Here is a 72,089-nt window from a genome sequence, read left to right on the forward strand (position 1 = left end):
TATGTCCGGTTGGTTAGCCATCACCTGTTTGTCGGTCTGTATCTGGAAGTCCCACAGGATCTTAGCTCGGTCATTCTCCCTCACCTTTGGAGGCGTGTCCCATTTTGACCTTGGGACCTCCAGCCCATACTCGGCACAGATGTTCCTGTACACTATGCCGGCCACTTGGTTATGGCGTTCCATGTACGCTCTGCCTGCTAGCATCTTACAACCTGCTGTTATGTGCTGGATTGTCTCAGGGGCATCTTTGCACAGCCTGCACCTGGGGTCCTGCCTGGTGTGGTAGATCCCGGCCTCTATCGATCTTGTGCTCAGGGCCTGTTCTTGTGCCGCTACGATCAGTGCCTCTGTGCTGTCTTTCAGTCCAGCTTTTTCCAGCCACCGGTAGGACTTTTCGATATCAGCCACTTCTTGTATCTGTCGGTGGTACATGCCGTGCAGGGGTTTGTCCTGCCATGATGGTTCTTGCTCTTCGTCCTCTGCATCGGGCTTCTGTTGCCTGAGATATTCACTAAGTATTCCATCGCTTGGGGCCATCTTCCTGATGTACTCATGGATCTTGGCCGTTTCATCTTGGATGGTGGCTCTGACGCTCACCAGTCCCCGGCCTCCTTCCTTCCTCTTAGCGTACAGTCTCAGGATGCTGGATTTGGGGTGAAGTCCTCCATGCATTGTGAGGAGCTTCCTTGTCTTGACATCAGTGGCTTCTATGTCCTCTTTTGGCCAGCTTATTATGCCAGCGGGGTATCTGATGACCGGCAGGGCGTAGGTGTTGATGGCTTGGACCTTGTTCTTCCCATTTAGCTGACTTCTTAGGACTTGCCTTACCCTCTGTAGGTATTTGGCTGTGGCTGCTTTCCTTGCGGCTTCTTCCTGGTTCCCATTTGCCTGTGGGATTCCAAGGTACTTGTAGCATATATATATATATATACAGTGGGTACGGAAAGTATTCAGACCCCTTTAAATTTTTCACTCTTTGTGTCATTGCAGCCATTTGCCAAAATCAAAAAAGTTCATTTTATTTCTCATTAATGTACACTCAGCGCCCCGTCTTGACAGAAAAAAACAGAAATGTAGAAATTTTTGCAAATTTATCAAAAAAGAAAAACTGAAATATCACATGGTCATAAGTATTCAGACCCTGTGCAGTGACACTCATATTTAACTCACATGCTGTCCATTTCTTCTGATCCTCCTTGAGATGGTTCTGCTCCTTCATTGGAGTCCAGCTATGTTTAATTAAACTGGTTGGACTTGATTAGGAAAGGCACACACCTGTCTATATAAGACCTTACAGCTCACAGTGCATGTCAGAGCAAATGAGAATCATGAGGTCGAAGGAACTGCCCAAGGAGCTCAGAGACAGAATTGTGGCAAGGCACAGATCTGGCCAAGGTTACAAAAGAATTTCTGCAGCACTCAAGGTTCCTAAGAGCACAGTGGCCTCCATAATCCTCAAATGGAAAAAGTTTGGGACGACCAGAACTCTTCCTAGACCTGGCCGTCCAGCCAAACTGAGCAATCGTGGGAGAAGAGCCTTGGTGAGAGGTAGAGAAGAACCCAAAGATCACTGTGGCTGAGCTCCAGAGATGCATTAGGGAGATGGGAGAAAGTTCCACAAAGTCAACTATCACTGCAGCCCTCCACCAGTCGGGGCTTTATGGCAGAGTGGCCCAACGGAAGCCTCTCCTCAGTGCAAGGCACATGAAAGCCCGAGTTTGCCAAAAAACACATGAAGGACTCCCAGACTATGACAAATAAGATTCTCTGGTCTGATGAGACCAAGATTGAACTTTTTGGCGTTAATTCTAAGCGGTATGTGTGGAGAAAACCAGGCACTGCTCATCACCTGCCCTTTACAATCCCTACAGTGAAACATGGTGGTGGGAGCATCATGTTGTGGGGGTGTTTTTCAGCTGCAGGGACAGGACGACTGGTTGCAACTGAAGGAAAGATGAATGCGGCCAAGTACAGAGATATCCTGGAAGAAAACCTCTTCCAGAGTGCTCAGGACCTCAGACTGGGCCGAAGGTTCAACTTTTCAACAGGACAATGACCCTAAGCACACAGCTAAAATAACAAAGGAGTGGCTTCGGGACAACTCTGTGACTGTTCTTGACTGGCCCAGCCAGAGCCCTGACCTAAACCCAATTGAGCATCTCTGGAGAGACCTGAAAATGGCTGTCCACCAACGTTCACCATCCAACCTGACAGAACTGGAGAGGATCTGCAAGGAAGAATGGCAGAGGATCCCCAAATCCAGGTGTGAAAAACTTGTTGCATCATTCCCAAGAAGACTTCATGGCTGTACTAGCTCAAAAGGGTGCTTCTACTCAATACTGAGCACAGGGTCTGAATACTTATGACCATGTGATATTTCCGTTTTTCTTTTTTAATAAATTTGCAAAAATTTCTACATTTCTGTTTTTTTCTGTCAAGATGGGGTGCTGAGTGTACATTAATGAGAAATAAAATGAACTTTTATGATTTTGGCAAATGGCTGCAATGACACAAAGAGTGAAAAATTTAAAGGGGTCTGAATACTTTCCGTACCCACTGTATATATATCTATATATATATATATATATAGATATATATATATAATATTAAATGACTAGAGTTTAGTAGTGTTATTTGTTATTGCTAATGATACAGGAATGTTGGCAGCTTCGTTATGATAAACTGAAACTGCACACAACTCCATTTAAAGTTAACCACCCACTGTTCTGCCCACACAATGCAAAAACTAAGTAGAATTTCCACTTTCAGTCTGGTGGTACAATGGAAAGTTACAGTAATGCAAATGTGTGACACATTTATAGATTAGACTTTTCAAAATTAAGGTCCAGTTCTAAAAATATTGAAAGCACAGTCCCTCACTTCCTACCTTGCAGGATGTATATGTGGGCCAGATAGTGAAATTAGACAATTCTTGATAACTTGTGTAATAAATTGTATTGTAACCAAGTACTTTTTCAAAGTTAGACACCCAAAACGAGCCACTGTGGTTCACCATGTGGAAAATAACTGATTACTGCTGATTAAGGCCACTTCTTTAAGTGAAAAGAAGTGGCTTCTTTTGCTGTTTTTTTAGGCTGTAGACAATTCTGACCAGTCTGTCTTTATGTGGCCCTGTGATGGACTGGTGACCTTTCACCCGAAGAGAGCTCGGATAGGCTCCAGCAGATCCCTGTGACTCTAAATAGAAATAAACGGGTGTAGAGGATTCTGACCATCTACACACAACATCTGGAATCTACTTCATGACTGACTGGTAATTTAACTATATTTTATACATTCAAACCACTGTTTGCAGACTTTGAAATTGATAAAATTGCATATTTCTCATCAACTTAAGCTCAATAAGTCATAATGAGAAAGTGAAACATGTTTTCAGAAATGTCTGCAAATGATTCAAAATGAAAAACAGATTATTTCTTTTATGAAGAGATACTTCACAGTGCGGTAAGAAGGTAAAGCACTGATAGACATACCACTGTAAAAATCTGCCAATCCACAGTTGGAATATGCAGAATTACTTACATTAAGTCTGTTGTTAGGTAACATTACATATACTTGAAACTCTTTTGCTAAAACATACTCATTGGTTGTTTTTTTTTAGAACTTTGAGGCTAAAACTATGAATGCTTTGACATCTTTGACATCAGCACATTAGGAAACAAAACCCCCAACCAAAGATTAAAAGTTGTCAAGAGAAGTTCTCCTCCAGCTTTTAAGAACCCTCGTGGCGGTGCTGTTTGTCAAACATACATATTAAAGAGTTGGAACCCCGGAATACCACACGTATAAGAAAAACCCTGACTATGTCAACTATAACCATCATCATCCACTATTTGTTATGGACAAAAAATTGACATAATGCTAAATGCTGTTTCCTTTTGTTTCCCATTCTGTGTTCTGTGTTCTTATAAGTAAACATTGTTTAATTTTCAGAAAATCTTATTGCTTTGAAACCTGACTGAAGAAATATCTTAATCATCAATCATTCAACAGAAGTCCATAAACAGATCTGCATGCATGTTTTGAGTAGCAGTTTTCCCAGGTCACTCATCACCCAATCAACATCAGGCGTATGTTTTTAAAGCCTCCTGTGGCGACCAATCATCAGTTGCAAATCACATAAAACCACTCAACATATAAACTGCTTTATATATCTAAGACCTTATTAAGGCTATATGTTCAACTGTTTGTAAAATGAAGATCAGATTTGTTTCTCTTTTCAGTATCTGTTTTACAGTAGGTTAGACACAATTCCTTATAGGCCTACAGGCCTTAGAGTAGGAGCTGAGAAGAGTAGAATGTGAAGCAATAGCATAAATACGCATTTCCATTCCTAATTGCTCCCTTATGTTCAGCTATTCTTAGTTTAAGTTGTTGTTTGGTTTGACTCACAAATGCAAACACACACTGGCATTTAAGCATAGAGCTAACATGTGTGGCCATGCAATTTATAAATTCTTTAATCTCATATTTTTTCTTTTATATGAATGATAAAATATTTTGGTGTTGTGTCTAATCACCACATTTACAATTACCATGAATTTCCTGGAAGAATCCAGTGGGGTTTTGGGTGGGTTCTGTAAAGCCTATAGAAATCGAACCATTAAATCTCCAATATTTTTTCCTCTTTTGAAGCAAAACTGAGGTAGAAAACAAGCCAGATGTTGTAAAGCAGAATCACATTTCAAGACTTTCAATGTTTTTAATTATTTTTCACTGTCTCCAGAAATGTTGTTTTATTCTTAGACATAAAACATAACAATTGATTTCTTTGTAAATGTGTAGTTCTATTAAATGCTAGATCAAGTCCTCTATCATCACAAAATAACTTTTTGACAAGTTCATATCCCTTGCTTGTTTACAGCGTGTTTTTTGCGAAGGTTTAGGCAAAATTAGGCAAACACAGACGTAGGCAACAGCGAATCCTCTTGTTTCTTTTCTGTGCCCTCGTACGTTCGTGTGCGCCATTGCGTCATGCGTTCCTCCGTCGCTCCTCTCACGCCGGACAGACTCACAACCGCAGACATGGCTCCGTGAACCGACACATGGCAGCTAACAGCCATGAACCAAAAACCACAACTCACCAAAATTGGCGATGTCTAAATAGCAGCTTTATTTCGATTCTTTCGAAATTATTCCTCCTGCAGTATCCACAGCTACCAGCCGGCTGCAGGGGCACACTCCAACCTCCACCGTTTTAATTTCCTCCGGTATTCCTATTTCTTACAGTCACTCCAGTTTTTCTGTTTCCGTCTCTCTGACAGAAGCTCAACATGGGTGTTCAGGGTTTCCAGGAGTATATTGAAAAGCATTGTCCCAGCGCTGTGGTGCCGGTGGAGCTTCAGAAGCTAGCCCGGGGGTGTATGGTTGGAGGTGGTCGGCAGAGACCCCCTCAGAGTCCGCTGAGACTGCTGGTGGACGCCGAGAATTGTCTGCACCGGCTCTACGGAGGCTTTTACACCGACTGGGTGAGCGGGGGCCAGTGGAACCACATGCTGGGCTACTTGGCCGCCCTCTCCAAGGCCTGCTTCAACGGCAACATGGAGCTCCTAGTGTGCTTCAATGGCGCCCTGGAGAAAGGCCGCCTTCACGAGTGGGTCAAACGGCAGGTGAACGACAGGCAGACCGCCCAGCAGATCATCAGCCACATCCAGAACAAGGGCACCCCGCCACCCAAAGTCTGGTTCCTTCCTCCGGTGTGCATGGCCCACTCCATTCGCCTGGCGCTGCTCAGGTTCCACGTCGGGGTGAGTGAAAACTCGGCCTGACAGTGCCTGTTGAGTGGAGCCTCTCAGGTCTGCCACCGGCGGACATTAGCAGGCTCCGTGGTTAGCCTGCAGCTGCCCACAGTCAACACTGCCAACTTCACCCACTGAAAAAGCTGCGTCTACAGCCATAGTGTTTCTCAGCAATAGCAGCAGTGACACCGGCCTGCTATTTATACTTAACCCTTCTGATTTTGTGACCAGCTCAGAGTAAACACGCATGTGACTAGCACTCAGTCATGAATTCAACCAGGTGCTTGGTCCGTCCTAGCAGGGAAAAATAAGTGAGTCACTGAGAGTCCCAGCCAGCCTGAATAACGAGTTGAATCCAGATACTCAGGAAGATGCACACAGTTACTACAGTGACCTGAGGTGTCAAATGACAGAAAATTAGTTTTCAACTATTTTGATCAGGACAGAAGCAGACTCTCATTTAATTCTACATCAAGACATATATGATACAGAACAATGTGTTATTTCTTTTATGTCAGTTCTCTTGAAGTATGAAGTAAATTTACAGTAGGGTTCATGTTCAGGTCTCTTTCATTCTGATTATTTAAGAATTTTAATTTAGTGAAAGGCAGCTCTTTTGCCATATTGTATGTGATGCAAATCTTCATCCTCACTACTGCAGTTTCTTGCTGCCTGGCACTGAAGTGCTACATGAAGAGGTGCTCCACATTTATCATGACATAAGATGTGCTTCTTTTCTTTAATGTCCCAGTGTAGAACGTTGATGTGCTGACAGCAATAGCCGTGTTGTCAGCCATCACTTTACAACATTGGCATTGCCAATTTCGTCAAACCTCAGTCATATGTGCTGTGTGAGCTAGTTTTTATGAAAGGAATCCAATTTTTGCTGGTTTTCTTTATCTGCCTCTGTCTGTGGCTTCATCTGATGCCATTACCATCTCTGGTCCTGGGTCAGGGTTAGTGCTGCTGTTGCTGAGCAGCAGCCAGTTCTTGATTTCAAACTCTCATAAGTATCCGGACATAAAAGTCAGAGTCAGTTGGAGGCCACGACCCACCTCTCTCAGGCTCACCACAAGTTTTTCATTTGCTCTGATCTTCACTGAGGGGAATAACTAACTAATATAATCATACACACACAGACCTATGAAATGTTAACCGTACCAGTGTATCAAAATTTAGTTGCATTCAATGTTTTGGTTACATTTGTCACCAAATTAGTTGTGCTCTGGAGCCCTGTAAGAGCAATTGTTTTGATACATACTAAGGGTTATACTTTAAATATGTAACATGTTATGTGTCTATCCATTCAGATGTGTAGGGCTTACCCACTTACACAATCAAAACTGGGTTTTTGGTAATCCTGTTTCTGTAGCCTGGGATTTTGAGGTTTTCCAATGTGACATGTTTTTCTTGTCTCTGCCACTCCTTAGATTTTCCAGAGCATTGAGGACCACCACCTGGAAGTGATAGCCTTATGCAGGGATAATGGTATCCATGGCCTGTTGGCCTATGACTCGGACTATGCTCTGTGCAACATCCCATACTACTTCAGTGCTCATGCCCTCAAACTGAGCCGCAATGGCAAAAGCCTCACCACCAACCAGTACCTGATGCACGAAGTGGCACGGCAGCTTGATCTCAACCCAAACCGTTTTGTCATTTTCGCATCACTTTTAGGTGGGCATGACTTGACCAGACACAGCATAAATAAACTTGAGATTTCTGACAAGGCTGACTAGCACAGCTATGTTTTGTGTGTTTTACAGGAAATCACATACTGCCTGATGAAGACTTGGCTGCCTTTCACTGGAGCTTACTTGGTCCAGAGCATCCATTAGCATCTTTGAAGGTAAACAGTTCTTTTTTATTTATTTATTTATTCTTGTTTGTTTACAGTCACACAACTTATACACAGGAGTATTGTCAAAAGTTATCCTGATAATTTCCATTACACTGACCACCACCCTAATGTTGTTTTAAGGCAGCTGTTGGCATCTCTGTAGCAGTAGTAGAGACCTTTAACCCCATGCATCCATGAAAATATATTGGTGTTGTTTTCAGAACAGTGGTGGGTTGATCAAGTTTTAATGCACTTCTACTAGTCTTGCACATTAACAACATGATTCGGACTAAAGCAAAATTGTTGTGCATCGTGTACAACATGCTTAATCGTTATGGTAATGGATTCAGAATGGTTCGAGGGACATGTTTATGATATAAGATGACAGTCAAACAAGAAAAAGCATCTAGCAGATCACAAATTTAGCGTCATTAACGAAGGAACATATTCCTCTTAGTGCAACAGTGTGGTCACTGGTGTGTTTTTACTAGTTTGTTGGGCAACAATGGAGCTGCATGGCACAAAGGAACCACTTATCAGAGGTTGGATATACACACAGCGCTCGTTGCTGGGATCAGTTAATTGTATTAGTGCAAGATTTCGCATGGGGATTTTCACTGAGCTCCACCTTTTCCAAACAGGCGATAAGACCATGGAGAAAAACACAAATACAGAAAAGTTAGGTTAGTTAAGTTTGCATAGACTAAAAATGCATAGTTTCAGGGAATAGCTTTTTAGCTTGAAATGCCCATCCCTAATGTGAACAAGACCAAACAGATGAATGTTAACTCCAGGAGAGCACAGACTATCCTCTGCCCACTGCCCAAAATCAGTGGCTCCACTAAATTCCTTGTTGTTTACCTGGTGGAGGATCTTAGTTGGTCCATCAGTACCAACACCATAGCCAAGAAAGCCCAGCAGCATCTCTAGTTCCTGTGAAGGCTGAGAAAAGCCCATCTTCCATCACCCATCCTCACCACCTTCTACTTAAGGACCATAGAGAGTGTCCTGCGCAACTGCATCACTGGCTGGTGCAGGAAATGCAGGGTCATGGATCACAAGACCCTACAGCGCCTTGTGAGGACAGCAGAGAAGATCAGGGTCCCTTTTCTCTCCATACACCATGTGCTGTATCCGCAAAACCACAAGCATAATGGATGGCAACACACACACCCCTCACACACACCTTTTACCCTTCTGCCACCTGGAAAAGGGTACAGAAGCACTTCGGCCCGCACAACTTGACTGTAAGTTTCTTTGCACAAGCCAACAGATTTCTCAATATCCAAGATCTGGAATGAGACACACACCAAATCTGGACACCACTCAATTTTCAGTTCTCTCCCTTTTTTTTTTTTTTTTAAATATATTTTCCTTTTTTGTACATTTCATCTATGAAGCTGTCCTACTGCCACTGAATACCAGCGGATCTGTACCAGTGGATCTTAGACAACAGCATGGTCAGCATCTTGCCCATTCTTTATCTGCTAATTGCTCATAAATGCTGTACATTATCTATAAATTATTTATCTGCATTATGGCTGTAAAGCAGCGTGTCATGTTTACATTTCATCACATCTTTTATAAATATGTTGCACTAGCTCGTTTTGCACCTTATTCACTACAACACGTTACTGGTCGGTGCTGCACTGTCTTTGCCACACTGTACCTTTGTCTTGATGTCTAATGTAGCGTTGGCACTGTTTGTGCATTCTTAAATGTAGCTTAGGGCTCTTAGTCTAATGACTAAATATTAGATACTATATGAGTGATATTGTGTAGTGTCATGCACTGTATTCACTGTACATAGTTGAATGACAATAAAAGCCACTTGACTTGGTTTGTCGCTGTGCTTCAGTTCACTGCTTGATACTTAAAGGCCAAAAACTGCTTGTTGGACACAGTGTTCAAGGATCTTTCTAAAAAGGGAGGCTGAATTGTTGTGCTGCTAAATTATCAAAGATGCATATGAGGAGAGTGCAATGAGCTTAACCACCAGCTGTCACCAAGCTGGACATAGAGATTTGGCTAAATTGTAATGGCCAATACCGCTTACAAAAATAGGCTATTGGATCAGCGAGTCAGTCAAACATTTGGGTAACAGCAGCGCAAGATAGTTTTAGGACACAGTTTGTAAATAGTTCAGCTGTTAGCCTTTAAATGACTAGCTGTGATTAAACTGCCATCTGGTTCACATGTGAATGACACTCAACAGAACACACTGACAACTTGTGTGTTAACTGGTTTATATTGCTGGCTTTTCAGTCTTTCCCTTGCACCTCTCAGTGCTACCCATTTGTTTTTTTAGATCAGAGAATTAGAACTACTAAATTGACCCGGTTTTCATACTTACTAACTTGTTAATGACACTGGTTTAAAACCAAAGCAACCAAAGGGTGGAAAATGTAGTTGTGGCACTACTGGAAATAAGAAAAGCTAAAATGTCTGATGTGTAACAATAGGACTGAAACTATATATACTTTATATGTATACCACATAGTTCTCTGTTATTCATGTTAAAGAAATTGATTTTAGAAGTTCTATTCTGTATAGTTTTTTTTGACACATTGCCATACATTGCTAACTGTTCTCCAAAGCAATCATTTCTAAGTATTATGAAATCAAGGCCTCTTTTTTTCTTCCTTCTTGATGTCTCACTTCTAAAAGATTGTGATTTTTCTGTAATTCATGATTTTCTTCACTTTTATCACTGTCACTATGTTTTCACATTGTTAAAGAAGAAAGGTGTTTTTCAAACTGCAGCTTAATTCCTGAACCTCTGGGTTCTGGATTGATTGAGGTGGATTAATGGATTTCTGACTGCCTCCTTCTCCAGGGCAACATTAACTCAGGCTCATAGGTATTGCAGTATTTAGACTGAAATATCAAAACCCGTTCAGAGGCTGGGGAATGTATAATGTAGATTGGCAGATAAAATTGTCTTATTAGTTTCTGATCCATATTTAAAACAGAAGGTTTATTAAAATAAAATCATCATTTGAGTTCCGATTTGACCAGACAACCTACTGGCTGATCTGATGTAACTGGAATGTGTTGTCGTTCCTCAGGTGCGTGCCCACCAGCTTGTGCTCCCACCTTGTGATGTCGTAATCAAGGCGGCAGCTGACTATGTCCGCAACATCCCAGACATTAGTGACCTGGAGGCCATTGCTAAGGACGTGTTCAAGCATTCGCAGGTAGGAAAAGCAGGGCTGGACTGATGCATCAACATGGTTTTTAATGAAAAACCTGCCAGTTATTGTTGTCTGCTGGATATGATGTATATGTTGCACATTAATTTGACTGCAAACTTACAGCCCTTCCATGGAATAATTAAAGACAGGTTTGTGTTTGTCAAACTGTCTGAACAAGCTGTGGCTAGATGTGTTTAGGTACCATCACATTAAACACGGCCTTTAATATGGCAAACTTTAGGCAGTACAGAGCACTGACCAGAATTAAGCATAAATATTAGATTAAAAATGTGAATACATAACAGTGAAGACAATGCATTCAGAAAGTATTCAGATCCCCTTTTTTTCAATTTTGTTATGTTGCAACCTGATACTACAATTGTTTAAATTTCTCATTAATATATGTTCACTACCACATAAAGTTAAAAACAGAATTTTTGTATTTTTTGTGAATTTATTGAAAAGGAAAAATATTACATTTGCATAAGTATTCAAACCCTTTGCAACAATGTGAAAATTAGCTCAGGCGCCTCCCATTTCTCTTGATTTTTGCTGAGATTTTTCTCCCAGACTTGATCTTTGCTGAGATTAGAGTCTATCTGTAGTTAATTAAATTGATTTTACATAATTTGGAGAGGCACACACCTCTCTATAGAAGGACACACAGCTGGCAATGCATATCGGACCAAAAACCAAGCCGTGAGGTCAAAGGAACTGCTTGCTGAGCTCAGAGACAGGATTGTTGATAAGCACAGAGCTGGGGAGGCTACAGACAAATTTTTGCTGGACTGAAGGTTCCAAGGAACACAGTAGTTTCCATAATACTGAAATGAAATAAGTTTGGCACAACCAGGACTCTTACAAGAGCTGGTTGCCTTGCCAAATTGAGCAATTATGTGAGAAGAGCCTTAGTAAAAAAGGTGACCAAGAACCTGATGGTCACTCTGACTAAGCTCCATAGATCCTGTGTAGACAAAATTCCCAAGAAGACTCATGGCTGTACTAGCTCAAAAGGGTGCTTCTACTCAATACTGAGCACAGGGTCTGAATACTTATGACCATGTGATATTTCAGTTTTTCTTTTTTAATAAATTTGCAAAAATTTCTACATTTCTGTTTTTTTCTGTCAAGATGGGGTGCTGAGTGTACATTAATGAGAAATAAAATGAACTTTTATGATTTTGGCAAATGGCTGCAATGACACAAAGAGTGAAAAATTTAAAGGGGTCTGAATACTTTCCGTACCCACTGTATGTGTTGCTCTGGAATGTGGAAAAACTGATAACATGACCTAATCATAGTGTTTGTAGTATAATCATGCCTTATACCAGAGTCTCAATTTCCTTTTTCCAATTAAAACAAAAAATAAAAAAATTCTTTGTTTCCTCGAAAAAATAGCATCCTAAAGAAAACCAGCAGAGTGTGCACTGGATTAGGAAGGGTAAAATGGCTATCCTGAAGAGAAAAGGTTATATATTTGTGCATAATTTGTCATTTTGACTTGGGAAGCATAGTTTGAAAGACAGTTGTGTAACCATCATTAAATTATAGAAAGGAAAGTAAGCTTTTGCATGTTTTTCTTATGTAGACAAATAATTAACCTGCTTTTTGCTTATGCACTTTCTAACTTTTTCATTGTTCTTCTTTCAGTCATGCACTGACAAAGTCATCCGCTTCAAAAGGGCGGTAGAGTACTACTCACAGGCCAGCAAACCCCCCCATTTCCCAACACCATTATGTGAGTTTCTGAATACCACTGGAAATATATCAGCAGCACTCTGTTGTGGGTACATTGAACTATAAATTAAATAACTGATGATGTTGCAGGACTTTCAGGGCTGTATAGTCCCTGGTGAGTGTCCAGGCCATAGACCCTTTTATCCCATCAGCAGTAAACTCTGTTCAGACTTCTTTTTTATCAGAAGTTTCTTTAGAAAATTATATAATGTTAATAACAATAAATATTTAAGTAACATGCATGAATAAGATAAATAAATAATCTATATTTATGTATATATCATAGAGGTCATGAGTCCACCCACTTCCCTTTTGGTGATTTAAATATTGAATCCCTGCAGTAAATTTTGACAGCAAATAATCCATTTAAATATGTTTTTTTAGAATGAGATCTATAATTTTTCAAGGCTGATATACAAGCTTGCTGTAGATATATTAGTATAGGTTGACTAATAGGTAACAAATGTGAGTACAGAATGTCACACTAAGTTTGAGGTAGTTTACCAGTTTGTCCACCTGTGAGGACTGACAGGTTGGGCTTTTTAAAGTGTCAAAGGCTGCCCTCAGTATGAATGTTGTTAAACAAACCTGGGAAATACATATCAAAATTGCGGTTCCAGTTTATCTTTGTTAAAACAGTTAGCAGCATTATTCCAAATATCAAATTTGGCATTCACCTCAAAATTTCAGTATTAGTCAAACTGTATATTAAATTTATTGGAAAAAGCTTACAAAGTATTCACCTTTTCCTTTAGGCCTGCAGACTGTTCTCTTTTATATTTTGGCCCCTTTGGGGCAGTGGAATGCAGCACTTTCTTGCTAGAAAACATTTTCTTATGTAAGCATCCAACAGATATGGAACATCATTACCATTATTTGGAGTCCACCTTATGAATATAAGTCCAATATTCCCTCTTTTAGCTCTGTTTTTGATCTCTGGCTCCTTATAGCTGCTAAATGCTCCACTGTTTTTATTGGCTAGTCTCTAACTTTCTCTGTGTGCTGTTTGCAGCTTAGTGAGGTTTTCAGGTTTTTTTTTTTTTTCAGTAATACAACAGTAGAAACAGAAAATGGACCAGACAGCTGAACAATGAACTGAAGCTTGCAAATAGCCAGGTGATAATTCTCTGTAGGTTAATCACAACTAGAGATATGTTTCACATTATCATTCTTCCTTTTTATATTATATCACCCATAACTGCTTTAAACTAACCTCGATGTTGGAAAACACACAAACTCCAAAAACAAATATTGACATGACCCCTCTGTTCACTGCAGCTCTGCACACCATGTCCAGCCGTTTGTGAAACTATATGCTGAAGGTCATTGTGTCTGTTTCACAGTCAGACCAAAACACACGGCGATGCCTGCAGCAGTACCATCTGCAATAATGCTCGACATTCCACAGGTGCCGCTGCCTGAAAAACCTGAGGTAAGACTGTCAAATACACTGAACAGCATTGAAGGACTGCACATGGCTCAGCTTCCTGAGAATAATGTGGTGATGTTTTCCTCTTGGCCTTCAGGTCCAGCACTCATACCCAGAGCCTCTGACGGAGCACAGCCTGGCTCCGGACTCAGGGGAGAAAGGCCTCCCAGAGCAGAACAGCTTCAGCAACAATCCTCATGAAGGGAAGCACACACCGCTGTATGAGAGGTCCTCTCCCATCAACCCGGGCCTGGCTGGCAGCCCCAACCACACAGAGGCTGCTTTCTTCAATGCCTCCTCCACATCCTCCTCCTCTGAAAATGACGAGAGCTCAGGCTCAACTGCCAAGTGAGTTCAACACAGCCAGTTCTCTCTGTTACCGTCTCCATTCAGGGAGAAGCTGGTTTCTGTTCTCACACTTTGAGAGCCCATCAGTTTGTCATGTACACTGTTCCATACACACCAGGCCTTTTCTGTTTCTGTTAAGTAGCTGGTGTATACCATGAACCCTGTCATATTATGTCAGACATTTCAGCTGTGGTTTATTCCACAGGCCAGACCTTTACCGTGCTGTCAGTTTCACTCTTTTTGTAATTACCTTTCTTAACAGTGATAATATATTGTTCCTGATAAGTCAAGTATGTGTACACTTAAAGTTTATCAGGAAATAGTTTCTTGTTTCTTGTCTTTTAGCAGATTTAAAGAGGACACTCCTAAAGTAATGGGCGTTTCTTGCTGCAAGTGTAAACAGTAGCACACAGTAGTTGAACTGCAGGGTTGTATATAGGCACCGGTGATTAATTTATTTTTATTCACTGCTCAGTATGTGGCTCCTATGTTCAGATACCCAGAGGACCTTGGTTTTAGTTGGTTGGTTGGTTGGCACAGAGGAATGTCATTAAGAGTTCACCTTTTTATTTGGTTAAATTCAATCCACAACAATTTCAGACAACCTCTGTTTTTGCAGAGACTCATGTGCCTTTATCATGAAATGTGTTTCTCATCTACAACAAGATGTCCCTTTCAGAACTGTGTTAGAACACCTTTAGACCTGCGCAGCATCCACATTGTGACTCAAAGTGGGATGAACATAGAAAGGAGCATCAGGTAGCTGTAACTGGCTTTAATATTTAGGAGATTAATGAAATAAGCCAGTGGACAGTGGCAGTAACAATACGGCCATGCATGGGGCTTAGTAACCTCAAGATGTTACTGTAGACCTTAAACTGTGCTTCTCAGATCTAAATATCTGCTTGGAATCCAAATTATTAGTTGACTCTTAATTAACCAACTGACTGAATTGTATGTTTTTCAAGTAAATTTTCCAAGCTCAATGAAGGGCTTTTGCCTGTTTTTGTCTTATGTGCAAATTGAGTGTCTTGAGTTTTCAGGCAAAACAAACATTTTAATACATTTTTACATTTTTTGTCCACTAAATTACCATACAGGAAAGTAGCTGGTAGTTTAATCTATCATGAAAATATTCATTACCTGTTTTCCATCTGTTTACATAAATTTTGTAGAGTTAATCTTATTTTGAAGAACTGTAGGCTCCCCAAAGGACACTGTTAGTTTTTAATTTTCCCTGAAAACCTGTCTAGTACAGCTTCAAGAAACAGAATATAGCATGCTCTCAAAGACTGTCAAATAGCTATTATATGTTTCAAGCAAATTATCATTTTTATTTTCCTGTTTATATATTCTAGCATTATTTTCAGTTGTAGTACACTGCCAGGCAAATGATCAAATATTTGTCTCTCTGCTTTTGTGTTTTATATGTGTGCATTTTTTAAGTCATGTTAATGACCATAAAAGAGGATGGGAGAAGGATGGACATACTTCTCATTCTGAAAGCACACCAGAGGGAGACCTGGGAGCCCAAACAAAAGTGAGCTGACCAACAGGATTACCACACATTGGACCTGAATGAGAAAGCTTACCAGGTTTCTGAATTGACTGTCTCATGTGTCCTCAGGCTGATACATCTGTGGCCTCTGCCACGATCCCAGGGTCACTGCAGGCTACAGGTCTTCACAGCATAAATGCCCGGATCCCCTCACTTCTCTCCATGCCCACCAGGAACCACATGGATATCACTACCCCACCACTCCCTGCTGTGGCCCCCGAGGTTCTGCGGGTGGCTGAGTATAGACACAAGGGGGGCCTTATGTACCCCTACATCTACCACATTCTCACAAAGGTCAGGTCATCTAGACTGCTTCTGGTTATGTTGCGGTTGAAGCTGCTTGTAGTTTAGTTGTACTGTTTTTTCTTTATGATTGTTTTGAGTACAGATGGAGATGTAACAAAATGTATATACTAAGGAAGAATTCACATATCGATAGGCATATTTATGGGTAGGATCTGAAGTGAGGGGTTTGTGTCATTGTGCATTATTTAGGTAACATTGTCTCTCTGCAGGGTGAGATCAAACTATCTGTCACCATTGAAGATGAAGCAAACAATGACCTACCCTCAGCAGTGCAGCTGTTTCGGCCTATCCGTCAATATGTTTACGGAGTACTCTTCAGCCTGGCAGAGGCCAGGAAGAAGGCTGAGAGACTCGCCATGAGGAAGAACTGTCTGCCTGAATGTGAGTCCTGTGCTTAGAAAGCTCCTTGATGTCACTGTGTCACGTCCACCAATGTTTCTAGGGCTGTCTTTATGTATAAGTGTTTCGGAGCTGGAAATTAGTCCTAACTGGCCAAAAATTCTGTTACCAGGAGACTGTATTCAGGAAGAGATAAACAGCATGTGCACCTTATAGATAGATGTTTATTGATTAAACTGTTCTCATTTAACAGACAACTGTTCACCAGAATAACTGACTTTGTGCAGTCTGCTGGAACCATGTTGTAACAATTTTCATATAATGTTTCTTTGGGGGTGTGCTATTATTAGCTTACCATGTAAAGAGTAAGTAGCTAAATGTTATAAGATTGATTTATTTTAGCATAATGTTTTTGCACACTGGATTGGCGTCAAAGTAATAAATACTCATTAACTCTCCTAGTCCTACTATGGTACAGAATTGTTTTTAGTCACAGATACATTTTAATACATTATTTATCTTTTTCTCTCCCAGATGCACATGTCATGGTCAAAGAGTGGGCCGCCTACAAAGGCAAGTCTCCCCACACACCAGAGCTGGTCGAGGCTCTGCCCTTCAGGGAGTGGACCTGCCCCAACTTGAAGAAGCTGTGGTTGGGGAAGGCTGTGGAGGACAAGAACCGCAGGATGAGGGCTTTCCTGGCCTGCATGCGCTCAGACACTCCCGCTATGTTGAACCCTGCCAATGTCCCAACACCTCTCTTGGTGCTCTGCTGTGTCTTGCGGTTAGTGAGACTTCTGAAACATTATGTAGACAGTACATAGATTTCACTGTTTATGCGAGAAGAGCCTAGTGTGCAGTAAAGTGAAAGGCTGTGGGGATTATTAAGTCAGTGCTAATCGGTTCCAGGTATTTATAACACTGTTAACTTTCTGTGTTTTGCTTCAGGTTTATGTTACATTGGCCAGGAGTAAGAATTTTGCGTCGTAACGAACTTGACGCTTTCCTAGCCCAAGCACTTTCTCCTAAACTTTATGAACCTGACCAGCTGCAGGACCTGAAGGTGATTTTGTAGTGTTTATCGTATGAGGAGTGTCCGAGAAACACACACCAACCATGAATGACCAGCTGTCAGTCACAAAAGTGCTTTGTACCCTCTCTGAAATTCACAGTGATGACAATTGGCTAACCCTTCCTGTTAGATTTCATGTTGTTTTGTTTTTTTTTTTGTTCTCTGGACACTCGTCATATCTTGCAGACAACACAACATGCTTTGACAGACTTTTTGTTTATCCAAGCATGTTCCTGAAGTTGTAGCTTTGCAGTAAAAGATGAAATTGTAGAGCTTTGAGGCGTTCTCATATCATGTGTGGATGGTTTATCAACGATCATGTCTCACACGTTCAAAACATCCCAATTGGTCTTTGTAGTTTAAACCATCCACACTAGCTGTGTGCCTTGGTCCTTGTGGTCTGTCTGTGTCTAGCTCTTTCAGCCTGTCTGCCCTTTTCCTTGTCAGAACCCATAGGTTGTGTCTGCTGGCTTTTTGTGTTGGCTGGATTAAGTTGTCCACAGCTGTATTTTGGCAGCCAGGAGTGAATGGGCTGCTTACGCTTGCTCTGTGCCCTGCTTTGCACTTCATTAATCTGAATGCTCAGGAGAGCTGTTAGAGGCACATCCTTTTACCAGTCTTTCCATCTGAACCATGTTTCTTTTTCACAGATTGACAACCTGGACGCTCGGGGAGTCCAGCTGGCTGCTCTGTTCATGAGCGGAGTGGACATGGCTCTGTTTGCCAACGACGCGTGTGGGCAGCCTATACCCTGGGAGCACTGCTGTCCATGGGTGTACTTTGACGGAAAGCTCCTTCAGAGTAAACTCATCATGGCAAACAGGGAGAAGGCGCAGCTCATTGACCTCTGTGATGGTCAGGTAGATCATGGTCTCCTTCTGCCTCCATCCCACACCCTCTTCTTTGTGTGTTTGTAGTCTAGATAAATCTTACACTTTTAGACTATCACTCCAGCGTGTGTCCAGATCCTGTAAAGTACACACAGCTGTCAGATTTTTCATTTCAAAAAACTGTCAAATGGTTTAAGGTACTGTCAGTTCATCTGATGTGTGCTTTGCATACCAAAGTTCAAAATCAGTTTTTAATTGGCTAGATATTGCAGTTTTAGATTGTACAAAAGGCTATTTAACGCTTGACTTTTAAACGCCTATTTAGCCTGATTTAATTTATATATATTTTTTATTTTATTCTCACAAACCATGCGACATGCATTTGTCATTGACTTAGATTGACATTGACACACACTAGTTCATTAACTGAGAGGAACACAAGGAACTGAGAAGTCGCTTATTAGGTAAAATGCTTACAATTTTGTTTGCCTGTAGGAAGTTTATATTTAGCAGTAATTAAAGTGTTCATTAGTTTTGTGTCACAGTGATCTAGTGTGCAGTGTGGATGATACCCATCTGTTTGCAATGCATTCTCTGTGCATTTACACCTGCACTACCAAGAAGATACAGGCATACAAGGTGGTATTTGGTTATTATCTATTATCTATTAGTAGTGACAAAAAAATACAGATATTTCCCCTTCATTTGCCTCAAATTACACTTACAGTAGAAGCACAGCAGCTGGTCTAATGTAGCACAGTAACACTGTGAAATAAGGGAGACACTTTTTACAGACAGTAGTCTGATATTGAATAGAAACATTCTAGCTGAAGATGCTGAGGCTAACAACCTTACTTACTATACTGAAAATGTGATGCATTAAGGCAAATAAACAGAAGTGGTGTTCATGAAAAAATACCATGGCAAAGCAAAATATTTAGTAAGACTAATCTGTGTGTGAGTAAAACATGCTGTTCCCTCTTTGTCTGAAATAAAATGTAGCTTTTGGGTTGTAGTTGTTAGTAATAAATGTTACCTCTAGCACTTTTTAGCCCGCTGTTCATTTCACTGTGGTTTTGATTCTTTGTCTTCAGTCCGAATTGGTTGCCAAGGTGGAGAAGATGCGTCAGAGTATCTTGGAAGGTCTCAACTTCACTCGTCCACCTCACCCTCCTGTGTTCCCCCTACCGCCACCTCCACCTCCTCACGGGATGCCTTTCTATCACCCCACCAGTTCCTTCTACCCCCTGCCTCCAGTGATGCCTCCTCATGGGAGAGGCAGGGGGATGCCTGGTCAGTACAACCACAAATGGCAACAGACCATGAACATTTGTTTCCATACTTAAGCCATTCAAGTGGTTTTACATTTCGAAGTTCAAGACAATGTCCTTAAACACACCCTTCGTAAATCATTGAAGGATTTTGTATTTTTGTTGTATAATAGCGCAAACATCGAGGTAAACCAGAGAATGGTGTACTATATATGCATATAGATACATGTGCACACATTAAAAAATAATGATTAAAAAAATTAATTAATTAATTAACACCATTTGCTTTTTGTCGTTCTGAGGACTTCAAGGAATCTCATCACAGGGAGGGAAGCTGGAGATCGCTGGTACTGTGGTGGGTCAGTGGGCTGGAAACCGACGCAGCAGAGGAAGAGGGGGCTTCCCTGTCCAGGTGGTGTCTGTTGGCGGACCAAATAGAGGGTAAGAGCAAAAAGACAACTGTATGCCTTGTGTACTTGGCTATCAGTTGCCTCTAAAATTTTATTTGTAAACTATGTGGACTTTTTCCTCTGTTCTGTAGTCGTCCAAGAGGAGTTATATCCACACCTGTCATAAGGACGTTTGGTCGAGGAGGCAGATACCATACTCGAGCCTTTAGGAGTCAGGGAGCATACCAGGTAAGTTAGTGATTGCTCACTGCCACATTTATTAGTACTTGGAGTTGTGGTTAATTACACAAAGGCTGGGAGTGTAAGTTTTCCTCCGCTTTTAAGTGATTAAAACTATCCATCCATCCATTATCCATTACCCGCTTTATTCCTTAACCAGGGTCACAGGGATCTGCTGGAGCCCATTCCAGCTCTCTTTTGGGTGAATAAAACTACTTCAGTGTCTATTGCACATTTAAACTCTAGAGAGACTGAAAAATACACATCAAAATCCATGTTTCATGGCTTGGTCTTCAAACGGGTGCTCCTGTGCACACTGAATCGGATTTTGCTTTGTGTAATAATTCATCTGGTTTATACTGGTCATTAAGAAAATCCTTTTTTTTTCCAACAAACAAAAATCTAGAGGCCATGTTCTGTACAGCAGTGTGTTCTGAAGTGTATATGAAGGTGATGGGAGAGAGGGAGGAGGGGGTGGGTTGCACTGTGTAGGTTTATTTTAATAGCCAGCATAAACAGGAGGATAAATTCCAGCAAGCAAAGCTGTTACAGTGTTGAGATGAGCAACAGAGTTTTATTCTGAGACTCACAGAAAATGGTGACTAAGAAAACTGTCATGTAGTTCACTTCTTAAATGTCATGTTATGTTAATATAATGAATTTCATTCTGAGAGGGCAAAGGGGCCAAGTGAGAGACTAAATATAGTAAATTCAAAGTATGAAACTGACATCAGATATGTTGCTAGTTGACATTAATAACACCTTCTGTGGCAGCTTGTCACTGGAGGTATTCTTTCTGATTAAAAAAAAATAAATTTGCACTTTAACATGTGGTCTAATAAGGTCTGAAAAAGTTACAAAAGTCAGTCTTAGTCTTGTAAGGTTGCTCCTAGTAATATCTCCATATTGCTTCTGAAGTCTAAATTCAGTGTCACATTAATGTCAAGACTACAGCAGCAAAGGTAAATATACACAGTGTTACTAAACCAGGAAACACAGAATGAGCCGATTTTTAAAATGTTAAGGAGAATGAGCTTATGTCATGAGCCATCTAAAAAGTAAATTTAAAAGGAGGGGGGAAAAAAGAAAATCTGGTACAGCTAGCTGCAATGGTCATCCTTTCATTTTCAGTGTTTGGCAGCATGAATAAAATATAAATATCCAGCAAAATGCTTTACATACAGCATTCCTAACTTAACATCTTTGTCTTCTGAGCTTGTGCAGTCTGGCACTGTAACGTAGGCAGAAAAATTTGTCCAATAAATACAAACATGTACAAGGGAATTTACTGACCCTCAGTGGTTGTTAATTAAGGAGTTGTAAAATAGAAGTAAAAATCCATCACTGATGTGGCCTATTAGTGACCTCAAACATATTTTCCCACTGAGCTAGCTGTTATTCAGTAGTACAACTACTCCCTCTTGTGCATCAGGTGCCAAATATCACTTGAGCATTGAGGCCCTTTCTGTAACAATCCCATCTGAATAATAATGTACAATTCAGGACATGTCATTTGCAATATCCCAGTCACTGTGGAGTGCTGCTGTAGTGGGCCATAGATGCTGTCCACAGTAAAAAGCTCATGGAAAGTGTCCAAAATAGAATGAAGTAATCTCTTGCAAAGCACAGAAGTGGTTAGCAATGTAATGACAGTCTGCCCAATAGATTTTGTAATTTTCTTGGAGGAACAGTTTGGGGGTGAGGGAGTTGGTCCAGGAATATCCCCCAGAAGAGTTTAAGGGAACAATTCCCACATTTCATTTTAATGTAACGTGTCTATCGGTAGTCAAAGAACGTATGGGCAATGCTGCTGTAGCTGAAATATAATTCAATTCAATTCAATTTTATTTGTATAGCGCCAAATCACAATACAAATCATCTCAAGGCACTTTACAAAAACTAAAACTAAAAACCCAACAATTCCCTTATGAGCAAGCACTTGGCGACAGTGGAGAGGAAAAACTCCTCAAAATTCCTCAATAACTGTAAAGACAACAGTCTGTGGTTTTTTAGGAATGTGGGATATCCCATCAGTTGTGAGGCTTCACCATAGACTCTATATGTGCTTCACAGAGATCAAAATACAGCTGTTGCTCTTTTTTGTTTAATTATAGTGCAACAGCACAGTACACAACCATTGAGTTAGCTTTTAGCATTGGAGGAGTGGAAACTGAACAGCCTCTCAGCAGTTCTTTGTGCTGTTTAAAGATGCTTTATTTCACTACTAATTAACTTGTGAATGACTCTCCAGTCTTGGTTTGTTAGCTGGACTTTCAGCACATTCTCTCCACATGATCCTCACAGTCGCAGTCCATGGCATCACTTTAAAATCCTTTCTGTTTGTCCTTTTGTAGCAGAGCAAGCCCACTCATAAGCCTGCTCAGACACCTGGACAGGATGCATTGAAGGAGAAAAAGAAGCCCCAGCCAGAGGAGAAGAAATGCTGTCCTGCACCCGACAGCTCAGCCACAGAGAATGGCGTGGAGGACAAAGAGCAAGACCAGCCAAACGGAGATGAAGAGGAATGCAGGGCTCTCATCCAACCTGATAGTGCCTTTAGCAGTGACTCCAAGATGTGCAATACTAATCCTCACTTAAATGCACTAAATGTAGACAGCAGCTGCCATAGAGACGAGGGTCTGGAGGCCGCCGTCTTAAAAAAAGAAGCATAAGCCTATTTTTCTAGAGAGGATGAAGGATGAAAGATGGAGCAGGGTTAGGAATGTCTGAACATTTAGAAAGCCTACAGTCACTGTACATTTTTCCTCTCAGACAAAGAACTGAGATGAAATTGGAATCCCTCTCAGTAAAAACATGATCTGTATGACATACTGCTAGTTTAAGGAGTCGTTCACTCCCGCATCACCAAGATTTCTGTTTTTATCAGAATGATACTTCTCTGTTTGATTTGAATATTAAGGCTTTAGAAAGCTTTAATTTGGAAATACTTTAAGTTCTTATAGGCTGACACTCTTCCAATATGTGGTGCCATGGACTCACCATAGTATGGTTATTGGTTTGATGTCATGGTAACTGCTTGTTGAAACATAAAAAACAACGAAAGAATAAAGCAACATGTCCGCCTTCGGTCACCTCCTTGAGTTTGGTTCATATTTAAATAACTCTGTCCATTAGTTTAGATGAGCTTTGTGCAGGTTCAGTCACTTAGCTGTAACATTTCAAGAAACGGCGCTAAAATCAGGATCAGAACATCAAATTCTGATACTCAGCTTGGTTTCTTGAGCTGGGTTACATAGAGCTGTAATTTTACTGCTTGAACAAAAACCTGCATGGTTCGCAGTTTAACAGGTGTGTAGTTAATATGCATGTTGTCCTTTTTCTTCCATCAGTACACGTACTGTGCCCATTTGCAAATTAACAACATGGCTAATATCAGCGACAGCCTATAAACAATGTTAACTGTTAGTAAACAATTTGTTCTGACATTGAATTTTTTGTGATATTGACCTCCGTTGCATTTCATTTAAAAAAAGGACATTATCTAGCCACTTTGAAATTGTGTATTCGTACTATATTGTTATCTGTTGCTGTTTTCTGCGTTAGTCACATATCCGAAGAAAAAAAAAAACTCACATAAAAAGCTTTGATCAAAATAGCCCCTTTTGTAGCTAAAAGTAACGTGCTCAACCTTCTAATGAAGACTTTAGCTGTCAGTCAGTTTCCAGTTTTGGGATTTACTTTAGTGTTTTTACACTCACACTACTTATTCACCAAAATCCTCATTTAACATTTCTACTTAATTCTCCTTAAGGTTTTCATCTTTCATTAGTGATCAACGAAAGTGTATTCTTCCAGTGTTCCCCCCACCCCCACCCCACCCCCACGCAAAAGCTGAATAGGTTACCTTCTATGTAAGCAGATCCGAGTTTCTTCCTAACTCATGGATTGTAAAAGAATGAACTGCTGTCAGGTGTGATTGATTGTTGATGGATTGTGGTGTGCTGTATTTGAAGGCAACTTAGCTACAATGCTTAATAAAACTATATTCTTTTAGTACAAGCTGGTTGTTTTATTAATTTATCTGGCATGCTGACCTTAATGTTTCACCTGTTTTCTATTCACTGACTGACCTTCATATTTAAAACCTTATTTTCATTTTAAAGGCAGCAGAGTGTGAAAATCTGCTAAATATTAACAGCCTATTAAGGTTTTGCTCTCTTCAAACAACAAAAACAAAATACATTTTCAAATGATTCTGATTTTAAAAAAAAGACTCAACATGCTTTACAAAGAACTTACTGCATCTGATTTACATTTTTAAGAAAGAAAAATTCTTGATAACACAGTGTTTGTACAGAGCTTTCAACCATGTTACACTGTCTTCTTCAGCAGATGGAATTTGATCGGCTGTCAGTTTGCTTAATAACAGCTCCACCTCCATGATGGTTGAAAGCTCTGGAAAAACATTGGCTTAAGCTTTAAATTATGTTATTAAAGGAAAAAAATATGTATTTGTGTTAATAGTTATTGTAGCTTATGTTTCTATAGTGTTTCATGTCATAATAATCAAGACTCTAAATCACATTACAATATTAATAATGACCTGCAGCAGTACTGATCACTAATATAAACAAATGCATTTCATAAAAAAACATTGACTAATGTAAATTTTAAAACCAATCTGTTATTTTTTTATTGACAAATCTATTTAACACTTTGTCTATACCAAACGCATGTTTTCTAAAGACTATGAATTTAAAACATTAAATTGCATTTTATTTATTCATATAACACTTCTTTATTCTGTATATGTCTATCATGGTCCAAATGTTGTTTCAAAGCATTTGTGGAGAATACTTAATCCTTTTTATTATTTATTCTTTAAATGTATTTATCTTTTTGTCTGCACATTTTGTTACATATTTAATATTCAGTATAAAATCTGCCTCATAATCACCCTGTAAGAAACTCATGTATTCTAATAATAACCAAAATAAACTTATAAACTTACATATTGTCCAAACATTACTAACCAAAAATATTTTTGTTTAAAAAAATGACACAACATTTTGAATACATGTAATGTATTACATGCGTATTAAAATACTGAAGTTGTTTATGTGCTATTTATCACTGCTATTAAGGAATGATGTAATAACTAAGAATTGCATATGGTGACTAAAAAGGCGATCTTTCCATTTTGATTGCTCAGTTGAGGCTGATAACAAAGCTGTTACTCAGTCTGTGTTGGATGGAGGCTGCTGCATCCTTATGTTCTGTGGGAAAAACATACACACACACACACACACACAACCACATCCTGATAGCGACAATGTCTATGGATCCGGACATTCATTCATTTGATTTGAGCTCTGTCGAGTTAAACCTGCTCCCTGACGTAACTTTCGCATGTATTTATTTATTTATTTCGCGACGACATCGAGGCAACATTTTTCTTCTGGCTCCTAACATGACCGCCTCGGTGCCGCACAGTCACCAGGGGGCACGCACATAGTAATAATAATAATAATGCATTTCAGAAAAGCCTGCTACGACGAGGCTCCGTCGTCTTCACCGCCCCGTATGAACGCAAAACGCGGCGGTTCTGTGATGGAGATGTGCGCTTAGGTTCATGTGTCCGGCGGGACTGCCCCTGGCTTTTTTTCTGGGGAAGATCATATTGGATCATATTGTTTGCAGGACGTTGTTCCTCCTGCAGCCCCCCCAGTCTATCCCGACGTAGTTGTGAATTGAACATGGCGACTGTACCAGTATATTGCATCTGCAGATTACCTTACGACGTGACCCAGTTTATGATCGAGTGCGATGCTTGCAAGGACTGGTTCCACGGCAGGTAAGGCCCGATTCTTCGCCGCGGTGCTTTTTGTGACGGTTTTGCATTTGTGGAAAACAAACAAAAATGGCGAGGTCTCGCTGCGTTTGACAGCTTTGTGGCTCCGAGTCGCCCGTCTACATCTGAAGAGAGGCCGCTTGGAGAAGAAGAAGAAGGCGGAGTTAAATATAGCTGAGCAGGGTTGTGACATTTTTTCGCGAATAACACAAAACAGCTTGCTCTTATGAAAAGATAGGGTGCTTTATAGAGTGATTTCGGTGCGGGCACTGTCTGTTAATTGCACTTGGTGGCTATCTGACATCCCCGCATAGCCCCAAACTCGCGGTAAGTGTACTGAGGGACGGCAGCGGGAGAAGCCTCGGCTCACTCGCCGCTTCTCTCGTTCCCCCTCTCTTCCCAACCGCGTCCGGGCAGCTATTAGTCCCTTATTCTCCGTCAACACTGTCACATTGTGGCTGCTCTCCTGGTTTTGAGCGAGTGCTTTTTACGGGGCACGGCTGAAAATCACGACCGAGTCTGATGAGCTCAGCCCCGCGCAGCCTTCCTGCCAGGCAGCAGCTATGGCTGACAATAGCCTTGCTGGCTGTCTCAGGCTTCGGCGGGGCAAAGAATGAAATTATTAACATCCAGTGAGCTGCCCTGACATTACTTTGAGCTATAGGTGATCTCAGGTTTGTTTCACTGTGATTAAACGGAATACGTATCGTCCCCCCGCTCCCCCTCCCCATACCCCCCATCACTTTCTCCGCCGCGCATAAGCTGTAATGATCTCCGCCAAATCCCATGTTATCATCATGTTATATTTTCCCTCCCGTCCTTGTACTACTGTTACGCACGCATGTCCCTGCACCCGTCTTTGTTTTGGCATGTTTCACGCTGTTCGGCTGCACTCGGGGTGTCTTTGTTGGGAACCGATCGTTTGTTAATCGTGTTTCTTTTGGCGAACAAGCCTTTCACAGCAATGGACAGTATTTACGCGCCTGAACGTTAACCCTTTATGCTCCCCCGCCTCTTCCCCCGGCTGCGCGCTGTGCACCTTTATCACGTTAGGTAGCAATGAATTAAACGGGTAAGCCTCAGCATGAAGCCAAATAACCACCAGCATATAATCAGGAAAAGAAGGATTTATGTGTATAATCTGTATGTTACCATATTTAAATAACCTAGGTCGGGTTGATGCTGTTTACTAACTATATTATAAATACACTGGAAATACTGTTTAAAGTGCTTATTTCTCCCTGGTTAAAAAGGGAGAAACTGTATTTTGGAACCACTACTGTCCATGCCTGCTTATGAGGAAATCCTGTCATTCAGGCTCCTGAGCTGGACCTCAATTAAGGCATCATAAAGTGTGACTTGGTGAGGAAATTTACTGTCACATGCAGAGAAATAACAGCATTATAATAGCTGTGCGAGTTTAGAGTAAAACAGTAAGATTTTATTGGACTTCATATTGCGTTCTAAAGAAATGGATTCATGGCACTTTGGTTCTGAACTGTCATTGTGTTAGAGCCATCATATTTACAGTGGTGTCATTGCGGACAAATGAACCCTGGGGCCTCGTATGTGTGGTATGATGCACCACATCTCACTGTCCACAGCTATGTAAACGTTCTGCTTGTGATGAGCTTCATATACAGTACATTTACCTTGGATGTGGCAAAGAGCCGTAGTTTATTGTATGCTGTTATCTGTTAGTACTACGTGGCAAGAGGAAATAATTAGTGGTAATTATATTGTCAAGCTATAAAATTACCAGGTTGATAGGTTGCTTGGTGTGGACATATAATTACACTACCAGCGTGATGTAATAACACCAGTATCAGTGCTGGTATGTAGTGAGGATGCATGTTTGTTCAGTGCCAACTTCTAAGTTTGAGTCACCTTGGTTAGCTCCATGTTTTAGTCAGCACAGCGCCCAGGAGAGGGCTTTTAAGATGCTGTGTGCAGTTCATGTGTCCCTGTTGTTGATAAGGAAACATTTGAAATACTAACTGCACTTCAAACCACAATGTCTTGTTTTTTATTTCTGTATATTTCTGTTTTATTCCATGTTAAACGAACTACATAACACATAAGTCAGCTATAGAGTTTTTTTCTAAAACTGCAATACTTTTATATTAATTATATTGTATTATATTATTGAATTAAATTGGGATGGCACAGTAGTTTTCACTGTTGCCTCACAGCAAGAAGGTTCTGGGTTCAAATTCAGTTCGACGCTGTGGGTTTTCTGTGGGCACTCTGGCTTTCTTCGACAGTCCAAAGACTGTGACAAAGTTATGAGGACAAAGTTAGAGTCACTAACCTGCCAACACCAACCTGCATGTCTTTGATGATGTATGATAATGTATTCTATGCACGGTACTGCGCTAGTAATATTTCATGAGAGCTGTAGTTTTGTTCTTTGAATACAAACAAATAGGCCTACATCATAAACTATGTTAAACTAATGGGCTGAATCTGAAATAGCTGAAGAGAGCTGGGATAGGTTCCAGCAGATCCCTGTGACCCCAAATAGGAATTAGTGGGAATAGATAATGAATGGATGGATGGAGGTGGATAATATGGGTAGAAAACTCCAGGAAGATGTTTCAGTTTTTAGGGAAGACATAAAATAAAGGATTTTGACTGTTTGCAATGAGTCATAAAACATTTTTTTTTTCATCCACATATTTTTTAAGTTTTTACACATTGAGCATAAAAATATTGCAGTGTAAAGGACAGAAAATTGAAATAAAAAGTGAAATATGGCAGATTTAGCATGCTATTGGGATGCGCATTAAGCATATGTTTCATTTGTAATTCTAGCTTCCACAGAAATTCTTACAAATAGCAGGAGATGAAAACATCAGATTTGATTTGACTGATGAGAAAACTCCTTGAATTAAAACCTGAAACAAGTATACAGTATATGTCTAACTTGTATCATGTTGTCTACCATTGCAGATTTGACTGGCACACTTTTAATCATCTTGTTGTACCCTCCTCTTCTGTGTTTGAATGGCACCTGACTGGAGAATTTGTTCCACCAGCAGTTATCTTACTGCACCCCCCAGTGTTCACATTGCAGATTAACTTGTCTTTTCTTTTGCTAATTTTCTGAAAATTCTGTAATGTTCCTGTATTTGCATGGAACCCTGGCTGTAGTGTAACAGCAGCTGGTACTGCGATGCCGGTAATCTGCTGTCTAGCATCACTGCACAGTTGCAGTGGCTGCATATAAGATTATCATCTCACTGAAGCATATGTTTTTAGTTACGGTTGGTATGTCAGTGTTCACAATGTCATTTTTCTGTTTTGGTCTGCAGTAGGTGAGGAACTTTACCTGATACTCATTTGGAAATTGGATTTATTGAAGCAAATTTCTTTGTTTGAAAATGCTTCTTATAAAGCATGAATCTCTTGTCTCAGAATATTTTTGTAGTGCTGCGTCTTCTTGCTACCACTGTTGTATCTGGTTACTGCCTACAACCATATTTCTCCCACACTGGACACATGGAAACCTCACCAAGCTCCTGATGACACTTGGTGCTGGGCAGGTAGTCCCTTGTGCAACTGCCATCTTCAGCTCTCTGCACAAATGTTCTGTGGTGCCTAGATCTTTGACTGGGCCACTGGAGGAACTGCAGTGTTATCTTAGCTGTTTGCTTCAGGTCAAAATAAGGACCTGACTGACAGAGAGCTACTGAGATGGTCGTCCTTCCAGCAGATTCCCCATCTCTGCAAAGAACTCACGTTTTATTAGCGGAACCATGGGGTTCTTTGTCCCCTCACTGAGTAAGACCCTTTGTGCCTGGTTCCTTGCTTGGTCGGACGGCCGACTCTAGGAAGAGTCCTGGTGGGTCCAAACTTCTTCCATTTTACAGTTATTGAGGCCACTGTGCTCCTGGGAACACTCAGAGCTTTAGGAATGGTTTCTACTCTTGTCTTGATTTGTGTCAGTGACAGTTGAATCACAGAGGTCTACACAGACTTCATCAGACTTCATGTTGTGGTTTTTGTCCTGACATGCAGTGTGAACTGTGGCTCCTTATATACACAGGTGTTCTGTCTTTCTAAACTATGTCCAGTCGGTTCAGTTTTACCACAGGTGGACTCCAGTCAAGTTGTAGACACATCTCAAGGAGAATTAGAGCAAACAGGATGCATCTAACCACAGCAAAAAGTTGAAATCTGTTTAAGTTTTTTAAAACCAAATTTATATCAACAATTAAAAACATGTTTTTACTTTGTCATTCTGGGTTATTAAGTGTATTTTGGTGGAAAAAGTTACAATTTTATGTATCCATTCAAATCAATTCAATATGTTTGTATATCATTCAAATCACAATTTCATGAGCAAACACTAAAGAAATGCTCTCTTTAACCAAATCAAAGTAAATCAGCATTTTTACCTGTAGTGGTTTTAAAACAATGAAGTTGTGTATAATGCTTTATACAATATTCAAAAATAACTAAACAGAACAGGAAAAAAAGGAATTTAAACTGAAAAAAACACTAGCAGAACCAGGCTCAGTCTGAGCGACCATCTGTACTACCGGTTGGGGTGAGTAATGGGGCCAGTAACTGGTGGCATATAACATGTGAGGGAGAGGAGAGGAGAGGAGAGGAGAGGAGAGGAGAGGAGAGGAGAGGAGAGGAGAGGGGAGGAGAGGAGAGGGGAGGGGAGGAGAGGAGAGAAACAAATTATAGATATTTTGTATTAAAACTGCCTCACACAGCAAACTTTGTGACAAACATAGTAGTGTTTGAAATTATGAAACTGGAATTAAAACAATGACGTAACCAGCTAACATCTCCCTTTTAAACCATCCTCATTTCCTGTATAGATATATATGGGGAGACAGATGAAGTTCATGTTAAACCTGTTGCCAAATAGTTTGTATAGGCTGATTTGAATTCACTCTCTGAATGTTGATGAGCTGTTTAAATGACAGAAGTGTCTCTGTGGACTGGACGATGAAGAGAAATGTCCCACTTTACCTCAGTTCACTCAACATCCCAACAGAACATCTTAGCTGGGCTAGTTCAATTTACATCATTCAGACCCGCTCAGATCAGTTTAACACAACAGAACAAACAAAACACCAGTTCTGGTTTAAAGACAAATAAACCTTTAAGTGGCGACATTTACCGACCTTATAGACCGTTTCACAGCCAAAACAACCATAGTTTAGTTTTCTCCACCTGTGTGTGTATCCTCTAATGTCTACACTCACAGAAGACTACAAAATGTCTATATTAAAGCATGGGTTCTTTAATATGAAGCATGGTTGTGGACACAGTATCAAATGTTAATCTGGTGATGCTCTGACACAGCCTAGAGTGATCTGTGCACTGCATTCGAGCTAAATGCCAACGTTCAACTGTAAATTGTTTTTCTGAACTGTTCTCAAATCACTTCGTAATTATTCCTTACAATATATGAAACTGACGTTTAGACTGATAACAAGAACTTTTTATCTAGGTAAGAGGTGTTTAGAGCAAGTAGCAAAGATCAGTAAGGATGAAGTGAGGAAGGCGTTGAAGAGGATGAAGAGTGGAAAGGCAGGTGGTCCTGACGACATACCTGTGGAGGTATGGAAGTGTTTAGGAGAGGTGGCAGTAGAGTTTTTGACTGGGCTACAAGATCTTGGAGAGTGAGGATGCCTGAGGAATGGAGGAGAAGTGTACTGGTGCCCATCTTTAAGAACAAGGGAGACATGCAGAGTTGTGGAAACTACAGAGGAATAAAGCTGATGAGTCACACAAATGAAGTTATGGGAAAGAGCAGTGGAGGCTAGACTGAGTTCAGAAGTGAGCATTTGTGAGCAGCAGTATGGTTTCATGCCAAGAAAGAGTACCACAGATGCAATATTTGCTTTGAGAATGCTAATGGAGAAGTACAGAGAAGGCCAGAAGGAGCTGCATTGTGTCTTGGATTGTGTAGAGGTGGAAAAAGCGTATGACAGGGTGCCGAGAGAGGAGCTGTGGTTTTGTATGAGGAAGTCTGGAGTGGCAGAGAAGTATGTTCGAGTGGTTCAGAACATGTATGAGAGCTGTAAGACGGTGGTGAGGTGTGCTGTAGGGGTGACAGAGGAGTTCAGGGTGGAGGTGAGACTGCACCAAGGATCGGCTTTGAGTCCCTTCTTGTTTGATGTGGTGATGGCTGACAGATGAGGTTAGACAGGGATCTCCGTGGACCATGATGTTTTCAGACATCTAATCTGTAGTGAGAGCAGGGAGCAGGTGGAGGAAAATCTATAGAAGTGGAGGTTTGCTCTGGAAAGGAGAGGAATGAAGGTTAGCTGCAGTAAAACAGAATATATGTGTGTAAATGAGAGGGACTCAAGTAGAACGGTGGGGTTACAGGGAGTAGAGGTGAAGAAGGTGGAGGATTTTAAGTACCTAGGGTCAACAGTCCAGAGCAATGGAGAGTGTTGAAAAGAAGTGAAGAGATGTGTGCAAGCAGGTTGGAACAGGTGGCAGAAAGTGTCAGGTGTGATGTGTGACAAAAGAGTATCAGCAAGAATGAAAGGAAAGGTGGACAAGACAGTGGTGAGACAAGCAATGTTGTATGGTTTAGAGACAGTGGCACTGAGAAAAAGACAGGAGACAGAGCTGGAGGTAGCAGAGCTGAAGATGTTGAGGTTCTCTCTGGGAGTGACGAGGATGGATAGAATCAGGAATGAGAACGTCAGAGGGACAGGTCATGTTACATGTTTTGGAGAAAAAGCCAGGGAAGCCAGATTGAGATGGTTTGGACATGTTCAGAGGAGGGACAGTGAATACATTGGTGAAAGGATGCTGAGGTTAGAGCTGCCAGGAAGGAGGCCTAGAGGAAGACCAAAGAGGAGGTTCTTGGATGTAGTGAAGGAGGACATGAGGATAGTTGGTGTGGATGAGGAGGATACAGAGGATAGGGTTAAATGGAGGCAGATAATTCTCTGTGGCGACCCCTGAAGGGAGCAACCGAAAGGAAAAGAAGAAGATGAAGAAGAGGTGTTTTGAGCAGGCATCGTCCGAGTCAATTAACACACCACAAGTTAATCTGTAACACCGGCTGCAGCAGCTCTAATGAACGGCTGCTGAAGCTCTTGATTAACAAAACCGGCATTTTACTCCTTGATCTCCAGACACACAGGACTGCTGGTTGCTGACACACCGGCTCATGAAGCCAGTTAGATTGAGGGTGGGTTAAATAATTGAAAAATTCTTTCAGATACAACTATGCTGTCTGCAGGATAGTGCACACACCAACAGCTGGTTGAGGTTCAGGAGGAGAACCTTTCTGTAGGTTTTCAGATAATGCAACTATTACCTGCAAACATTACCTGAAACATTATCTGATGTAGCCCTGTGATGGATTGGTGACCTAACCAGGGTGTATCCCTGCCTTTCACCAAAAGAGAGCTGGGATAGGCTCCAGTGGATCCATAGGATCCATGTGACCCTAGTTAGGAATAACCAGGTATAGATAATGAATGGATTAATTATCTGATGTACGGTATATCACATAACCTTGGTGAAAATAAGGGCTTTTACTTACAATACATATATAGGATATACCTGTATTTTACTTTACTATTTCCATTTTTCTCACTATACAAGCCAGTCCCTGGTGTTATTTTTCCACCTCAGTCCAGTCTGTGACTCACCTCAATTGACTATCATATGCAATATTTGCATACATACCCACAGTGCATGTGGTGACATTTGGTTCAGAGCAGAAGTACATAAATCAGTTGCACAAGTACATGAAGTAATAACAGTTATGGCATGATTTTATATGTATGTTACATTCTATAATGACATGCTAGCCAAACAAATCAACTACAGTGTGTCCCTTTCCTATATGCAAATCCTGTTTCTCAGAAGCTTTAATAAATCTGTCTTGACTTGACTTGGAGATCAGGAAACCAGACTGTTAGTGGATTAGCTCTAGGCTTTCACCACAGCTGATATCCTCTTTTTCACCTACTGCATTCCCCTTATTTCTTTTGTCACAGCATAACACCATCTTGCCATGTAGTTTTAGCTTAATTTGCTGATACCTGTTGAAGTTTTGGTTTTTTGTACGATTTTAGAAATGGTTCACGTGACGTATTGGACTCCAGAGACTTGGCAGCAGTGACTTTGAACAGCTGACTATTGTACACATCAGAATAGTATTGATCCTGATACATGTTGATACATGTTGTTGTTTTGATTACTGATAAGTCATTTCCCTGATGTGCCTGAACCACGGTGTTTGTTTGTGTAAACTGACTTGTTTCTCAAACCACAGCTTATTAAATTATGGACATGGCTGGTGACGTAACCAGCTGGATGCACTCTGGATGCTGAATCCTCCAGTTTGTTTCCCCTCACAATCAGATATTGTTTAGCATGTAACATCAAATTTCTTCCCTTGAGTTGTCACAATATCTACAGTATCTCCTTTTTTTAGCAACTGTGGTTTAATTGCAACCCAGTGTTGTGTTCATGTATGTTCAGACATCCATTCATCAATCCATTATCTGCCACTTACCCTGGAACATCCAGGGTTGCAGGGGGTTGGAGCCCAACAAAGCTAACATTGAGTAAGGGAGGGTACACCCAGGACAGAGCATCAGTCTATCACAGGGATACATAGAGACAGATAAACACTCACATTCACATTCATACCTACAGGCAATTTACAGTAACCAATCAACCTGCATGTGTTTAGACTGGTGGGGGGAAGCTGGAATATTCAGAGAAAACACATGCAGGCAAAGGGAGAAGATGGAAACTTCACACAGAAGGCCGGAACCTTCTTACTGTGAGGCAATACTGCTCGTTCAGATGTACATCAAATTATTTAGGTTTTTTCAGGATGTCCCTGGAGCTATTACACCGCTGTCCATTTATGTTCATTTTTATCATGTTAGCATCCATTTAGTTTTATTTTTCATTGTTTATATCCAATCATTTTTTAATATTATTATATATATAATTTGCTTAGTTTGTCCAGATGGTGAACACAGTGTGTGTGTAATAGTGACCTAACATCTTTTATTCCTTGGCTAGTTGCTGGTAGCAATGATAGAATGGACAGACTGGTAATGAAGTCTCATAGATATAGCAAAAGCAGTAACAGTCGTACAATCCCAAGTTTACAACAAACAGTGAATACTTGTCATTCTTTTGTTTTTTTTTTTGTTATTTTATTTTGACTTTGAATTTGTTTAGGCCGCACGGTGGCTTAGGTGTTAGCACTGTTACCTCAACGCAAAAAGGTCCTGGGTTCGTAAACCGGCAGGGACCTTTCTGTGTGGCAATGTTCTCCCCGTGCTTGCATAGGTTTTCTCCGTGTACTCTGGTTTCCTCCACCAGTCCAAAAACATGTATGTCAGGTTAATTGGTGAATTGCCCACTTGGTGAGTGTGTGAGGTTGTTTGTCTGTATGTGGCCCTGTGATGGACTGGTGACCTGTCCAGGGTGTATCCCTGCCTTTCACCCAAAGAGAGCTGGGATAGACTCCAGCAGATCCCTGTGACCCTAATTAGGAATAAGCAGGTATTGATAATGGATGGATGGATGAATTTCTTTAGTACAGAACTCCAAATCTCTGTAAACTAACAAATAACCACAAAACCACATCCCAGCAGGTGCCACAAGTATTTGGTAGCAAGTGATAGTGCCTGAAAAAAATTGATACATAATCTATACATAATAGATAGAGAGGGTCTAGTGAAAAGCTTGGAGCTTGTACTGTAATATGCAGTAACAAAGCCATACTGATGAACACCAAGAGATTTTCCTTTTTAAAGGCATCAAAATCAAAGCAGCAAAGCAGAGGTGTCCTGACTTTTAGCCCCATGTATGGATTAAACCGCTGAATGCAACACGTCCCATAAAGCCCCTCACTGGTGTTTTCATTAAAGCTACTCACCTGGTAATTGGTGTTAGGAAATAATTTAAAAAAATTTGGGGGTAAAATTTTAGCATTCTTGACATTATAATCACCACTGTCATAACAGTGAACTTTTATTTAAATTTCACACTACTGTAAGGAAGAGTCTTAGATACAACACAGCAGATTCAAATTAAGGTAATGTTTAAACTACCTTCCTACTGCATTCTTTAGTGTAATTACTTTAGTTGGCAGCAGAGACGCTACACACGAGTTCCATAACATCATTTCCAACATACTGGGCACATTCAAATTCATTTCTCTTGCACCCCACCCGGGACAGTAAAGGTTGAAGTCAGGTTCAGAACCGTTGCACTTTAGCTCATAAACACCTGGCCCAGGTTTAAAAATAAATCCGAAACTGGCACAGCAATAATGTAGAGAAGTTAAAATCAAGGAGATTTGATCCCATGATGTGTGTTTAGTCTCAGTTAGAAACGTAGCAGCAGAATACATCTGAAGCTGTGCTGCAGCTTTGCTGTTGTCAAGGTGAGCTGTTTATATAATGCTCAGTGTTGCAGAAAGATTAAACCAGACTCAGGCCTACTGCTAAGTTGCTAAGTACATTTACTAAGATTCACTAGTTGCAACACACTTGTTAATGCTTTTGATCTGAAAAGTTCTGCTATTTAGAAAACAAAACAAAACAACAGCAAAAAAAAAAACACTCACTAAATACTTTGGTGCAGGACTAAGAGTGTCTAAACATCTGGGTTTGCTTGCACATCTCACATTTAGAACAAAGTGTAAGAGTTCTCCAAGCCACCCTGTTAATGATGTCATGAACAGGCATTTCCACCCACTCTTGCATTTGCCCTGAGTGAAAGGGCGGGAGGCTGTGTAGTAAAGCTGTGGAGTTCCCAGGGGAATAAAGAAAACATTCTGGGAAACTCCCTCTTCATTGACTTTGGAAGCAGCGGCTCCAAATGGGAGGAATCTGCTTGTGCAGGAGCCCAAGACAGCTGCTGCGAGCTGGGAACTCACTGTCGTGCCATCATGTTTTCAAATCAGTTCAGTAGATGTTTTACTGTTTTTAGCACTTCTCTGCAATCTGTTGTTTTTTGATGAAACCCTTGAATGAAGAACTACACTCTTGAGCCTCAAGTCTCAAAGTCCCAAAAAGTTTTATGAGAAATAAACTATAGTAAAACATTCTTTCTAGTTTCACTACAAAAATTGAAAGTCAAATGTAGAAATGATTAGTATTTGAAAGGCAAACTGATGCTAATTCAACCATGACTTCCTTTCACAGCAGCCGTGCTATAAACCACAGGGCCAAAGTGTAGAACGCAGATCCAGTTAATCCCTACGGACCTTGTACAAGGGCCAGTCCATACTATAAATAAGATTAAGTTTAATTTATTTAATTAGCACATTGAAGTGTGGGAATTAAAAAAGGTTTTGGTTGTAGGATCTTTGACTTCTTGACGGGATACACTGATGCAACAGTTCAAATAAATAAGAAGGTGCAAGATTGTGCAGAGATTTAAAAACAATTAAGATTTTAAATATATTCTAAATCGAACAGGCAACCAATGAAGAGCCTCCAAGAGAGCAAATGACTTTTGACTAGCATACAAAGTTGTCAAATGCTGTTTTGTAAAATACGAGGACTTAACACTTCCGAAACGACACTCCCAAGTTTTGTGTGTCTGTTTAGGTGAGCCACACTTTCCAGCATCCTCGGCCTGAGGAGGTAATGAGCAGTTTTTACATGGATATTTATAGTCTGGTGTATGTACTATCTAGTCCTCCATTCGTTTGCCTCTTTTCTTTGCAAGGTGCTGTAAATATATATGAAAGCATGTTGCCCCGTTGCTGTCTTTCACTATGGCACAGCTGTCAAAAGGACTGTTCCATTCTACATAACACAAACGTTGGCAGGGTAGTTTTGTGTTTTAGGTTTAAATATGTTTTTCCTTCCAGACAACCACTCTGTTTGCAGCTATGCAGATTTATGTCACTGCAAACTGGGTATCTTGGATTGGCAAATTACTGGTCACTACTGGTCGCTACTTGATTTTCTGATATTTCATTGAAACATTTTAGTGATGAATCAATGTATTCACAAAATAAATTGGTGATTGAAAAATCATTACCTGCAGCAGTGGTCAAATGACAAAATGTAACACTAGGCCTGAAGTCACTGTGACTGATTATGAAATTCAGCCAGGTTTTACATCTCTTTCATGCAAGTTGACTGTTCCACTGTGGTGATGTACAAGGGAGGCAAAAGACAACACATTCATTCAAACTGCTTTGGGAAATGGGTGACATTAACCAAACATTACAACATGTTAACCTTCTTGTTTTAGCTGTGTTGGGGTGGATGAAGATGATGCTCCAGATATTGACATATATCACTGTCCAAACTGTGAGAAGACCCATGGCAAATCCACATGTACGTAGAAATACTATACTCTTTCTGCCAGATACAACGTTCTAAAAGCAGATCAAAATTAATGAATGTAAAACTATAGTAATTGCTCAAGCAATTCCCTGTAGTGTAGGCCTGTGTTCTGAATGTTTTTTTCCTTCTGATCTTCAGTGAAAAAGAAAAAGAACTGGAGCAAACATGACACGGGGCAAAGCACAGATATCAAAGCTGTTCAGAACGGCAGTCAGGTTTTCATAAAGGAACTTCGCAGCAGGACGTTTCCAAGGTAATGTTATTACACATTTTAGTTTCTATGTTCTACTTATTATTGAGCTGCACAATTTTCAACACTACAAACTGGCCAATATTGTGAGACACAGAGGTAACTATTAAAAATCCTCTGTATATACTGTAATTACCTTTAAGTTTAATTATGATCGAATTAAATGATTCGTCATATTGATTATGTCATTAAGGATTCTTAATGAAATGTTCTTTTAACTTTATTAACACTAGAGGGCACTGTCTTATAGCTTTTCAAGATCTGCTTTGAGTTAGCAGATCTGATTTGATTTATTTCAGGACAAGCTAGTGAAATACTTTAGCACACATGTATTACAGTAGTGTCTGGTTTTCATGGTGTGTGGGGCACAGTGCTGATGATGTGGTGGTGAAGCTGAGTGGCAGTCAGCTGACTATGGATTACTTGGAGGAGAACGGCTTCAATGAACCAATCCTGGTTCCAAAGAAAGATGGGTTGGCCATGTCCATGCCTGCTCCCACCTTCTACATCAGTGATGTGGAGAACAACGTTGGTAAGGAGTGCACTGTTGCTGACATTACATCTGATAAAGTACTACTGTTCCTACTACTGCTTATACTACAACTACTTTCATAACTATTACTACTGCTTCTGGACTACTGCAGCTGTTAGCAGTCTATAGCTTCTCCTACTACTATTTTTTCTGCTACTACTACTACTACAACCTAAGGGTGTGACATCACTGCTTCTGTTGTACTAGTGCAGCTCTTACTTTGTTGCAGTAGCTACTGTTTCTACTACTACTGCAACAGTAGTTACAGCTACTGTAACTACTACTATAACTCCTTCAATAACAACTACCACTGCAGCTGCTACTGGTGCAGTACCAGTAGTGTTGGTACTACTGTTGCAACTATCCCTTTAACTGCAACTGTACTATAATTGTTATTAATGGTGTTACTAGGAGACAAGCAACTTTACTTTATATATCACATTTCATACCAGGTGGAAGCACAATGTGCTTCACTTACAATGTGCTGCCAGGGCAACTGCAGCTACAAACAATGTAAATAATATACAAAGTGAACGACCAGACACGCATAACCTCCTAACATCAGAAGATGTAAGGTGCAGCAGTTTTGCTGGTTTTTGGGGAGAAATTGGGAACAACCTGACCTGCTCCAGAGTTCCTGCTATTACCACTTTAACAAATACTACTACTGCTACGGTATTACTTCTTCTACAACAGCTAGTAAATATTACTATAAGGGAGGGAACGTAAGATTGTTTTTGACAAATTATTCCAACAGATTAGGGCCCGTGCCAACTAACCTGGCGTTCCCTTGATATCAGCAGCCCAGCTGTGAATACTGATAACTATTATAACTATAACTATATATACTGATAGCTATTAACTGTACTGCAAAAACTTCTAGTCCTACTACTACTGTGATTACAACTAGTACCTTTACTATGATTGCTGTATTTACTACTTCTGCTGCTGCTAATGCAGTACAATTTGATATACAACTACCACTATTACTACTGTTACTAGAAATATTATGTCTAATATTATTAATGTTACTGCCATTGTTACCATTGATCTACTATTGTATTGTACTACAATTGTACTAGTGGTATTACTATTATTATTACTGCTATTTGCTGTAAAAAAAAAAAACTACTACTAATACTGGTGCACCTACTATTAATGTTTCTGGAATGATTAAAACTATCGCTGCTACTGGCAGTGTTAGGGTTAGTACTGTTTTGATACTGTTTTGTTTTGATTTTGAAAATGACCTTAGGATTGCAGTGCTAAAAACAGCACTGTTTCTACAGCTACAGCTGTTTTTACTACTATTTTAGCATCTAAATTCAGCAGCCAAGAACAATCCGAAAGGGAACAATAAGTATAGGTAATGATGAGCTACAAAAGCTGCTAGTATGGTTTGTATATAATGTCTGTGCGCATCCTGTGTGTCTTTATTAAAAGTAAAGGCAACCCAATTAAATTATACAGCATCTAATACAGTATCTGTGTTTTACTTGGTGATCTGCTGTGCATTTTAAGCCCCACAAGAACCACAAGATAAATGTACTATACTACTTGCATCTCAGTAGGGGGCGCTTCTGTTCTTTATTCCCTCCAGTGCTCTGGTTCTCAGTGACGAGCTTATTTATTGGATATCAAAAGTGCACTGCGACAGACGCATTTTGTTAAACAGCATTCTGTCTGAAGAAAATGTTTAGCCTAAATGTGGTTAGTTCATCTTGTTTTATAATATCTTCTGCATCCTCTGTTACTGTCTAAGGTCCTGATGTTGGTGTGGACGTCGTTGATGTCACCAAACAGACAGACAGCAAGATGAAGCTGAAAGAGTTTGTCGATTACTACTACAGCACAAATAGAAAGAAAGTGTTAAACGTCATCAACCTGGAGTTCTCTGACACAAGGTTCGAAGAGAAGCTTCTAAAGGGAGAGTTGGCTTACAAAAACACCAGTCTGGAAAACTCATGGTATCCATTTCTTTTTCTGTTTTTCTGGGACAGGATGAACAGTATAGTGGAGAGTCCACAGATTGTGCGGCGGCTGTCTTGGGTAGAAAACTACTGGCCTGATGACGCTCTCCTTGGGAAGCCAAAAGTCACCAAATACTGTCTTATATGTGTCAAAGACAGCTACACAGACTTCCACATTGAGTGTGGTGGTGCCTCGGTCTGGTACCATGTCCTAAAGGTCTGTCACACTAATCACTTACAATAAAAAAAACAACAGTGGTATCTGCCTCTGATATGATGAGACAACTGTGTACGCTAGTTTTATTGTATCCTGAATTGAATCTTAAGAGTACATATAGAACATCTTACATCTTTGACAATGATGATGTCAGGAAATCTCACTGTGTTTGGTTTTACAGGGAGAAAAGATCTTCTTCCTCATTAAGCCCACGTCTGCCAACCTTTCTCTGTACGAGCGCTGGAGGTCATCGTCCAATCACAGTGAAATGTTCTTTGCTGACCAAGTGGACAAGTGTTACAAATGCACGCTGAAGCAAGGCCAGACTCTGTTCATCCCTTCAGGTCAGAACTACAGTCAGGTCATGAATGCAATTGATCATATAATTGTGTGTGTATGTCTACCAGTTTTTAGGTTTTGATATTTGACTAATCTTGACATTCTTTTTTCAAAATGTTCTCTGATTCAAGCGTCTAATATGTGGGGATATGGTACTTTTCAGTTTTCTATAGCCCAAGTTTTCTATTATTATATTTAATTAAACATTTTTGGATCTTACCTGTCCAGGGTGTACCCCTGCCTTCCATCCAAAAGAGAGCTGGGATAGGCTCCAAAGAATAAGCGGGTATAGATAATGGATGGATGGATGGATATTTGGATCTTAGGCTGTTGTTTGGTCAAATAAATAAATTTAAAGGTGTCACCTTGTAATGTTTTGTCACTGTTTTCTGAACTGTTATTACCTAAACAATTCGTTCACATTCATTAAATAAATGAATCCTCATATAAAAGACATTTCATTTCTAGCTTTATATCTACAAAAATTTGGTGTTTTTTTTTATTCAGTGACACTAAGTGTAAATGAATTTGGATTAATGAGGTTAACAATAAGGATGAATAATATCATCTCTCACATGTTCTTCAAGATGGATTCAATAACCAATAAGAGGAATCTGTTTTAGCTAATCCAGTAAATATACACCTGACAGACTAAACAAATCAAAGCACTTTATTTTGCTGGTGCACACTCATATAAAAATACATAAAAAAGATTGCCATGAGTATGTGCTTTTCATTGATGTACATTACAGCATTTCCCACAATGGCCTACTACATAGTATTGGGAAAGATACCATGGAATAGATGATATAGAATCTCTGATGGGGGATACATTTATCATTATATCACTGTATATATTTTATTTTTATTTTTTTGGGAGTGAGAGTGGGGGTGCATTAGTCACCCAGTCCATTTTTACCTTCTTCTAAAGCACTTTGAATTTCATTTGACTGTCAAAGGTGCCAAATAAATAAAGTTTAATTTATTATACCAATTCCTATTGTACATCCTGATTTGTAGTCATCTTACTTCATAAATCCACAGACAAGCTTCTGTGTGCTGCAGAGTACATAAATCAAACAAATAAAAAAAGTACAATTTTATCAAGGAATGTTAGAAGAAACCCTGTGACCCTGGCTTTCAGGAAAAAGCGGGTATAGAAAATGGATGGATGGATGGATGTTAGAAGAAAGTAATGAAAAATAATGGTATAAAGTAAAGTAGTGGATTAGGCTAGGACTTTAACTAAAAGTTGCTAAAATTAATAATTATTTTTCTTTAATCCTTTGCTCTTTATTGTTTTTTTTTTTCTTGATTGATGTCTGATGTCTCCTCAGGCTGGATCAATGCAATACTGACCCCAGTTGACTGCCTGGCATTCGCTGGACACTTTCTTCACAACCTGAGTGTGGAGATGCAGATGAGGTTCGGACCCAGTTTTTATTACGCGCACACTCATTCTGCATTGTTGTCACTGGGTTTGGTAATCTGCTCTTTTTCTGTATTTATTGCTGTGATCCACCATCCCTCCTGCAGACCGTTATGTCCTAATTTGGAGGGATTTACTGTGACTTGTAGGCCTTGCCTTACTCAGTAGTTTCCAGTGAGACCTCGGTTAAGGACTTGTTTTTAGCTCCAAATTCCACCAATCTGTTTATGAATTCTCCACATTTGGAAATACCTTGTGAATTGCATAGTTTGTTGCAATAAACCTGTTGGTAATACATGACAATGTTTAGCTGAAACCTTCTTGGTTTATTCTCCTCAGAGCTTATGAAATCGAGAAGCGGCTAAAGGTCAAAACTCTCACCCCCTTTCCTAACTTTGAGACAGCGTGCTGGTATGTGGGACGACATCTCCTCGAGCGATTCAAAGGTGAGCTTAATGCATTTATGGATTTAACTTCTGCTCCAATATGTGGTATATTAACGTAAACTTACATCCTCATTTAACTCGTCATTTTTCCAGAAGAATCTATGAAAGTGGAGAAAACAAACACTGTCAGAAATGCCTCTTTCTGACTCGTACATTCAGTGTATGGCTGCCTGTCTGCTGCACAGATGAGGAGCTGGATCCTCTAATATTATTTCAGTCATTAAATCGGTGGATTGCTGAGTTCATAGATGATTAGCTTCAAAAGATTTGGCCCAACTAGAATCACTTGCTCCATTACAAGCCTGTGTTTAAACTCCCCTCCGCTGGCTTGGGCCACTTGTTTATGTTTCCACCATTTTATGTGTGTGTGTGTGTGTTAAAGCCAGGTTGCTGTTGTGTGCGGCACATACTACTTGAAATGACCAAGACCTTGCCAGGAATATATCATTATACTTTTTAACATCAAGGTCATCTTTTTCAGTTCAGGAAAGTGACTCACGTCACTGCTGCTGCTTTTATGTGTTGAGCTCATTAATAATTTCCTGTTTTGGCTGTAAATCACCATCGAATCAAAAAGGAAATCTTCATTAAAACTAAGTTTGCATAATTTCGCATAAATCAGTGCTGCTCTCATGCAAAAGTTTAAACTAAAATAGCTGAACACAGCAAGTCCATTTTGGAGGGACAGACCCAGGAAATCACTTACTTTATTTTTGGTTTATTTAAAGAATCTACTCTCAGTGTGTTTACAATATTATTCCATTGCAGATATATTGTTATCTGCATATTTGTCAACTCAAATAAAAACGTTAAGGGCAGAAGAAATGTTTGAATGTCAGTTACGTAGTTTCTCCAACAGAGGGCACTGACACTTTCTTTAGTTTTAAAAATTATTTTGTTTATTTGTGCTGCAATATAATGCTTTAAATAAATGTTATTTCAGTGTACTGCTGAAAGAGAAAATGAAGAAAAGGACTGTTTGTTATCAGTCATAGATGCAACCACATTTGACATCTTAGCAGATGCATGTTGACCCAGAGTCTGCACGCAGGTTTATGTTGCTGGTGTTCCTCAGTAACTTTCACTCGTCATTTGGGATTCAACTCTGGGAAAGTTAGGTATCAAGACAGTTTGTCTAAACAGCCAGTCACACTGTTGACAGAGTCCTTCTCCTGTTCACAGATGAGTGCAATAACTTCATGCGGTGTCTCTTTAGAACAAAACAGAATGAAGTGTCAGCTCATTTGTTCAGATGTTTGTGAGAGGGTTATTCAGTTACGTCCTGTAAATCTCTGCTGCACTAAAAATGTATACTGTAAACTTTGTTTTTCTTTTTTTTTTTAAGTTAATGGCCTTGACTTTAAAGGCTATGATTCATTCAATGATAACATTTGCATTTCTTCTTGTGTAGGTTTACATAAAGCAAATAAGCAACCAGCTCCATACCTAATACATGGTGCCAAAATCATCAATGGAGCCTTCAGAGCTTGGACCAAAAAACAGGTACAGACATGTCAGGATAAGTATCTAGTGTCAGTTGTTCATCTAATGTTACAAAAGTGAATACAGTTGAGTTTGTTTTTCACCTTACAGGCCCTTTTGGAACATGAAGATGAGCTTCCAGAGAACATGAAACCATCACAGCTAATTAAGGATCTTGCCAAAGAGATCAGACTGTCAGAGGTAGTTTGAATTTATTTAAGGTTAAGTGTAATATGACCAGCCAGATACTAACAGTTCCACCAAGAAGTTTTATATGTTGGCAGCCCCAGGTGGGAGTGAAAGATGCAGGTTGCAGCTTTTATGTCAAAGTGGTGACACTGTTTGACTGCACAATCTCAGAGTCTCTGTGCAAAAATATCACATGGTCAAATTCCTATGAAATTCACCATCCTGAAGATTGTCCCTAACTGATCTTGTTTTCAGAGGTCGAAGTCTTTCCTTTTTGGACACTGCATGAACTCTGTTTCACTGACTTGAATGTCAGATTTGTACAGAAAATACCATCTAACATTGTGAATATTCATGAGCCCCAGAGAATGAACCTTATTTTTATAATCCCATTGCCTTTCATCACCTGTCACCCACTGAAAACACTTCAGAGCTTTAACTTTTGTACTTTTTTTTTGCTCAAGATGAAAAAGTAGCAGTACCATTAATTGCATCTATGTGAAAAAGTAATAAGTGAAATAAAACATTCTGTATGACAGCCACAGAGAAAGCACAGTGTTAAAGTCCTACAAACATAATTTCATTCTTTTGTAAGCATACTTGCATCAAAAGTTAACACTTTCATTTTAGCAAGGTGTAAAAATTATATAAAAAATTATAAACTAGCTAGCAATAATGTCAATAATGTCAGTATTATGTAATTTTATGCCAGTCAAGTTACAGTACAGTTACTCCAATGCTGAGGTGAGTTTATTAAAACCCTGCTAAATGTTTTTTTTTTTTTTTTTTGTATTTGTTTGGCAGCATGGTGGTTTAGTGGTTACCACTGATGCCTAACAGCAAGAAGGGCCTTGTTTTGCAAGCAGCAGGTCTTTCTGTTTGGAGTTTGCATGTTCTCCCCGTGCTTGCATGGGTTTTCTCTGGGTATTCTGGTTTCCTCCTTCAGTCCAAAAACATGCATGTTAGGTGGATTGGTGACTCTAAATTGCCCAGAGGAGTGAATGTAAGTGTGTTTGTCTCTATGTGGCCCTATGATGGACTGATGACCTGTCCAGGGTGTACCCTTGCCTTTCACCCAAAGAGAGCTGGGATAGGCTCCATCAGATCCCCATGACAGTTACATGTCTGTAACTACTAGGAATAAGCAGGTATAGATAATGGATGGATGGATGGATGGATGGATGTTCTGAATTTGTTTGAAGCCCTGTGGACTATTTAACTATTTAATTATCAAGATTTTTTTCATCTTTTCAGTATATGTTCAGTGCAGCTGTACTTGTCAGGCTGACACTTAAATGCTGATTACAAAATTATAATGCAGGTCACAGTTCCCTGCTTTTATTCCTAGAATGCAACAAAAGCCATTAAGAGTGAGCCCAGTATTAAGATGCCAGTGGAGGAACCGCCATCCACCCACTCAGAGCCTGAAGATCCTGTCTCCCCAGCCCACGTCCCCTCACCCAGCAGAGAGAAAGCCAAGAAGAAAGCTCCTAAACCTCCCAAGCCTCCCAAACCTCCAAAGATGCCCAAGGCTCCCAAGCCTCCGAAGGTGCCGAAGGTCAAGGAAGGAGGAAAGAAGAAAGCGAAGAAAGCAAAAGAGTCATCGCCACCTCCTAAACCCTCCAGCTTTGCAGCTCTTGAGTCCCATGCGAAGGACATTTTGAGTAAAATGGAGCAGCCAAAAAAGATGAAGGTGAGCAGACAGTAATGTTGGCAAACAATTATACTCTGGAATTACATCCTTTATATCCTTCTCCCTATGTATCCTTTGTATCCTTTTCTGTTCATAACAGTGTCTTTCTTCTTCTGTTTTCATTTTGGAGGCTGTTAAGAATGTTCTGAGTATGTCAGAGAAGGACATATCAAAACAAAACAGTGTGGAGAAGTTTGAAATCAGAGAGCAGAATAAAAACAAGACTGAAGCAAAATGGAAGTATAAGGTAAGATCATTTCAGCTGACAGGTTTTGTAATGATTCAAAACTAATGGCGGCTTTTTACAGGCCAAACGAAATAATATCACAACCTGTTAACAGGTCAAACAAACAGAAGGTTTGGTGTCATTTGGAAAAAGACAACTTGGGCACATTTTAATGGTACAAGCAGAACAGAAAGAAACAAAAGATCATCCAAGTGATTTGCAGAAATAATGATGTGGTGTAAGTCACACATTTTAGGCTTTCAGCTAATCAGAAACATCCAGTAGAGTTTACTGAATGGAATTATGCCAGTGCTTTCCATCGATTCGCATTTGCCCTGACCTTTTTTTTTTTTTTTTACAAAATGTTGTATCATTATGGTGGAACAACAGAGAAAGGCTTTTGCAGAGCAAAAGTGTAATTTTGTTGAACGGAAGACATTAGAGGGCTTGAGTTTCATGGAAAAGTCAATGCCAAACTGCTGTGGAATGTTTGCAGTCCCTCCAAGGATCTCCATCCAACTGCTCTGTCACATCAGGCGAAACATTTGCAGATGGAGGAGTGACCCTGTTAGATGTTTACCAAGGTCACTCATGATCACAGATTCATGAAAATGCTCACAGCTCCTCTATGTGCAGTGCAGGGCAGTTAGGCAAGTGTAAGTTAAGTAAGTGACAATTAAAGTGACAATTAAAAAAAAAAATCTGAGATATGAGATTGTGCTTGTGCACATGAAATTTCAGTTTTAGTTTATGCTTTGTAATCATGTTCCTTTAATTTATGACAGAAAGTTGTTGAAGAGTGAATATTTGAAAGGCTATGTTCTTGGATTTCAGTTAATTACCCTGTCTGCTTAGTGGTAAGTTTTATGGCAGCTGTTCTTCATTCCTCTCACTAGATTTGCTTTAGGTTAAAATGGGTCAGAAAAGGTTCTAAGTGAATATGAGCTGTGGAGATTAACATCATGATGAGTTCAGTCTTTTTAACTGTAAAGTTTTTTTATTTTCATCACTTCTCTCCCACAGAGATTTTTGATAGTTAAGTTAAATTCTAAAATACACGTTTACATTCAAATTTTTTTCACTGAGCACATGTTTAAAATCACATGCAATTACTTTGGATTTATTTTTATTATAGGATAGATATAATGTGATAGTATTTTGCTACAATTAGCACAATTGTAAAGGAATTTTAAAACTGTCAAATGTTGACAACACTGCATCTGTGATAAGCTAAAGTTAAGGAGCTAAAGTTAATTTAAGGTCACTTTACAAAAAAATGTTGCTCCTGTCAGGACATGCACAACAGAATACACAAAATTTCATACTTTAAAAGAATATATATTAAATATGAAAGGTTTTCAATCTGTCCTTTAACATTATGGTACTTTCATTTACCTATGTGCTTATTTGACATTGTTTCATTTCTAATTTTACAGAATAGTAAACCAGATTCCCTGTTGAAAATGGAGGAGGAGTGCAAATTTGACAGAACACCACTGTCAGGCAATAAAGACAAATTCAGCTTTACAATGTCTCACAAGAAAATGCTTGGGTATGTATAGAAGGGTTATGATTGCCATATAAACACTTCATGAAAGGTCCTTCAAAGGAGAGCATGTCAACCGTCTCGTGTGCATATTATGGCCATTATTGAGCTATGTGACTATCAGCACCATATCCATTAGAACTAATTCAAGGACATTTCACTGTGAGTGGCTGGCTCAGCCTCATATCATTCCCTTATTGTCCTGTGGTTTCCTCTCCAGCTCCAAGACATTGAAACCTCAGACCAACTCAAGTGTTTTTGGATTATTACAAAACCTTAAAGAGGACAAACCCAAGCCAGTGAGAGATGAGTATGAGTATGTGTCAGATGAGGGGGAGCTGAAGATTGACGAATTTCCCATTAGGCGGAAAAAGAACACCGTTAAGAGGGATCTTTCCTGTGAGTACTTTGGACTCTTTTTGTCGAGTGTTTCAGTTTACTAAATGGGCTGGGTGTCAAACCTCAACACTTTGAGTTAAATGTACACGTACTATGCCAAGTGCAAATAACTGGCATTAAACACTACTTCATATTATTATTATGGGTTTACCTAACCATTGATCCGATTCCTGGTCTAAATGAATTTTAGGCCATGTTTGATTTCAGTAAAGTTCCTCTGTGATGCTGATACATTAAGCAGTTTGACATGTTCAGTACATAAAAAGTTTCAAATTCAAACCTTGTTCTAGACACTTGGATACTGTGAACCACATCTCTGAATAATTCAGTGATTGAAATGTCTGCTGTTATACTCGGGTGTTACATTAGCACATATTAGTGCCCTGCTCTACTATCAACAATAAATTGAGAATTGAGAAACAGCTGTGTTTGCACTGTTGCTCAGTGATGAATGATGTTTTGCAGTTTTGTCAGACATCAGAGAACCCATTCAGCCAGCCAAAAAACCAAAGTTCCAACCATTGGTGACCAAGGTATGTAGTCACTTTTGACTAATGGCCTACAAAACCTTTCCTCCTAAGTATATTTGTATTCTCATTATTCTGTGCTATGTTTTTTTAAGGAATGTTAAAATGCATTCTGGGTAGATCAGAAGAAGAGGCTTCCTAAGATGTAGTCCACCACACACAGATGAGGGAAATAGCTGTGGTACGAAAGGAGGAAGAGCAAGAAACAGACTAGTACCAGATGCTCTTATGTTTACTAATGAAAGGTCATTGGAATTCATATCATAACCTTGATCTGCTGTTTCACTGGCTTTTCTCTTTGAGCCTGAACTTCACTTCCATCCAAACTGAAGTCTTATAGTTAACCTCAGCCAGATTAGAGGCTGGAGTGCCAAATGGGTCACATAATAAAAACAACAAAAGTGTGGGAAAACTGCAGTTAGAAATAAAACGTTAATATGCAGGGACCAAAATAGCTCAGAATATAAAAGAATATGGGTTGCAAAACATCAGAACTTTGAAGGAACATCTTATTCTTCCGTTATTGTGTCTTTCATGTTCATTTCTATTTTGTCTGTCTTCTCCACAACAAGAGTGTCGACTCTTCAGATGAAGAGACTCTGCACATAGATACAGAGGCCAAGCCTGATGTCAAAAGTCGCAACTCTAAGGTCAAGAAAAAGAGCAGCAACTCAGCGGGAATTCTTGACCTGCTGCAGGCGAGCAAGCAAGTGGGTGGGATTGACTACAGCACCAACAGGTAGACTGACCTCACTTGATCTTATTGCTTTTCTCTTTCTCTGCTCCTTCAACACCAATGGAACATTCATACTGAAACAAAGTTTCACTGTCATAAGTGCACAGTGTTAACTCTCTAAATGGCTCCCATTGGACCTCTCAGTGAATTAATTTAGGTCTTATTGGGGCAACCTACTGCCAAACAAATGGCCCGCTTAACGACAATATAATTGGATGAAAAAGCGCAATTTGATAACTTTGCTTATAGCTGAAAAAATCATCTAGTGACTCAAGCAACAACTTATGCAGATTCTATCAACAGTTTGTGTTAAGTCAATGTTTGTTTCAGCCGGCATTAAATCTATCAAGCGCTGCATGGCTCCAGGCTCTTCCCTTTGCCTGTTGCTGTTTGCTGTTTTGTTCAACTCTTGATGGTCTATTTCCACCACAATGAAAACTACAAATGAGCAATGAAAGAAAGAAAGAAAACACTGGCTGAAATATGTTAATTACTCAAACTGTTTAGGTGCTTTGAAGAGGGTACTTTGTGAAAGCAGGGGATGAAATGACCAATAGGTCATTATAGCAATGTATGAGTCTCTTTACTCATTGTTGCAGCTAAGCAACTCATAGCTTAATACGTGTGTGAAATGACTTTCATGCGGTAGTTTCTTCCTAAAGTAAATAAATTTGACTTAAGCTGACTCAGAGCAATCGCATCTCTGTGGAGCATATATGTTTGACTGATTTGACTCTTTCACATTGCTCCTCCAGTTTCAGTACAATTATTATCTTTTGCAGATGTTAAATGATAATGATGGTTATTAGCTCAACTGCTGATATTCACATCATCGTCAAAGCCTTTTTGATATATATCTCTCAGTCACTCTTCTCCTCTGTGTAATGGCTGCATTGTTGTGTATTTCTTATTGACGTACTTACAGTCAGCCACCTGCATCTCCCAGCACACAGGAGGCCATTCAGGGCATGCTGTCCATGGCCAACCTGTCATCTTCAGACAGCTTGCAGCAGCCGTGGAGCAACACCCAATCCAAAAACAATAGCCAGTCAAAGAACAACTCACACAGCACACTAGTCGGCAAAAAGGCCAGCAGTGGAGCTGGCAGCGGTGGCAGCAACAACAGCAAGCGGCCCACCAAACGATTTCCAAAGAAACCCAGGAAAAGCAGCAGTATTGAGAGTCTGGATTACGATGATGACCAAGATCACATGGATGCATGTTTCAAAGATTCTGATTATGGTAAGTGCCCAACACCGACTCATACCTCCTGTTCCTGTTTTATTTGAATTTCAGAAAATGCCAGGTGACTGGAGCTCACCAAGAGTATGCCAATGTCACTATTTGAGAAAACAAATGTGAAAATAATTATCTGCATGGTGATTCTGACTGTTCTGATTGACCCCAGATTGACCAACATATGGGTCTTTAATTCTAAATTAGGCCTGGGACCTTTCGTTATGAGTAGATCATAGTGTTTATGTTTTCTTTTTTTTTTTGTGAGTTCTTTCCAAATCCGCTCTTTCGTGTTGCTACAAATTGTGATTTTCCTCAGAAACCTTTTCTTTGTGAACCCTGTCCAAACACAGCTGTTTGGACCCACCCAGCTTGTTAATAAGCCATTAACACAAGTTCCGAATTTTTATTTTGCATGCTTTTTGAACTTTTAATTAGTGCCCAATTAGTTGTTCGTAGCACAACTCTTCAGGCCAGCGCGAACCTTATCTCACACACTGGCACGCTTTTTGTCTTCTGTAAACAGGCCTGTTTTTGCCTTAATCATCCAATTATCAGATAATAAAACATCTAGATTGGAATGGTTGTGCTGTGAGCAGGCGGAGAAAATGGGGCAGTCAACAGCTGTTTCACAGCTGTCCCACATGCTGTCACTGGAGACTTCTATCTTTGTGTAGAAATCAGAAATAAGTACACTTAAGTCACATTTTGTGTTTTACATATGTGACAATAGTTGTCTGGTAATGTTTTATTTTGTATATCCTCTCTTTGAAAACCTTACATACATGATGTGTTAGTAATCTGTTACATCCTCTAATTTTAGTTTACCCTTCATTGGAGTCAGAAGAGGATAATCCTGTTTTCAAATCTAGATCGAAAAAGCGAAAAAGCAGTGATGACACTCCATACAGCCCGACAGGTAAATGCTTGCATGACTAATTCTAGTTGTACATTTTACAATTATGATTTAAATGTATTCAAAACCTTTATTTGTTATCGCAGCCCGTGTAGGACCCTCAGTTCCTCGACAGGAACGGCCAGCGAGAGATGGAGCCCGGGTGGCCTCCATAGAAACTGGTCTGGCAGCGGCAGCAGCAAAGCTTTCTCATCAGGTAAGTCAAATAATGATACTTTAACATGATAATACTATGCATTTCTAAATGCATTTCACAACACAAATATGTGTCAATAGGAGGAGCAACAGAAAACCAAGAAGAAGAAGAAAAGCACCAAAAAAAAGGCATTAGTAATTGAGGAGCCCCTGAAAATCTCACAAGACAGCAGCTCACCGGAGCACAATCTGGACTCCCAAGATGGCAGCTTGACAGACCATGAGTTCAACACTGGAACAGTCAAGTCTCCAGGAGGGCCCCAACCCATGGCCCCAGGGGTCTTCCTCAGCCAGAGGCGACCATCCATGTCTTCTCCCAACAACAGCACCAACTCCACTAGCACCAACAGCAGCAGCATGGCGAAAGGGGACCGTGTGGGGTCAGCAGACGCCAAAGGTGAGTCACAATGAAACCAGTGTTAGGCTGTTTACACTGATGATTATCTGTGCAGGAGAACAGAGTTTGTTCATTCAACTAAACTTGATTTCTTTATACGTCTGGCTTAAAACCATTGTGTGCAGATTTGTATTAGCCATCAACATGGCAGGTTAATACATTACAATATTGTAATATTACAACATGGCAATGTCTGTCAGGCAAGTAAAGGCTTTGGTTTGTGAACAAAGCCCAAATGACTTTGCATAGATCCTGAGCTGTACTTTGTATTTAGTTCTAAGAGCAAAAAGTATACTAACAAGGTAAATATAATAAATATTATACCTGCTAAACGTGTTAGTATTGTAATTTTCAGTAGGTTAGCATTCTGATGTTATCATTTAGATTTACTCAAGTTCATCTATGTAAAATAATATCATCATAAGGAAAACAGAAAGTTCTAATTTGGAAAATGTCCCATTATAGATTTCGAATTTGCTAGCATAGCTAGCATTTTTAATATTTTTTATCAGTGCTCAGCAGATTAGCTGAATGATGCAGACTGGCACATTTACCTTTGTAGATAAATGTGCCAGTGTTACATGTTTACAAAACAGGTCTATTTCATTCGTGCTGACCACCACATATGGCCTGTAATACCTGGGTATCAAACGGGCACATGCTTTTGAAACTCCTGCCTGGGTCGTCTCTCTGATCCCACTATTGCCTTTCTGATTTTATCCCCAGATGAGGCCCTTAGGCCAGATGCCCAGACCCTCAGAATAACTGATAACCTGTTTCCCAAGAGCTAAGATATAGAGCCAGGGATAAGAAATATTGGGAACTCCATTTGCCACCTTGTTTTAGCTTTATTACAGCCCAGATCCTGAATGATGTCTCACTCCAGGGTTTTGACTTCATGACCAGAGAGTTGGGTCGAACACCAGGTTTGGCATGCTCAATCCCCCTTGTTGGAGAGATGCAGGAATACACTGTGCAACCACCCAAACGTCCAGTCATTTTTGCGTGCAAGGCAATATAGGCCAGTGGAAGGCCTTGGTGGCGGCCTTGGGGTATTGTTGACTCTTTCCAAGGGGTACAGTCTTCAATTCAGACATCAGCCCCTGACATTCAGTGGGTTCAGAATGAATGTTATCAGGAACCTCCTGAGAGCTTTAAACCTCTGTGCTGCTTTCGAGAGATAGGTATAACAGTTCAGAGTACTCCCATTCGAGCTCGCCCTTGCTTCCTGACTGTTTACCAGATGCATGACAGCAGCCCTCTCCCTGCTGCAGGCTGGTCGCATGCTGAGTTTTCGATACTAGGTCTTGCCCCCTCATGGGACAATTTCTCAAGGTGTCCCTGTCACTGCACCTACAAAGTATTGTGTGCATGTGTTCATCGGACCTGACTTTGGTTCTACAGGCTTTGTGCTCACTACTGTTCAAACCTCTAAATCCGGCTGATCTGAGGTAGTTGTATGGGAAAGGCTGCTTTCCTACTTGCTATTGTGTCTGCAAACTTTACGTTCTGTCTGTTGCTAGGGAATGTTTATGTTGGAACTCTGATGGGTCTGTCGTGACCCTGTGGCCCAACCCTTCTTTTCTACCTCAGACACTTCAGCTACTGACTTACATGTACCTATTAACCAGTCAACTTTTGCTCCTTAATCATTAGCTGCAGTGTCACTTCCAGATGCTACCCCAGTTTGTCCTCTTTGGCCCAGATTTTTCATGACCTTGCTGGTATTAGTCATCCATGTATAACAGACCATCTCTGGTGGTCAGCAAGAATGGAAGAGAACAAAAGTTATGAATGTAACTACAGTTCTATGAATTCTGGACAACCAGTAGGGGTCTATTGCTACTTTTCTATTATACAGTTTTAGAACTACTCGGCTGTATTCGACTCGACTTAGTTTAGGTCATTTTCCATTAAAATTGAGTACCACCTCAACGGGAGTGTGGCCTTCATATCATGGCGGCACAAAACTGCAGTGACGTCCGTCATACACAATACAAGCACACACATGCGCCCCTCCACGTAGGACCACAGTGTTGTTTTGCAAGTAGCGTTAGACATTTGCCTCGCTAAAGACTATAGAAATGGAAAAACAAACAGTCGCTGTTGCAGATTTTTAAAAACGGCGGGTTTGATTCTTGTGTCAGACACAGTTCGATGTCGCGCTCATACCTCATTTAGAGATATTGGTCCCTGGCCAATCAGTGGCCCACAATCTATTGACATCACATTTTAGCATTGGGTTGTTTAGCTTGGAACCTCAGCGGAGGAGGTACTAAAAAAATATCCCTGCTACTAGGTACTGTCCCCTAATTCAAAACCCAAAAAACTGAGTAGAGTGGAGTCGAGTAGAGTTGAGTACTGCTAGTGGAAAAGCCCCATAAGTCACCCAGAATTTTGACATTTAACAGCTTTGCTAACATTAGCTTATTAACAAGTAAATCTGGCAGTCCATCAGAATTGGTTACAGCTAATATGATACAAAGCACGAACATTACACAAACCTCAAATTACTCCCCAAAAAAAAAGTTAATTGAATACAAAGGTAAAATCATGTCATGCGAGGTGACTAATGTTTTCAAAACAAACAACTTTAGATGCTAAATCATCCAAAAGGAAGAATGCTACCCTGTGGCAGCCACTGTTTTAGGCTTAGCTGCCGAGAGCTCCTCCATAGCTGACTGTTTAAAATGACTACTTGCATCTAAAGAAATGCTTCACTAGGTGGCAAGAGAAGCTAATTTTCATTTGATTTCTCAGGCAATATGTAAATGTAATTAGTACACATTTATTTTATTCTTAAGGCAATGAGGTAATAAAATATTTTGTATCAAACAAGTTATTACTGCAGCAGGAGCATTCAAGTTGGACATCCTGTCTTATCTTCTATCTTTTCTTGTTCTTTTCACAGCTAAGCGGCTAAAAAAAGGTATGGCAACAGCCAAACAGAGACTTGGAAAGATTTTAAAGATCCATCGAAATGGAAAGCTCCTCCTGTAGCATGCAGCAGACTGTTGTAGGACTGGGAATTCAGGAGCTGCATCCTCTCCCAACCTCACCCCCTGTTCATTGATTAAAGCCAACAATGGAAAAAACTGAAATAAGATGGGAGAAGAAGTTCATGCATTTTTCAATTTCTAAGAAGAACATCACTCAAATAGGTTTTTGCCTCTACTTATACTTTATAACTTTCAGATATTAAAATGTACAGAACCTACTATAAATATTTTTTAAGAGAACATGTCTCATTTTACTACAGCTGTCAGTTTATCAGGGGTTGCTAAAACATGAAGTAGACGTACATTGCAGTCATTCCAAGATTTTTGAAAGTATCCCTTGCATGTTTTCAGTTGCATGTGTGCTTGGGTTAGGGTGTTGGGATTTTACACATTAAATCCTACTATATGGATGCAGCTTATCATTGCCATATTGGTGATCAACAAGTTGAAATAGAAAATTCATCTCCTTCCTGTAGGGATGGGAATCGAGAACCAGTTTCAGTTTAGAGCTGGTTCCAAATTTTCCGATCCAGTGGAATCCTATGTCTCCTTGCTTACCTGTTCCTTTTATGAATGCTTACCATTGGGCGTGCTTCATGGCCTCACACTTTGAAGCTCCGCTGTTGGAAACTTGAAACAAAAGGAGTGATGGTGGAGAGGGAGAAGTGGTACAAAGCATGGCTTTATTTCATTAAGTAATATTACAACAGTACTACTTACTGTAAAATAATCAAAGCACCTGCAACATGTTGAGGTCACCAATCCTGGTCCTCGAGAGCCACTGTCCTGCTGGTTTTCCAACTATTCCTGCCCTTTCAGTTTCTGATTGGCTGAACACACCTGATCCAAGTAATCAACAATCGGTAGGGCAGGTGTATCTAGAAAACAAGCAGGACAGTGGCCCTCGAAGACCAGGTTTGGTGACCCCTGGTCTAAAGGAACATCTGGGACAACGTAACCTAAAAAAACTCCAACAGAAAAACAATATGGTAACTCATGGGTGAGGGGGTGTGTGTTAAGTAGAAGTTTCAAATGGCTGAAAACACAACAGTGAAATTAAAATTAAAACTAATAAACAAACGAATAAAAAGAACTGTATGTTCAGTTGGATTGACAGATTGTGTTTTAACTGTGTTTTACTTTATTTATTTTGGTGGAATTCTGTGGAATGCTTCTTTCAGAATCAGAGATAACATGTAAAAAAAACCTGTGTAGGTCTAGGTGTTTTTATTAACAGACAACTGATCAGGAATCTATCAGAATTGTAAAAGCTTGTCAATTCCCATCCCTACCTTCCTGCCTTCCTGCCTTGGATTGGAGTCACCTTGAACATTTATCTCTTTATTAACATTTGCAAAGCACTATCAGCACTATTTATTTATAGTTATTCATGTCAGGTTGCAGATAGGAAATGAGACTTCATGGAACAACCGTAAAGCACAAAGTTAAACATCATGAACCTGTCTATCAGATAGCAGTCGTGCCCAGATGTTTCGTGCAGTTAAATATAGGAAACGAAGGACTAAATGGTTAATAGAAGCCTGCCATCCAGGATTTGGTGTGTTTGGACATTAAAAGCATAGGATTTCTGACACTACATAGGACCTCCAGCTAATGATAAGCATCATCCATGTTAGGTCTATAGTTACATGGGGATACTTTCTCTTCTTTTGCTTTCGCAGGCAGCACCAACAACTTAGACTCATCTCTGCATTTTTATGGCTTGACACAGTACAGTATATAGAATGTAGCTTGTACATAGCCTTTTAAATTAATACTTTTTGTATCCTTTCCCCTTAAGGCTTAATTCTACATTTATACCAGTTTTGCTAATTATGAATAAATTCATTATATGTATATATATATATATATATATATATATATATATATATATATATATATATATATGTGTGTGTGTGTGTGTGTGTGTGTGTGTGTGTGTATGTGTGTGTGTGTGTGTGGATATACAATATAATCCTAATTTTTAAACATTTTTTTAATTTTATTTTATTTTTATTAATAGCAGAGAATCATTTTTTTACCTTTTTGTGTCCTGACATGTAAAGGTGTTGCCTGGAAAACAACTGAAGAAATAATACATTTTATTGTCATATGGCCTTACATACACAAAACTAATTGTATTGTGATTTTGTTTGAACAAGAGACGAAGCTTTGAGGAAAAATTATATAAAAGGAAAAAAACACTTAAAGTTTCTATGACCAGCCTCTTGTTCGAGTTCTAGTATCCTGAAGGGTTTTGGAATTATTTTACTAGCACCTTGTGAAGTGTTTATGTGTCAGTGATGTAATTTATTAATGTTTGTAGCTTTTTTATACTTGTACAATTCTTAAGAGTTTTTGTTTTTGGATATTTCATCAACTTGTGGAACTACCCTTTTATTTTATTTTTGCTTGTTTTTGTTTTGGGGGTGGTGTGTTTGGGGGACATCACAAATTTTACACACTAGACTACATTAGCAAACATTTTCTCCATTCTGTCTTCATTCAATGTCAATGTTATCATGTTATCATGGTAAACATTTCCAATGTGACATGTTATTATTGTTAATATTAGAGTTATAAGCAGCTGTGTCCATGCCTCCCTCACGCTGTTTTATTTTTGTCAGAACATTTTGAAAATGGTTTAAATGTGCTATATTCTATAGCAGCAGCGTTTAAATCACAAATGTAAACCATGCGTCCACTTCTCACAAATGAGACGTGCTCCGATCAAGCTCTGTCAGTGGGACATATTTTCAGGTTTTTTTGTACAATATGTGTATTGCTTTGTTGTGGTTTATTTTTGTATGTCTGACCTATTAAATGCATCCACTGTGCCATGACAGTGAATGATACCTGTTGTAGCTGTCTTCCCTTACTGTTATTTACAGTACTAGTAAGTATTTACAATCCTTTTTGACCTGAATCTATATTTTTCTGTATAGTACATAGACAATTCTGTTTGAGATCATGGCTCACTTTTTTAAGACTTTGAAAAATGGTAAATTCTGAGGAACAAGCATATTGTTGTTGAATGATATGATTGTCCGCCTTGTTTACTTTTGCAATACAGTTACTGTGGAAAACCTACTTTGTAATGTGTTCCTCTCCCACTTGAAATGTGACAGCTTCTGTGGTGAAGATTAATTTTTTTTTCTCCCCCCATTTCACATTGTCATGCTTTGAATTTGCATCATATCCACCACCACCACACTGATCACACTGATTTATGATCATGTTTTTTTTTAAGTCAGCCCAATATTCAGCTTCTGGACTCAGTTTGAGGTCTTGTCTCCCAAAGCTTTAGCTTCCGCTTTAGCCAAGTCATTAATTAAAACTAAGCCAAAGTCAGCACCATTAAAACTGTATTATTGTAAAAGTGCTCTCAAGTAGTCAGTCTTTTTACTCAAGGATGCCCTTTCACCATCCTGGGCAGATGTTGCAGTTTAAATAGCATGTACACAGAAATTCATACAGGATCTGCTCAGACAAGAATAAATATTTCCCCATGTTCACATTTACTGCATTTCAAGATTTGATTTTGTACTTCTGTGGTCCGAAAACCAGTATCAGTGGGAAACTCTTGAGCAAAAGCAAGTCCATGCCACTAGATGGAGTCAAAAAATGTATGAATATATCAACCGATGCATGTTTTTTAATTAACCTAGTGCTATAATGTAGACTGCAAATGAAGGACTCATGCCAGTGCTGTTGAGTTCAAGTTATGATGTACTCTCATAGACCCTCAAAGGTCTGAACATCAAGTCAGCTTTTAATGAACATGTTGATCCTCTTCAGAGCTATGTCTCTTACATCCAGATTGTATCAGCATAGTTACATGAAAGAAAGGAAAACAGTTTTTGACGAGGGGATGTGAATGGATAGGAAAATTAGTCACAGCATATTTAAAATTCGAGCAAAAATAAGTCAATTAACTATTACTTTATAAAATTAAAGACTGATTAGATAAATAGAGAAATTCTGTGAAGTCTTCACACATAATACTGCTTGTTTACCATTGTTTTAATTGTGGCCTAATAACACATCTGAACACAATTCATTTCACACAAACAAGTGTGTGCAAGGATCTTCATGGGAATGGACATTTCCCCACTGATGTTTTATTTAATTTCTCAATCAGATCTGTGTGTGTGTGTGTGTGAATGAGGTCTGGGGGCACAGTGAAACCGTGTGGCTGCTAAAGGTCATGACCACGTTTCCACCCTGGTTAGCATCAAAGTGAGTTGTTATTGTTAGCTAATTGTTAACACAAGAACGTGAAGTGCTCCGACTTCAGCAAATGAAACAATCACATAATTTGGCCTCTTAGGATCATTTTCACACACTGACATGAAAGCAAGTTCACGCTGCGATGAAAGGACCAAACCACTGCAGACTGAGATAAATGGATTTATTGTGAGACATTTCTCAGTGCAATAGAAATTTGAAATAAATAGTTAAAGGTTGGCAGAGAAGATGAACTAAAAATAGGTGAAATCAATAAGATCAATTGGAAAAAATATATAATATACATATAAAATTGTGCTTTGTAATCTGGTGCTTTTTCTCCAAATATAGGCGGTAGCTATGATTTGACTGAGACATTCAAAAATTCTCAAAAATTGTCCATCTCATCAAGTAATTTTTGTTGTCTGTATTTGAGACATAAAAATGATTTCTTAAAAAAATATTGCCAGCGCAGGAAGAACATTTTGGTTTCTTTACAAAACAAATTAATTTGCCTAAAAAGTTGTCTAGTTGTGTAGAAAAGGACCTCATGGCTTCATTACACAAAGTACTGTACCTGAAAAAAAACTTTGCTGGAATTGGATTCCATTTAAAACACAAAATATCATCTTAAATGTAAAAAAAAAAAAAAAATCCACTACGCTATCAAAGGTTTTGCTGCCTGAACTTTCTCTTGTGTTTCCTCATTTCTTTGTCAGCTCCACCAGTGCAGTCGGTCCCCTCAAAAGGGCAAGTGGGATCACAATTTAAATGTCAGTATATTAAAAACAATGCCTGCAGAGTGTTACAGTCTAGCTACATTCATGGTCATGCTGCACTCGCTTAGTGATCACAGATGTGAATGGGCTGCCCTCTGTTGCTTTGAAAACCCTTGGTTCTACAGGAGAGTCCCAAGTGGTCACAAGAAACGTGCCACGTGAGAGATGTCTTAATTACACAGGAATGTCAGGTTAAGCTTTGCCTTTGTGTGGCCACGCAATGATGCAAGTTGCTAAGAGAATTCCCCACCCACCCATTGCAGTGCCTTTTATTCATCCCGTTCTTCCAAGTTCAGGGCTGTCATTAGTAATAATACAGGGTGATTCTTCTGCCAACAGATTGGTAAAGCTATAGAAAGCTGCAACTGTGTATCGGGCCCTGGAGCAATCTCTTCACAAAGAGTCTTAGGTTGCCTTGTTTTTTGGCAGTGATGAAAAGTGGCAGACTTGAAGCTTGTGTTTCTCTGCATTTGTTCGGAACTGCTCCCCTCTGCGTGGATTAACTGCTCTGTCAGCCAACAGGAACTCGGCTGCTGGTGTTTCTCGGGAGAAGTGTAGAGAGACTGGGCCTCTGTCAACACACAAAACAGACACACATACTGTAGGCACACTTTTTCCGGTGTGTTTTAGTTTGTTTCCCTACAAGTATCAATGGAATTACTCTTACGTAAGGATAAAGATTTCTTGTGTTCTTTGACAGACTATTATCATATTGCATATTTGCATTTGAATCAATTAGCATTTCAAAGTCACTTTCTGCCTGGAGAGTTGACTAGGACTTGGATCAGACCTGACGCATTTTAGACCCAGGATAACCTGGTTAACTTTAAGGCCATCCTGCTGATCCAACAAATGAATGACGGGTTAATATTCTAAAATCTTTCTATTTAGGTGTTTAAAGATCCTTCAGTAATGGAGTGAAGGGAAGCTACAAATGAAAAAACTGTTGTCAGACAAAACACAGTATTGCCTCGGCATAAAACGCAATGTCCGACAGCTTGAGAAGTGCAAGTAAACACTGCCTGGTTTCAAGAAAAACACAGAGGCTCTGTTGTATGGTGGTGTGTTTCCTTAACCTTTGGCAGGCCTAAAATTTTGGAACTGGAAAACACCACTTCATCGTTAATTTTTGACACACATCAAGGAAACGACTTTCACAAGTGAAAAGAGAGCCCACCCAAATGAGAGTATTATTAATGTGAGTGTGATCAAGACCTTGGTGGAAAGATTGTTTTACTCAAACCTGCACACAGGGACAGCTGCTACATCAGTGGTTGTCATAGCAGGACAGACATGCATAGCTTTATTTTTATTTAATTTTTTTGCTCCATTTTTTAACAGCACGCAAAAGTTTTGTTTTGTATTGAGAGTTTAGACAATAATAAAGATCCAGTGAAGACCATTGTGCTCTACAATGTTAAAACACTCTACCTACCTGTTGAAGGTACAGAATCTGATGTTTGATAGCCTGGAACTGTATTACTTCTAAGAAAAACACAAACAATGCAATTTACAATGCAATAGAAAAAACAAACTCCCATTGCACCCCATTGCATTTAGGTATTATTCCATGATACCATACTGGTTACATTGCTTTTAATTTAATGGCCAAAATGAGATATATACACATAATTTGTTTACAGGTTATACAGAATATGGTAATTTGTTATGTCAATTCAAATCATTAAACAAAATACATACAGTTTAAAAATAAAGTTTTACTTCTGGATTAAATCTTTTGGTTTTACACAGAAGACAGAGGATCATACCTGTGGGACAAACGAGGACTCAGGTGTTTTTGTTAACATTAACACCTGCTGAAGCATTAGCCACGTTTCCTGCTGTTGCTGGAATTAAATACACATTTGTGTGTGCAGTCGCCCTATGGCATGGTTTATGCTGCTGACATCAGTGCCTGTAATGTTTTTAACTTAACTGACCTACACAGTCGCCATGTTGCCAGATGTGTTTTGTATGTTGGTGGCAGGCTGTTTGGTGTTGTGTTGCCCCTATGCCTAATTATTGTGGGTGTTTGCAGGAAGGAATATCAGCAAAAACCTGTACGAATTAGACACAACAGCTATTTTTGCAGGGTTTCTGTGTGTATTTAGCACCTGTCTATAAGTTTGTTGTGTGTAATGTGTGCACTATAAATAAGAAAGTTTTACTTCTATGGAGTATACCCTGTGTATTTGTTTCAATGAATGTGTAGTCTTGTAGTATGAAAAGGTGTTTCTGATACACAAACTTTTCTTTAAACTACGGGAATAAAATCACTGAATTTTCTAATTAGCAATTACACTATAGCATATAATTACATAAATATAATTTTAGATTAAAAGCAGAAGATAATCCATGGATAGCAAGTACAAGATGGTCCTTATTCTGGCTTTCGATATGTGTTTTGTAATCCATATTTTTATAGCTGCAGCACATTAACATTTTTTCCATGGAACCTTGAATGTAAATCACTCCTTTAATGTTCTAATTAACAGACCTTTTGCATCTTTTTCATTTCACATTATTTGTATTTTAGCATCCAACCCCTGACTCAACCTCAGGACACATGTAGCTGAACACTGTAAATAAATGTGATCACTTCAAGAGTTGAACACAGTTTTGAGAGAACATGTAATACTCAGGGGAAAGAGAAAATAAGCGAGGGAAGTGTTTTACACTGTCATTGCACCAAGGCCTTCTGATGTAAACATCTATGAGCTATACTTTGAGATGAAGCTCTGTAAACAGAGGGGCCAAAAAACAGATGCAACATATTTAGCCCTGAAACGCACAAATGCAAACATCTGTTAGCATAGCTGAGCAGTTATTTATAGGATTTGTGTTTTTAAGACATACCTCTAGCAGAACATAGTTGGCTGTTAAGAAAAAATTTATTAGTTTTGACATTGTCCATCCATCCATCCATTTTCGGACATGTCAACCACTATCTAGTAAGGAGCCGCTTTAAAGAAATGCCAAAGATTTGTTTTAAAAGGCACATTTTTTGACGGGAGAATCTGCAGTTTGCATCGTAGAAAAATAAAAAGAAGGATAAATTAATATCATCCTATTATGTGGACTTGATAGCTTGATACGTCTGTTTTCACAAACTTTCACATTTTTGCTGGGAACTAGCCTATTTGGTGATGGTAGAGCAGTGGTTGGCACTATGGCCTCACAACAAGAAGTTTCGAGCCTGCTGCCAGCCCAGGGCCTCTCTCTGTGAAGTTCTCTCCTTGGCTGCGTATAGTATCAGATGAAGAAGCAGCTGTTTTTCAAATGACGCTTTCAGTCTCTCTCTTTTCTATTTTTTATTTGTCCTCACACTTCATATACATGTTGTCAAGGTTGGTATACACTGTAACCCTAACCCTAACCTTAAATGCAAACATGCAGGCAGGCTGGTACACTGACCTACATTTATTTACAAGTGAACTGAGACAGGCAACCAGGACGCAAAAAGAAAGCAGCAGGTCACAGGATAGCAGGAGAATGTCCACAACATGCAGCATGTAAAACTAACTTTGACACTTCCACCATCACCTCCCACCTGCTTTTTGGTGAAAATATTGAAATACAGGGCATCAAATCTGCATCTCCAACTAGGTTCAGCATCATAGCTGACTTGAGCTTACATCCTTTTGAGCTTACTGCCTTACATCAAAGCAAAATAAAAAATGCTACCTTAAAAATAAATTTATTATAATATTTATTTTAAATTTTTGCTGGTTTTTAGTACATTTTGCATATATTAAAAACCAGCACACGCAATAATAACCAGTATTCAGTTTATACTGAAATATATGTGTTCTTGGTGGGTGTTACTAGCAATGCAAAATAACTTCGGCAGGCAGCAGTAAAAGCAGGCGCATATTACTGGAACAACGGGAATAAAGTACAGATAATAGAAGTAATCATAATGCAGAAAACTGACCTCTGTAAATGTGTCACTATTTTTTTAACTAATATTTTTGGATTTGGTTTCTGTATAGTTAATTGTTGAACAAATATAAATTGCTTTATATACTGTTGTGTAACTTAAATTAGTCTATACCAACATATCATATCCATCATGTTTTGTAGAATTGCTGTCAAGACCATGTATAACTGTATCGTTAGTTTATGTTATGTTTTCAGTTTTAAGACAATGTAATTTCCAGCTCATCAAAGGGTTTACTGGGAAATTTTCCCAAAGCACAGATGTAATCCTTTTAAAAAGGTGAGATAAATTAAAAAAACTAAAAGTACTCTGATTTTATAATTTTCTGTTGTTCTATTCAAATTTATTAATGTAGAAAAAAAAACCTTTTATACAGTTATTTTACAAACATGTTTGATTTCAGTTTTCTAATTTAATCTTAAATGGAAAATCAAACTGCTAAAATCAAAAACATTTTTTTCTGATCTCATTTTTTTGTGTAACTTCCTTATTGTTTATAGTTGTTTCACTCTCATCTGTAAACTAACTATATAATATTTAAAGGTTTATTCTCAAAAATGTTATGTATTTATAATAGAAAACAATAAAAAAATATATATTTTTTTGTAAATTTCAAATATCATTAATGGCTCCTAACATTCATTATCTATATTGCTGTAATTATAATAGCACCGGCAGAGATATTAGCAATAATAATAAAGAATATTATTACTGACAAATGCCATTTGCATTGCTTTCATAAAAGTTGCCATAGTGTCTCTCAATTCATTGTGGGTGACGTGGAAATAAATTGCACTCAGCTGGCACTGGGAGTCTCCCAAGTGCAATTACTCTGTTTACATGCAGTAGTAGGGGAGGGAAATTGCTTTTGAAAGCGCTCTTTAAGGTCATGGTTTCCTTGCTGTGCATAAGCCCAGTGTTTACCAGAGTATTTTAAGGAAACTCAAAGCCATGCCACGCATCAACAAGTGTCTAAAACGGCTGCACAGAGGTCCTGCTTTTAGCCCGACTGAAACGAACACTGACTTAATCCTCTGAAGAGGCCCCTGAAGAGACCATCTTTAACAAGTTGACAAAGTTACTTAAGCACCAAGGAAACAAACAAACAATGCAAATCACTCGCTTCATTTCCCTGACTCAAGTCTCTAAACAGCTACATGCCCAATGCACATATGAGCAGCGCATTTAAAGCTGCTGTGTTGTCATCTGTGTGTAATTATTCATCATTCTGGATGGGAATACCAATGACGTGCTGCACTTGTGAGGCAGCATTACCTCCCTCTGAAACAAGTGGGGTTTATTTTCGAACCTCTGCTTTTTCTCCACAGCAAGATTGCCCAGAGAGATTGGCTTTCTCCGGGCTGTGTAACAGATACCATCTAAATCATTAGGGCTCATTCATTGCCATGTGCCACTCTGCGGCTCAGGTTCCTGTGACCTTGAGGTCAAGCGGCTGAGAGCTCCCTGACCCCCAGCACTTCCTTAGAATATTAACAGGGTAGTTATGTAGTCAAAAGCCCTGATATAAAACATTGGTTCATTTAGATAATAGCCAATCAGGCAGAGCGGTGAGGAGTGCAGTGATCACCACAGGATGGCTGGGCCTTTATGTGGCTTACTGAGGGCATAATGACAGCAAACAGAGGAAGCGTAGGCCTCTCTGACTGAAATTATGCGGTCACATGCCTGCTGGCTGTAATGCTTTCATTTGACCCAGCTAAGTTCAGCTCCTTACTAGGGACAAATCCAGCCAGGCTCTATTATGAAGATGAATGTTGTGCAGTTATTTTTCAGGCATTGAGCTTTAATATAAGACCGTGGAGAGTTTAAAGGCCATGTTGAAAAGATGCATTTACCATATAACCTCCGCACACGATGGTAATCCAAATCACTGGCCATAAAATATTCAATTTGTGAAGTTGCTGAGTAGCAACTGCAAATTATTAGATTGCTTTGTGATCACCTCAGAATAAATTAAAACTTACAACATGCCTGCTTGTTGAAGACAACTACGTTTTTAAAATCATGATTAAGTGCGATCAGTGAAGTGTCTTTTAATATTTTTGATTGGAGACTTCAAACTTCTCTCTCAACATCTTGCCTTTATGACTCCCACAGTATCAGTGACCCTGTCTGACAGCCAAGCAACCAACCTTCCTCCAAAGCGGTACTATCATGCCTTTAATCAGGAAAACATTGCTGTGTGTTTGTGGCACTGAAATGGAGCGTGGCACCAGCAGGGGCTCTTAGGAGATGGACAGCGGCACATTGTTGCCCCTTTGTGCTTAATTGTCCATGTGCTGAAGGAGTGACAATGTGACAGATGAGAATGCAGTTATCATTACTGGTGGGCAACCTCAATTGTACTCTACTAGAAAGAAAAAAATGCCAAGTGGTTCCAGGGCAGTTCCTCCTGTTTAATAAGGCATTGACTAGAAGTGAGCAGCAATGGCTTACAACATGACAAAAGAAGAAAAAAACAAAACAAAAAAAACATTGCAAACTTTAAAATTCTTGGGTTTTTATGTAAAAAATATTATTTTAATAAACTTGGATATAATTAAGAATTTAGTTTTTAAAGTTTTTAAAACACTGCATTAATAGATTTTTGCCTGAATAACTAACATAACAGTGACGTATTATACTCTATAAATTTTCTGTGGCACTCGTCTGCTTACTGTTGCCTATAGATACATCCAGCAGACCCAAAGCAACGTTAGAATTAATTTGGAGTCATGTTTTTGGGTGCTTGACCAAAGTCATGTTCACTCTGCTTGTAGCTCCACTAATGTGTTCCACTGGCACTGTCTATCTGTCACACTGGTGTTGAGCAGGTAGTGTACAAAGGATTTATTAGAACTTTTTCATGAAGAACAGCTGCAAGCTGTAGTTGGACTTGAGGCTGACAGAAGTTATGATGGTAAATGTATAAACACATCCTTCTCACTCTGTTTTGGCTGTTTTCAGACTAAAATGGCCTTTTTCCTCTCCTAAAGCCGAGCTTTTCCAAAACAGCATCTGGAGTGTGTGATTCTGAAACCTCCAATATGCCATTTGTAGTGTGTACAGGAAAAACAGAGCTTTGTCGAGATGCTGTTGTACTTAATCTGGAAGAGACCGAAGAAGACTCAAAGCAGTTCAAATGCATCATGACGTTGAACCTGACCATAATTCTTTAGCTAAAATTCATCCTTTAATGTTAGAAATATAATTCTTTCTTCATTGTTTGTGTGTGTGTGTTGCTTGCTTCATGTGTTTTGAGGAGAATTACCTGTTTTGGACTGCCTGGTGTGGAGCAAGACCTGTTTTATAATTGACCTGGCTTAACAAAAACATATACATCACAAAGCTTTGTAAACCTAAGGGAAATTGCAGGGTTGGATAATAATATTTTTCTTTCCTCATTACCAGTGATCCCTTCTTTGTTACACTTAGTCATTAATACAACTATTACTTAGTTTAGTCAGCTTTAATTGAACCACCCAGGACACTTAAGCCCTTTTTCTACACAGATCGCAGCACACTGCCATTGCATTGACCCAGCTCTTTTGATATAGCTGCCCCTGTGCTCATTTTACACAGCTGTGTGTACTAGAGGCAAGATTCATATTGTGTCTCCTATACCACCTTGTTCTCTTTATACAGGAGGTGGACAAAATACTACCTCCACCTCTTGAGGCAGAATTATGGAGGGTCAATTTTTTTTTATAACAGTGAGGCAGAAAACTGGTGCAAAACACCCACCTTGAACAGGCAATGGAAAAGGGGGAGCTAATGACATGCAGCTTTTTGCAGATGGTCAGTACTGTGATATGGCTTTCTATTAAGGGTTTTCATGAAAAAAAAGAATGGAAACAAATTGCCTAAATGAGCTGAGACTGAATAAGTTCCATGGTGTTACGAGGTTCCAAATGTTTTAGAAGATTCTTTCCATTAAGCTACATCTTGATGCTGTTGATCAGTTAATTTCTATTCTGTGTCTGAATGTCTTTGTCTTGCTCCAGCTCTCAGGACCTTGCCCACACTAGACATCAAACTACATCATAGAACGATGAGAAGCAGTCATACTATACAAGTTTTTCAGATAATGAGCCTCCTTTAGTACTGTGAGACACTCCCATACAGAGCCATAGGGATGCCTTCGTAAGCTTGAATCCATGTCAATTACAGCCACATTCCCCCTGACCTCAGTGAGTAAATAAACACCCTGAAACCAGTGGATAATCATCACAGCCATTTTTGTCTTATTGCAGAAACTAGATGACACATGGAATCTGCATGCAGGCGGCCCTCCACTATAAATAGTCGGCAGCAATCAAACAAAATAAATGAACTGTCAGAGCACAAGTATTTACAAGCACTCCAGAATTTTCAGTAATTATAAGTAAATTTGTTGCATTTCTGAGTAAGTGGTAGCAGATAGGCCTCTGACAGGGAGGCACTGGTGTGTGACGGGGTGATTTAGCATGGTAAAGCTGCCTGGCTCTGTGTAAACCCTCAAACCCAGGCAACAAAAAAAGGCCACTCCACATCCCACAGTGACCACATTTCAACGAGGAGGAACGCTAAAGACATCTTGCAGGGTCATTACACACACTTAGACGCACATCAAGGAACACTTTGCTGTTGTGCCACTCCTGCTAAACCTCCCCCAAATGGCTTTTGTTTGTCGCTTAATGATCTTTTCCCCCTTTGGGTGATGGACGGCTTTAACCTTTATTTTCTCTTCCCTCATCTCTGTTGACCCTCTGAATTCTTTAAAGTTGTTTACAGAACCAAACACATTCTGACTAACATGAAAAAAATAAAATATGTAATGGAAAATTGATAAGCATAACATTATCCCATGCTCATTTGAGTCTGAAGAAAATTTAGCATTTGGGTGACTCAGGATGTTCACCACATTACCATATGTGTGCACCATATGACATGATTTATAGACAATCATGTGATAATTTACATCTTGATGGCCTCATTCATGTGGCTCACTGAGGAGGATTTGCAGAGCCTGTGTGGCTGATTACAGAGCGAGTTGTACTGCTAAAACAATGTGTGCTGCAGTCAGCAGACTGAAACCCTTTATAATCAGTGGCTATTTTTAGGCATTTTGAATCTTTCATTTGGAATAACTGTGGCATTTCTTTAAAGTCTCTGTTTGTAGGAAATCTTAAACAAGACATAAGTAAAAGACCAAAGTAAGTGGAGCAGTGAACACATCATGCAAGCACTTGGATGAATGTGTTACCTGCATGAAGTTGGACTATTTAACTGAAGGTGGGACTTTCCAGGGCCATATGGCAGCAACCTCCTACCCACAACCCCATTTTGGAGTTTCTCAATGGGACAATAAGCAAATGACAGATAAGGAATGATTTGCTAAAAGCAAAAGCTGAAAAATAAACAAACCATTAGGCCTTACCGCTGGAGAGCTGGGTTAGCACTTCTAATTCAGGTGAATTGCAGACAAATTTCCTCTGGCTGGCACACTTACAGCTGTAATAATACAGAGAGAGCTGCAGAGAGGCTGGGCTGCAGACTGGCCTGCACAGTGTCCACACATGGCCACATTCTCACAGCTCACACCTCCAAGAGCAGACCTGACTACAGAGGAAAAATTGTGCATTTATTATGTTATTACAAGAATTACAAATAAGATTTCTGTATATATTTATTTCATTTACCATCAGCGTTTTCTTCTTCTTTTTTAACAGAACTCATTTTGTAAAATGTGTAAATAATATACACAGTATTTTCTCCCTTTACTTTTATATGTGCGTGCGGTGAGTGCTGTGTTTCTCCAGGGGAAAAACAAACCCAGAAAGGAAGACAAAGCAGGGCAAATTCATCTGTGTTTTCTTTACCCAAAGAGGCATGTTTATTTTTGTTTCTTGGGTTTCAAAGCGTGGGCACCAAAGTGCAAAGGAAGCATGAATGATTAAAAATAAAGTGCTTTGATTGAACACTGTTTTTCCAGCCTGTGGCACAAACACTTGTAGTTTTATCCTTTTATAGGGATTTTAATGACCTGTTGGGAATGCTTGGCCCTAAATGATGTGTTACAGGAAATAAACCTTGGAGAGATACGCCTCACCGTTGCCCAGAGTTGAATTATGTGAAGCATTTTTAATAGGTTTGATGTTTACCGCTGTTAGCATTTGCAGCTTTGAAGAGTCAAAAAAGTAATACCCAGTAGCTCTCAGTTGTGATTAAGCTGAATGGAAACAGTATACAGAGTGGGAGTTCTGCAAAGTGGCCAAGAATATATCCAGGAGTAGAAATAAGGACATTTTCATTTTGAATCCCCTATTAGTGAGGCCACACACTCTCATATATGTTCACCGTGCCACAGTGGGACTCTGAGGAAAACTTGCTCACTGGCAGGCTCAAGACAGTGTGAGAACGAAGGGCAGAGCAATGACATGGACCTGAGTGCCTGATTGCAGGCATCTTGAAAAGATCTGGCTGGCTCTGGTTCACCACAGGTCTCCTTTCAGTGGGCTGTCATTACCACTGAGGTGAGCTCTCACACGCTGACCCACCCACCCACACACACACACTGACTCACACACACATACACACTTGGGGGGCCACAGGGATGAATGAGTGTACTGAGGCCTGTGCCTGATCAAGTGAGCGGCGGCCGAGAGTTGGTGTAAGGAAATCCTCTGGTGGGACTATCAGAGCACATTAGACTGAGAAGGCCCCAGCTCTGGGACACACAGCTGCAGGGAGAGCACACTGAGGCAGTATTTCAGCAGCCGCTAAATGCTGCCGCTTTAATCCTAATATAAATATGTTAGCCAAATTGGAAAAAGAGGCCTCATTTACCTATTTCACAAATATTCTATGTAACAAGGATTAATTACTCATGCAGACGTTAATCATCAAATAGCAAATTGACGCAGAAGCAAATAAGGCACGGAAAGCATCCAGCACCTTCATGTGGGAGATGACAGAGTAGAT

General features: G+C 39.6%; 2 protein-coding genes across 4 annotated transcripts; both read left to right on the forward strand.

Annotated features, from left to right (window-relative positions):
- The first annotated feature begins 4,994 nt into the window (after positions 1 to 4,994).
- Positions 4,995 to 24,332, forward strand: LOC113130851 (constitutive coactivator of PPAR-gamma-like protein 1 homolog). 2 transcript variants are annotated; one of them, XM_026307787.2, is made up of 17 exons: positions 4,995 to 5,768; positions 7,190 to 7,436; positions 7,526 to 7,608; positions 10,668 to 10,796; positions 12,444 to 12,531; positions 13,874 to 13,962; positions 14,057 to 14,307; positions 15,754 to 15,847; positions 15,935 to 16,159; positions 16,381 to 16,552; positions 17,045 to 17,294; positions 17,459 to 17,573; positions 18,233 to 18,442; positions 19,507 to 19,705; positions 19,986 to 20,124; positions 20,225 to 20,321; positions 22,667 to 24,332. In XM_026307787.2, the coding sequence occupies exons 1-17, from the start codon at positions 5,295 to 5,297 to the stop codon at positions 22,982 to 22,984; spliced, it is 3,180 nt and encodes a 1,059-aa protein (XP_026163572.1). In that variant the 5' UTR covers positions 4,995 to 5,294; the 3' UTR covers positions 22,985 to 24,332. The 2 variants fall into 2 exon arrangements, with proteins under 2 accessions (XP_026163572.1, XP_026163573.1); XM_026307788.2 differs by having other exon boundaries at positions 19,995 to 20,124.
- Positions 24,333 to 25,679: 1,347 nt separating this feature from the next.
- Positions 25,680 to 57,284, forward strand: phf2 (PHD finger protein 2). 2 transcript variants are annotated; one of them, XM_026307785.2, is made up of 22 exons: positions 25,680 to 26,127; positions 38,362 to 38,447; positions 38,595 to 38,709; positions 39,078 to 39,238; positions 41,001 to 41,142; positions 41,239 to 41,425; positions 41,607 to 41,769; positions 43,102 to 43,189; positions 43,533 to 43,639; positions 45,051 to 45,142; positions 45,233 to 45,322; positions 46,659 to 47,003; positions 47,134 to 47,250; positions 48,666 to 48,781; positions 48,996 to 49,174; positions 49,640 to 49,707; positions 50,274 to 50,440; positions 51,363 to 51,679; positions 52,497 to 52,592; positions 52,676 to 52,785; positions 52,866 to 53,181; positions 56,093 to 57,284. In XM_026307785.2, exons 1-22 carry the CDS (start codon positions 26,030 to 26,032, stop codon positions 56,179 to 56,181), a joined length of 3,249 nt encoding a protein of 1,082 aa, XP_026163570.1. In that variant the 5' UTR covers positions 25,680 to 26,029; the 3' UTR covers positions 56,182 to 57,284. The 2 variants fall into 2 exon arrangements, with proteins under 2 accessions (XP_026163570.1, XP_026163571.1); XM_026307786.2 differs by having other exon boundaries at positions 51,384 to 51,679.
- Positions 57,285 to 72,089: the final 14,805 nt, after the last annotated feature.

Source organism: Mastacembelus armatus, chromosome 5 (genome assembly GCF_900324485.2).
Source record: "Mastacembelus armatus chromosome 5, fMasArm1.2, whole genome shotgun sequence".
Taxonomy (NCBI): domain Eukaryota; kingdom Metazoa; phylum Chordata; class Actinopteri; order Synbranchiformes; family Mastacembelidae; genus Mastacembelus; species Mastacembelus armatus.

What these genes read in the sequence shown, in the direction of transcription:
- LOC113130851 (XM_026307787.2), top strand. Translation starts at nt 5,295, where the DNA reads ATGGGTGTTCAGGGTTTCCAGGAGTATATTGAAAAGCATTGTCCCAGC. An exon ending in CGCTGCCTGAAAAACCTGAG is followed by an intron (nt 13,963 to 14,056) that starts GTAAGACTGTCA and finishes CTTGGCCTTCAG; the next exon opens with GTCCAGCACTCATACCCAGA. An exon ending in GGAGTCAGGGAGCATACCAG is followed by an intron (nt 20,322 to 22,666) that starts GTAAGTTAGTGA and finishes GTCCTTTTGTAG; the next exon opens with CAGAGCAAGCCCACTCATAA.
- phf2 (XM_026307785.2), top strand. Translation starts at nt 26,030, where the DNA reads ATGGCGACTGTACCAGTATATTGCATCTGCAGATTACCTTACGACGTG. An exon ending in CGCAGCAGGACGTTTCCAAG is followed by an intron (nt 38,710 to 39,077) that starts GTAATGTTATTA and finishes TGTGGGGCACAG; the next exon opens with TGCTGATGATGTGGTGGTGA. An exon ending in CGTTAAGAGGGATCTTTCCT is followed by an intron (nt 49,175 to 49,639) that starts GTGAGTACTTTG and finishes GATGTTTTGCAG; the next exon opens with TTTTGTCAGACATCAGAGAA.